At 39.0% G+C, this 60,948-nt stretch overlaps 1 protein-coding gene across 3 annotated transcripts; it reads left to right on the top strand.

The window, feature by feature from the left end:
• Window positions 1–12,639: 12,639 nt before the first annotated feature.
• On the top strand, window positions 12,640–60,660 carry LOC133564579 (myelin protein zero-like protein 2). 3 transcript variants are annotated; one of them, XM_061918972.1, is made up of 8 exons: window positions 12,640–12,940; window positions 13,870–13,934; window positions 24,346–24,429; window positions 48,992–49,046; window positions 49,165–49,334; window positions 54,551–54,761; window positions 56,821–56,989; window positions 57,186–59,474. In XM_061918972.1, the coding sequence occupies exons 1-8, from the start codon at window positions 12,895–12,897 to the stop codon at window positions 57,193–57,195; spliced, it is 810 nt and encodes a 269-aa protein (XP_061774956.1). In that variant the 5' UTR covers window positions 12,640–12,894; the 3' UTR covers window positions 57,196–59,474. The 3 variants fall into 3 exon arrangements, with proteins under 3 accessions (XP_061774956.1, XP_061774954.1, XP_061774955.1); XM_061918970.1 differs by lacking the exon at window positions 57,186–59,474 and adding an exon at window positions 59,509–60,660 and having other exon boundaries at window positions 12,650–12,940; XM_061918971.1 differs by lacking the exons at window positions 24,346–24,429; window positions 57,186–59,474 and adding an exon at window positions 59,509–60,660 and having other exon boundaries at window positions 12,652–12,940.
• The last annotated feature ends 288 nt before the right edge of the window (window positions 60,661–60,948 follow it).

Consider the following 60,948-nt stretch of genomic DNA (forward strand, 5'->3'; position numbering starts at 1 on the left):
TGCTGGGGAAGACCTCCGGCCGTGTTGAGGTCTGGAAAAGTAGCGGCTCTCTGTTTCATTCACCTGCGCCATGGGGAAGAAGCATTTGGGGATCGTGCTGGGGAAGACCTCCGGCCGTGCTGAGGTGTGGAAAAGTAGCGGCTCTCTATTTCATTCACCTGCGCAATCGACCCCGTGCACTCATCGCCTCGGAAGAGGCCTTTTCAGTCTCCTCTTCGAAATCCTCCTCAAACTTCAGAAAACGCCACGGTTGCTGTACATCCGCTGATAACGCCACAAGCATCCTCTGCTTCACATCCTTTGTGACAAATATCTAATGGGGCTGGATCACTCTGTCACGATTTTGTTGTGTTGCTGGTCTCATTTCTCAGAATGCAAAGGACTACCAGGAAGCGAAGTGCAGGTATGAACACTTCATTTTACAAAAGACAAAAAAATAACTGAAGGCTGTAGCACAGGGGTCGGGAACCTTTTTGGCTGAGAGCCATACAAGCCAAATATTTTTAAAAAGTATTTCCGTGAGAGCCATATATTTTTAAGACTGTGAATACAACTAAACGCGTGCATTTTTAAGTAAGACCAACATTTTTACAGTATAATAAGTCTCTTATTCTTTTTAATAACCTTTTTATTCTGAAGCTTACCAATAATAAATAAAATACTTCTTACCATTAAGGCGACTTCGTGCACAGGTGTGGTAGAAACCGGATGGATGGATTAAAATGCATTAGAATGATTTATATTTTTGAACGTTATTTTTGACACTGTTTACCAGTGGAATCATTCATTACTTAACGTGTTAAGCAATGTCAGCTAAGATTTATCTGAGAGCCAGGTGAACTCATCAAAAGAGCCACATCTGGTTCTGGAGCCATAGGTTCCCTACCCCTGCCCTAACCCAAGACTTGAACGAAACCTTGTGATGGTTGCTGTTCAAAGAGAAAAGCTTACTCCTGCCCTCCTGAGGCTCAAGGATGCATTACACCATCCTCACTTTTAAAGTACCAATAGAGTGGAAAAAAACAAGAAGACTTTATATGCTTAATTGTCTTTCATTGTAGCCATTAAACCACCTCCAATCGTATTTACAATCTGTATGTAAAATACAGTTTAAACATCACAAAATGCCACAAATTCAGTCAGACATTTTGATTATTCTGCTCCGAATACCTTTGGCTATTTCTGGAGATTGACATCACAAAGGGAACGCTTCTGCACTCTGACCATAGTATCAGATCAGTCATACTAGAAATATGCAAATTATTAGAGAGATGCGCTGTCTGTCATTCGCAATCTCTATATAAGACGTGAACACATCTTTTTCAATTTTTTATGCATTTTAAGTCATAAATACATAAAAAAGTTCACTAACAATGTAGTCAATTGGGGCTCTCTATTTCGCCCACTAAACCCTCTTAACAACCATCCAAAACCCGCCAACAATACTCTTTATACATATAACGTATATATGTCAGTAGACTTGATATCGAAGTACTAAAACTACAACAAGGATAAAGGGGAGAATACGCTGTCAAAGTGGAGCCACGTAAAGAAGACCACATACAAAATGGGGCATCCTGAAGAGATGGTCTGTAAAACAAAACCTATGCAACATTTTGACCGAAGAACCACTGTTACATGTTATGTAGACCACAAATACTTTGTGAACACTGGACCAAATCTGGAGGAAAATATTCCAGATCCCGAGTCGGTTGAGGACTTGAATAGACAGAAACCCCAACTCTATGTTCCTCAAAGGTGTGACAAAAGAGGAAATAATGAATATTGTAAAAAAAAAAAAAAAAAAAATCCAAGACCTCAAATGATTGTAATAGAATAGATATGGAAACGTTAAAAAAGGTTATTGAAGAGATTTCAGAACCTTTAACATATACTATCAGCAACCTATCATTTAAAACAGGCAAATTCCCAGATAAAATGAAAATGGCAAAAGTCGTACCAATTCATAAGACTGGTGACAAACAACAGCTTACAAACTACATACCTGTTTCTCGACTTCCCTAATTTTTATAAAATTACTGAAAAACTGTTCAACAACAGATTAGACAAATTCATAAATAAAAATGAAACACTCACAGACAACCAATACAGAATTAAAATCTCAACATCAATGGCATTAATCGAAATAACGGAAGAGATTACCAATGCAACTGATAGCAAAAAATGTGCTGCTGCAGTGTTTATGGATTTGACACAATTAATCACACTATCTTAATAAACAAATTAGAAAGGTATGGAATCAGAGGGTTGGTCTTGAACTGGGTAGGAAAGCTACATAACCAACAGGAAGCAATATGTGAAGTTAGGCAAACACCCCATGACCTGACCTAATAAGTGGAAGAAGATGGATGGATGGATGGTTCAATAATATTTAACAATTAATTCTTTTTAATTAATTATTTTTAATTTTCCTGAGGGAACTCTCCTGAAGGAATCAATAAAGTACTATCTATCTATCTACTGCATAACATAAATGTATTTCTATACTTAATTAGGAATAAATGACCAAATTCAATTTTACACAGCTGTAACTTCCTGGCACTAAAGCGGCAAAATATAGTCTGGTTTCTCTATGTTACATTACATTTTCACACTATTTTGTTACACTTTATTTAGCATTTCTTATAAGTTCCTTATTTTTGCACCTTCATTTTAAGAAGTTCTTGTTAAGTGTTCAATGGGGTTTTAGAATTGTGGTTACATTTGCTTTTCTTTCTGCCTTGATAGCTGAGGGGATTACAATCCCAGAAAGGTTACATTTTGAATAAAAATATATCGCAACAATATATTTTTCCCCTGGTCCTTATTTTCGATGCGTCATAAAAATGATCAATAATCACCTATATCGACGGATATAGGTGACACATATATCGTAATACAGTTTTCAGGCATATAGACCACCCCTGTTACATCAATATTAGTATTTTGTTAAAATTCTTTCTTTTTTATTGTTTTTGATAGTGTTTACAAACTCAGGGTAAAAGTTCCTGGACAGAGGACTGTAAGGGCAAAAACCAAAGCATTTAAATGTCAGAAACTGTGACACCTATATATACCATTTAAAACCGCACTGAAACAGGGGTTGAAAACTAATCAGACATGCATGCAAGCACAATTAGATTATTTACTTGTTTTTTGTTTGTTTTATTTTTTTGTCCATGGTCTGTGCTTATGGTATGCTTGTAATGTGTAATGTCTTGTGATTTATGTATTCTTTTGTATCATGACCTGTTGAATGTTTACTGTGTTAACCTGCCTTAGGACAATGGATGAAAATTAGCTATTGTGCCAACTCTGGTATATTTACATTGCTGCTCTTTGTTGATGAATATGCATTGTCCTAATTCAAATGAATAAATAATGGAAAATTAGTTTTGCTTTTGTTTAGTTGTTGTGTGCTATTGACTTCATAGTACTAATAAAATATAATAAGGAACTATAATTTAAATATTGTGCTGATACTGTTTAACTGACAATAGCATTCACCATAAATCAGTGAATGCAAGGCCTTTTTTGCTGGCCTAACATAGAATAAACTAGAATACCTTTTATTGTCACTATACACAGGTACAATGAGATTAAACGCACATCCAGTATCAGTGTGACCAGAATAACCAGAAATCATGATCATAATTAAAGATAAAAGTATTTTTTTTATTCAATTCCCTTAAAAATCTAAAAGTATTCATATTCTCTTCATGTCATATTATGCCCTAGTGCTGTTGTTTTTAGGTTAGAGTTTTTATCCAATTAGAATTCAGCTAGGCTATGGTGGCATGCTGTACAAAATCTGCCCGCAATCAACAATGTCTGTGCACTGTTAGTGAACAGGCACATAAATTTGCCAAGACAGTTGCGATAGCCAATCAGATCACGAGTTGTTGTCAGTAAGGCCTTATAGATGGCCTAAGGGAGATATATATTGTGATGTTATGAGCTAGGTAACATGAGAACTCCATTACCCAGCATACCACAGTAGTGAAGAGCATGGGCAGTCTCCCCGTTTAGCCGGAATGTTTTTGATGAGCACGCTGTGGAGTAAACTTTAAGAACTCAGCCAACACGCCTCATCTGTATCTTTTATGATTAGACAAGACAACAAATATATTTGCAAGGCCATTTTCAAGAAGGATATTTAAAGTGAAACTACATCTGGACCCCGACTTAAACAAGTTGAAAAACTTATTCGGGTGTTACCATTTAGTGGTCAATTGGACGGAATATGTACTGAACTGTGCAATGTACAATTTTTTTTTTTTTAAATCAATCAATTAATCAATCTTGTGAGACAATGTCGGCCAACCCCAGAAGATCGAATGGGTTCTACACATTGTGAGTTCAGATATTTTATTTCTTTATTTTTTCACGTTTAATATGTTTTTTGCAATTTTAATTTTGGCAGCACTACATAATATAATGAAGTTCAAGTTAAAGTACCCATTATTGTCACACACACACCAGCTGTGGCGAAATTATTCTCTGCATTTGACCCATATGCTTTAATTGCTGATGCTGGTTTATTGATTTTTAAATGTGCCAGAAAATAACCTGTTTTCTACACTGTTGGTGCTGATTCAATGCCCAGCAGTGCGTAAATGTGTTCCCTTATAGTATTTCTCCAGCAATGGCCATGTGGTGACATAAGTAATGGTATTTTGAGAGGTAATCATTAGACACAGGACATCAGTGAGAGTACACACAAACGTGACACAAAACAATCCAAAAGTAGTCAAACAAAAATGAATAATATCAACAACAGTATCAATATTAATACAAATTCCAACATAGCAGTGATTAGAAATACCTCATTGACATTATCATCACAGCCATTTATCCATCCATCCATCCATCCATCTTCTTCCGTTTATCTGAGGTCGGGTCGCGGGGGCAGCACCCTGAGCAGGGAAGCCCAGATTTCCCTCCTCCCAGCCACTTGGTCCAGCTCCTCCCGGGGGGAGCCAGAGGCGTTCCCAGGCCCGCCGGGAGACATCGTCTTCCCGTGTCCTGGGTCTTCCCCGTGCTAAATGAGGTGGTTCGAGCATCTGGTCAGGATGCCACCCGAACACCTCCCTAGGACATATTTGCCAACCTAAAGACCTCCGAATTAGGCAGATGGGGGGCAGAGGGGCGTGGTGTTGAGGTGGGCGGGGTTGGGTGGGGCGTTGTTTGTTGGTAGCAGGAGGGTGTATATTGTAGCGTCCCGGAAGAGTTAGTGATGCAAGGGGTTCTGGGTATTTGTTCTGTTGTTTATATTGTGTTACGGTGCGGCTGTTCTCCCGAACTGTGTTTGTCATTCTTGTTGTGTGTGGGTTCACAGTGTGGTACATATTTGTAACAGTGTTAAAGTTGTTTATACGGCCACCCTCAGCGTGACCTGTATGGCTGTTGATCAAGTATGCCTTGCACTCATTTGTGTGTGTAGCGTATATTATGTGACTGTTCCGGCACGCTGTTTGTATTGAGGAAAAGCGGACGTGACGGCAGGGTGTAAAGGACGTTAAAGTTAAGGCCTTTAAGGCACGCCCCCAATAGTGTTGTCCGGGTGGAAATCGGGAGAAATTCGGGAGAATGTTTGCCACGGGAGATTTTCGGGAGGGGCACTGAAATTCGGGAATCTCCCAGGAAAATCGGGAGGGTTGGTAAGTATCCCCTAGGTAAGTGTTTCGGGAACGTACAACCGATAGGAGGCCACAGCCATTTATAAAAGATAAAAACATAACAGTGGCTTACACTTGCATCGCATCTCATAAACTTGACAACACCCATCCATTTTCTACCGCTTGTCCCTTTCGGGGTGGCGGGGGGGTTGCTGGAGCCTATCTCAGCTGCATTGGGGCGGAAGGCGGCGTACACCCTGGACAAGTCGCCACCTCATCACAGAGCCAGCACAGATAGACAGACAACATCCACACTAACGTTCACACACTAGGGCCAATTTAGTGTTGCCAATCAACCTATCCCCAGGTGCATGTCTTTTGGAGGTGGGAGGAAGCCGGAGTACCTGGAGGGAACCCACGCAGTCACGGGGAGAACATGCAAACTCCACACAGAAAGATCCCGAGCCCAGGCTTGAACTCAGGACTACTCAGGACCTTTGTATTGTGAGGCACATGCGCTAACCACTGTCCTACCGTGCTGCCACTTGACAACACCCATCCATCCATTTTTCCACCGATTGTCCCTTTTGGGGTCGCGGCTGTCGCTGGAGCCTATCTCAGCTGCGTTTCGGGCAGAGGGCGGCGTACACCCTGGACAAGTCGCCACCTCATCGCAGGGCCAACACAAATAGACAGACAACGTCCACACTCACATATGGACGGGACTCTCGCTTCTATACTGGATCCACTTTGGACTGGACTCTCAAGGTTATGTTAGATCCACTATGGATTGGACTTTCACAATATCATGTTAGCCCCGCTCGTCATCCATTGCCTTTGGTCCCTTGGGGCGGGGGGTTGCCCACATATGCGGTTCTCTCCAAGGTTTCTCATAGTCCTCATTGTCACTGTCACCGACGTCCCACTGGGGTGAGTTTTTCCTTGCCCTTATGTGGGCTCTACCGAGGATATCGTTGTGGTTTGTGCAGCCCTTTGAGACACTTGGGATTTAGGGCTATATAAATAAACATTGATTGATTGATTGATTCACACACTAGGGCCAATTTAGTGTTGCCAATCAATCTATCCCCAAGGTGCATGTTTTTTGGAGGTGGAAGTACCCGGAGGGAACCCACATAGTCACGGGGAGAACATGCAAACTCCACACAGAAAGATCCCGAGCCTGGGCTTGATCTCAGGACTATTTAGGACATTCGTATTGTGAGGCACATGCACTAACCCAGTGCTTCTCAAATGGGGGTACTTGAAGGTATGCCAAGGGGTATGTGAGATTTTTTTTTATATATTGTAAAAATAGCAGCAATTCAAAAATCCTTTATAAATATATTTATTGAATAATACTTCAACAAAATATGAATGTAGGTTCATAAACTGTGAAAAAAATACAACAATGCAATATTCAGTGTTGACAGCTAGATTTTTTGTGGACATGTTCCATAAATATTGATGTTAAATATTTCTTTTCTGGTGAAGAAATGTGTTGTGATCCGGTTTCCGAAACACCTCTCCAGTCTTTGTTTGAGTCCTTTTTGTGTATTTTCTTATTATTTCTGGACTCTGCCGATCCCTTTGTTTTGAACACTTCCTAGTTTGTATTCATCACCATGGCGACTTCATTTGTTCCACCTGCACTGGCGCCTGGCTCACACCTGTCTTTGATTATTGTTTTAGTATTCAAACCCGCCTGCTACCTGAGTTCTTTCTGGATCTATTGTTCGCTGTATGCAACAGTTGCGTTTGGTATTCCTGCTTTTCGCATTTACCTTGCTAAGTCCTATCTTAGCTTTTGCGCGCTCAGCACGCGCTTCTGTGGACTCTTCTGGAACTCGACCCTTGCTAACTATTAGCATTTAGCTTCCCGTGCTAAGGCACAACGTTTCTTTGCCTTTTGTACAAGTGTTCTTTTGTTATATTTTTATATTAAAATCAGTTCTTACCTTCTATCCTGCCTGCTCCAAGTCCTGCAGCATCCGCTGGGGGTGACAACTCATGCATCAATATGCGTCGCAAACGCAACAAAATGTTTAGAATTAAGTTGATTAATCCAGATGGATCTCTATTACAATCCGCAAAGAGGGTACTTTAAGTTGATTATTACTTCTATGTGTAGAAATCTTTATTTGTAATTGAATCACTTGTTTATTTTTCAACAAGTTTTTAGTTATTTTTATATCTTTTTTGCCAAATTGTTCAAGAAAGACCACTACAAATGAGCAGTCTTTTGCACTGTTATACAATTTAATAAATAAGAAACTGATGACAGGCTTCACGGTGGAAGAGGGGTTAGTGCAGGGGTCACCAACCTTTTTGAAACCAAGAGCTACTTCTTGGGTACTGATTAATGCGAAGGGCTACCAGTTTGATACACACTTAAATAAATTCCAGAAATAGCCAATTTGCTTAATTTACCTTTAGTAAACAAATTTATATATATCTAAAAAATGGGTATTTCTGTCTGTCATGCCGTCGTACATTTTTTTCCTTTTATCGAAGGTTTTTTGTACAGCATAAATGATGAAAAAACACTTAATTGAACGGTTTAAAAGAGGAGAAAACACGAAAAAAAAGAAAATTAAATTTTGAAACATAGTTTATCTTTAATTTCGACTCTTTAAAATTCAAAATACAACCGAAAAAAATGAAGAGAAAAACTAGTTATTTCAAATTTTTTAGAAAAAATTTAAAAAATAATTTATGGAACATCATTAGTATTTTTTCCTGATTAAGATTAATTTTAGAATTTTGATGACATGTTTTAAATAGGTCAAAATCCAATCTGCACTTTGTTATAAATTGGACCAAGACAAATCATTATTTCTTCTAGATTTTCCATAACAAAAATTTTAAAAGAAATTCAAAAGACTTTGAAATAAGATTTAAATTTGATTCTACAGATTTTCTAGATTTGCCAGAATATTTTTTTTTAATTTTAATCATAAATCTGAAGAAATATTTCACAAATATTCTTTGTCGAAAAAAAAGAAGCTAAAATGAAGAATTAAATTAAAATGTATTTATTATTCTTTACAATAAAAAAAATAAATACTTGAACTTCGATTTAAATTGTCAGGAAAGAAGAGGAAGGAATTTAAAAGGTAAAACGGTATACCGGTATGTGTTTAAAAATCCTAAAGTAATTTTTAAGGTTGTATTTTTTTCGCTAAAATTGTCTTTCTGAAAGTTATAAGAAGCAAAGTAAAAAAATAAATGAATTTATTTAAACAAGTGAAGACCAGGTCTTTAAAATATTTTCTTGGATTTTCAAATTCTATTTGAGTTTCGTCTCTCTTAGAATTAAAAATGTTGAGCAAAGCGAGACCAGCTTGCTGGTAAATAAATAAAATTTAAAAAATAGAGGCAGCTCACTGGTAAGTGCTGCTATTTGAGCTATTTTTAGAACAGGCCGGCGGGCAACTCATCTGGTCCTTACGGGCTACCTGGTGCGAGCGGGCGCCGCGTTGGTGACCCCTGAGTTAGTGCATGTGCCTCACAGTACAAATGTCCTGCAGTCCTGGGTTCAATCCCAGGCTCGGGATCTTTCTGTGTGGAGTTTGCATGTCCTTCCCGTGAATGCGTGGGTTCCCTCCGGGTACTCCGGCCTCCTCCCACTTCCAAAGACATGCACCTGGGGATAGGTTGATTGGCAACACTAAATTGGCCCTAGTGTGTGAATGTGAGTGTGAAAGTGTGAATGTTGTCTATCTGTGTTGGCCCTGCGATGAGGTGGAGACTTGTCCAGGGTGTACCGCGCCTTCCGCCCGATTGTAGCTGAGATAGGCGCCAGCACCCCCTGCAACCCCAGAAGGGACTAAGCGGTAGTATATGGATGGACGGAGATACTGTTGACATAGTGCTGTATTTTATTTTTATCTTTTTTTTTTTAACCAAAAATGCTTTGCTCTGATTAGGGCATGGGTGTCAAACTCTGGCCCGCGGGCCGAATTTGGCCCACCGTGTAATTTAATTTGGCCCTTGAGGCAATATCAAAATAACATTACAGCTGGCCCGCCGTTATTACACAGCAGCGGTGCCGCTGTAACACTGCAATTTCTCACACTTGCCAATCCTCTCGAAGTTCAGTGCCCCTCCCGAAAATCTCCCAGGGCAAGCATTCTCCAGATTTTCACCCGGACAACAATATTGAGGGCGTGCCTTAAAGGCACTGCCTTTAGGATTCTCTACAACATGTCGTCACGTCCGCATTTCCTCCATACAAACAGCGTGCGGGCCCACTCGCATAATATATGCAGCTATTACACACACATAAGTGAATGCAAGGCATACTTGGTCAACCGCCATACAGGTCACACTGAGGGTGGCCGTATAAACAACTTTACAACTGTTACAAATATGCGCCACACTGTGAACTCACACCAAACAAGAATGACAAACACATTTCAAGTGAACATCTGCACTGTAACATAACATAAACACAACAAAACAAATACCCAGAACCCCTTGCAGCACTAACTCTAACAGGGCGCTACAATATATTTTGATATAATAATAATAATAATAATGGATTAGATTTATATCGTGCTTTTGGGACGGCGTGGCGCAGTGGGAGAGTGGCCGTGCGCAACCCGAGGGTCCCTGGTTCAAATCCCACCTAGTACCAACCTCGTCACGTCCGTTGTGTCCTGAGCAAGACACTTCACCCTTGCTCCTGATGGGTGCTGGTTAGCGCCTTGCATGGCAGCTCCCTCCATCAGTGTGTGAATGTGTGTGTGAATGGGTAAATGTGGAAGTAGTGTCAAAGCGCTTTGAGTACCTTGAAGGTAGAAAAGCGCTATACAAGTACAACCCATTTATCATTTATTTATTTTCTATTGTTAGATACTCAAAGCGCTCACAAAGAAGTGGGAACCCATCATTCATTCACACCTGGTGGTGGTAAGCTACATTTGTAGCCACAGCTGCCCTGGGGTAGACTGACGGAAGCGTGGCTGCCAGTTTGCGCCTACGGCCCCTCCGACCACCACCAATCATTCATTCATCATTCATTCACCAGTGTGTTTTTTTCCTCCCTATTTGGAAGTAGCTGGAGAGAGATGGTCGACGATGAGGCGGCGAGGATGATTGGCCAAGTGCCATTGAGGTGGGCGGGAAGCTGCAGAGTTTGACTTGAGGAAGACCAGGGGGCAAAGGGTGAAGTGTCCTGCCCAAGGACACAACGGCAGCAATTTGGATGTCAATAGGTGGGAAGCGAACCTGCAACCCTCAGGTTTCTGGCACGGCCGCTCTACCCACTACGCCATGCCGCCCCCATTTTTTTGCAGAAGGCTGCAAATAGAAAAGAGGCATTACATTTGTATTTAAATTTTTATTAGAAAAGCCATTGATATTTTTTAATTATTATTATTATTATTTGAAGCTCAATTTTACATGTCACTATAAAGTTACTGTATGTAAGCCTTGCTTGTTCAATGTTCAATGCAAAACTTGTTTGGGTCCCTATTAAAAGGTTAATTTGTTCAACCTTGGCCCGCGGCTCTGTTCAGTTTTAAATTTTGTCCCACTCTGTATTTGAGTTTGACACCCCTGGATTAGGGGGTACTTGAATTAAAAACAAATGTTCACAGGGGGTACATCACTGTAAAAAGGTTGAGAACCACTGCACTAACCCCTGTACAACCGTGCTGCCACTTGACTTTATCTCTTTTTTTCTTAACCAAAAATGCTTTGCTCTGATTAGGGCAGGGGTCGGGAACCTTTTTGGCTGAGAGAGCCATATAAGCCAAATATTTTTAAAAGTATTTCCGTGAGAGCCATATATTTATTTTTTTTAACAGTGAATACAACTATACGCGTGCTTTTTTAAGAAAGACCAACATTTTTAGAGTATAATAAGTCTCTTATTCTTTTTAGTAACATTGTTATTCTGAGGCTAACCAAAAATAAATAAAATACTTCTTACCATTAATCCGACTTCTTGAACAGGTGCGGTAGAAACCGGATGGATGGATGAAAATGCATGAGAACGTTTTGTATTTTGAACGTTATTTATATATATATATATATATATATATATATATATATATATATACATATATACATCACTACGCTGCTGATCTGCCTCCGCTTGGGATGGTTTCCTGTGGACGGGACTCTTGCTGCTGTCTTGGATCCACTTTGAACTGAACTCTCGCGGCTGTGTTGGAGCCACTATGGATTGAACTTTCACAGTATCATGTTAGACCCGCTCGACATCCATTGCTTTCGGTCCCCTAGAGGGGGGGGGGGGGTTGCCCACATTTGAGGTCCTCTCCAAGGTTTCTCATAGTCATCATTGTCACTGGCGTCCCACTGGGTGTGAGTTTTCCTAGCCCTTATGTGGGTTCTTCCGAGGATGTCGTAGTGGTTTGTACAGTTCTTTGAGACATTTGTGATTTAGGGCTATATAAATAAACATTGATTGATTGATTGATTTTTGACACTGTGATTTCCAGCGGAATTATTCATTATTTTAATCGTGTTAAGCAATGTCAGCTAAGATTTATCTGAGAGCCAGGTGCAGTCATCAAAAGAGACACATCTGGCTCTAGAGCCATAGGTTCCTTACCGCTGGATTAGGGGGTACTTGAATTTAAAAAAAATGTTGACAGGGGGTACATCACTGAAAAAAGGTTGCGAACCACTGCACTAACCCCTGCTCCACCGTGCTGCCACTTGACAACACATTGTGTCCAACATTTTAAACAAGGATAAAATAAGTCATATTTTAGGTTCATTTAATAGTTAAAACAAACTGCACATCTTGAAAAATATCAGATTGTGTTTCTATATTTAATTAGGCAATTAAAAAACAATAAACAACCCTACTTCCTGTTAGCCGAGTTAACTTCCTGGCAGTCTTGCTAACGTCCATTAGATTGTATTATCATTTCTTCACATCACGACTTACGAGTTTGCGTAACATCCTTTGTGTCGTGCGCCTTTTACGCAGCGGCAGAACCGGTTGGGTGTGTTTTTTTCCTCCCTATTTGGATGTAGCTGGAGAGAGATGGTCGACGATGAGGCGGCGAGGAGGATTGGCCAAGTGGCACTGAGGTGGGCGGGAAGCTGCAGAGTCTGACTTGAGGAAGACCAGAGGCGAGTCCGGACGCGTCCTGGGTTAGACGTGGAAGTAAGAAGGCGAGACTCCCGAGTTTGATTTGTCTTCCAAAGGGTTGTCCAGATAGAAGAAGTTTGGACAACGCGGGTTAGTTCGTTGTCTCCGGGTTTCTCGATCACTGAACAGTCAGTCAGTCTTCCAATGTGCGTCAGAGGAATTCTTCTCCTGTGTGGACTCGCAGCTTCAGGTGAGATTAAACACTTTTATGTTTCTTTCTCACGTCGTTAGAACTATTTTAGTGGGGGTAAAGTTCCCCCTTTTGAATTAGAGATGATTTTTCAATAATGTTGAATGTGTTCTAAACCACTGGTTCTCAAATGGGGGTACGCGTACCCCTTTGGGTACTTGGAGGTATGCCAAGGGGTTCGTGAGATTTAAAAAATATATATTCTTAAAATACCAACAATTCAAAAAATCTTTATAAATATATTTATTGAATAATACTTTTAACAAAATATGAATAAGTTCATAAACTGTGAAAAGAAATGCAACAATGCAATATTCAGTGTTGACAGCTAGATTTTTTGTGGACATGTTCAATAAATATTGATGTTAAAGATTTCTTTTTTTGTGAAGAAATGTTTAAAATTAAAGGCCTCCTGAAACCCACTACTACCCACCACACAGTCTGATAGTTTATATATCAATGATGAATTGTTAACATTGCAACACATGCCAATACGGCCTTTTTAGTTTACTAAATTACAATTTTAAATTTCCTGGGAGTTTCGTCTTGAAAATGTCGTGTAATGATGAAGTGTACGGAAGACGTCACGGGTTTTTAGGAAATATGAGCGCTGCACACACACACAGCTAAAAGTTGTCTGCTTTAACCACATAATTACACAGTATTTTGGACATTTGTGTTGCTGAATCTTTTGCAATTTGTTCAATTAATATTGGAGAAAGATGGAGTTGGGAAGCTTTAGCCTTTAGCCAAACTAACACACGGTGATTCCTTGTTTAAAATTCCTGGAGGTGAAACTTTACTATGGATCAGAGCGCAGTCAAGCAAACATGAATCACGACGGAATGTCAACCAGCAGTTTTCGGTGAGAAAATTGTGGTAAAAAGTTGCTTCTTTTTGAAAATGTTGAGTTTGTGCCGTTCATAAAGCTGCCGTCGACTCCCCTGAGACATTGGCGTCAAGACACCCGTGGACGTACACCTCCGACTATCAGGTACTATTTAACTCACTAACACTAGCAACACAATAGAAAGATAAGGGATTTCCCAGAATTATCCTAGTAAATGTCTCTAAAAACATCGGAATCCGTCCCAATGCAATCTCGTTTTTGTTTTTTACTTATTTTTTTTAATTATTTTTTTTCTCTAGTCCGTCGCCATCAATATCCTCAAACACAAATCTTTCATCCTCGCTCAAATTAATGGGGAAATTGTCGTTTTCTCGGTCCAAATAGCACTTTTTGTTGGAGGCCCCCATTAAAAACAATGTGAGGAGCCCTCACACGTGTAACGTCATCGTCTGCGACTTCCGGTAGAGGCAGGGCATTTCTCTTAACACCGAAAGTTGCGAACTTTATCGTGGATGTTCTCTACGAAATCCTTTCAGCAACAATATGGCAATATCGCGAAATGATCCAGTATGACACATAGAATGGACCTGCTATCCCCGTTTTAATAAGAAAATCTCATTTCAGTAGGCCTTTAATAAAGTATTTCTGATTCTGATTGCAGCGCAGATAAAAAAAAAAAACGTCCACATAAATACATGAAAGACATGAAAACACGAGGGGAAATATTAAAAAACACAAAGGACATGAAAGACATTAAAAAAAAGAGCACAGCCTTGACGCAACCATGTGATCATATCGGGAAAAAGTCGCTAAAAAAATCCATACATTTTCAGTACACTTATTATTTTATTTTTCACCTCCTTCTTTCACGTGTATTTCCAAACAAAGTTATTTATTTCAAGCCCTGATATTTGTCTCTTTTATGTTTTTAAAACAGTCGACAGGAGGCTACGTAAATAGTTGCTCTGTTGTGCTTAGTTGATTACTTGTCAAACATGACAGTTTAGAACAGTGGTTCTCAACTTTTTTTCAGTAATGTCCCCCCTGTGAACATTTTTTAATTCATGTACATCCACGGCTAAACTACTGACTAAACTACTACCACAACTTGGTTTACTATTTATAAAATATAATAATGTTGGGTTACCTGGAACTTAAAATAGGCCACCCGGCCTGAATCCACACTTCCCTTGCCAAACACCTTCGTTTCCCAGCCCTCATGCTTGGATAAATAGGCCTTCATGCCATCTACGCATTGTTGGGAGACTGTTTTGCTGTTAGATCGCGTCCAAATTTGCAAAGTGCGCGAGATTTTTATGGACAAGTTCCATAAATATTGATGATAAAGATTTTTTTTTTTTTGTGAAGAAATGTTTAGAATTAAGTTCATGAATCCAGATGGATCTCTATTACAATCCCCAAAGAGGGCACTTTAAGTTGATGATTACGTCTATGTGTAGAAATCTTTATGTAATTGAATCACTTGTTTATTTTTCAACAAGTTTTTAGTTATTTTTATATATTTTTTTCTAAATAGTTCAAGAAAGACCACTACAAATGAGCAATATTTTGCACTGTTATAAAATTTAATGAATAAGAAACTGATGACATAGTGCTGTATTTTACTTCTGTAATCTTTTTTTTTTTTTAACCATAAATGCTTTGCGCTGATTAGGGGGTACTTGAATTAAAAAAATGTTCACTGAAAAAAGGTTGAGAACCACTGTTCTTAACTGCCATGTTTGACAAGTAATCAACTTGGCTCAATAGAGCAACTATATACGTCGCCTTCCGTCGACTGTTTTTAAAACATAAAAGAGACAAATATCAGGGCTGGAAATAAATAACTTTGTTTGGAAATACACGTGAAAGAAGGAGGTGAAAAATAAAACAATAAGTGAACTGAAAATGTAGCGATTTTTTTTTTTGTGACTTTTTCCCGATATGATCACGTGGTTGCGTCAAGGCTGTGCTCTTTTTTTTATGTCTTTCATGTCCTTTGTATTCTTTAATGTTTCCCCTTTTTCTCTAGTGACTCAAAGCGCTTTACATAATAAAACCCAAAATCTATCTATCCATCCATCCATTCATTTTCTACCACTTGTCCCTCTTGGGGTTGCGGGGGGCGACCCCAAAAGGGACAAGCTACAATCTCAGCTACAATCGGGCGGAAGGTGATGTACACCCTGGACAAGTCGCCCTTGGCACTGGGATTAGGCGGGTAAAGTGTCTTGCTCAAGGACACAACGGCAGTGACTAGGATGGCGGAAGCGGGGTTCGAACATGGAACCCTCAAATTGCTGACACGGCCACTCTATCTACCAAATAAGCTATACCGCCCCAAAGACCAGAACAGGATCGCTGAAGGGTCTGCCGATCTATGCCTGGACCCCTGAAGAGGGGGTCCAGACTGAGGCCAAGGGAAAAAAACCCTCATACCATAGCACAGATCCCTATTACACATGTGTAAGAGGAAAACATCAAAGAACACAAAGGACATTAAAGACATTAAAAGAGCAGAGCTGATGCAACCTGCCACTTCTACATACAGCTATGAATAAAAATAATCTAAATAAACTCTTATATAGTAAAACTACATGCACGTTCACGCCCAAATGCAGTAACCATTTAATTTGACGCTTTTGCATTATTTACCACAAGTATCCAACATTTGTAAGTCAGAATAATTGAAAATGATCATAGATCCCTTAAAACTGTTTTTATAATGTGCAATTAGACTAAAGTGGTTTGGACTCGATTGAACATATGAACAAATCAACATTTATGTATCAAGGAAGTGGTCTAAGATGTAAAAGAGCAGTAATGTTCGTATTTTCTATTCTCGTACTTAATCATTAACTAATTTTTAGTAAAAAACTATAAATATCCATTTACCGTTAGTTTTTTTAGGTTGTCTGTTATAACATATTTAGTATTGTATCAGACTAGTTGTATCGGTGTTTCTGAAAAAGCGACCCAAACACACATACAAAGGATTTTTACAGCTAAATTATTTAAAAATATTTATTTATATTTTATATACCAGCCCCCACAAGCATTTTTTTCTGTCAATGTGGCCCCCGAGTAAAATTAAGTGGGTTGTACTTGTATAGCGCTTTTCTACCTTCAAGGTACTCAAAGCGCTTTGACACTACTTCCACATTTACCCATTCACACACACATTCACACACTGATGGAGTGAGCTGCCATCAGTGCCATGTGTAATTGCTAAGCCCTGCCTATCTTCCAATTGTGGTAACATCTCTAAGTTTTCAGTCATTGTATTTTACAATCAAACAATCACGCATAGGGATGGATACTGAATTTTTTGTAATCCATGCCAACAAAGCAAGTATCTCTGATAGGTAGCACTCAAAAGTAAGGCTCCACTTTTTAAATTGTGCTAGCTCGATGCTAGTTTACATTGGAGATGTTCCTTATACAGTACATGCTTCTGATTAGCATGAGAGATTGTACATGCTGATTCAAAACATTTTCACACATGGTAACCAAAACTAAAACAAAAATACATGTTGCACTGAAACACCTGATGTGTAATTAGTACAGTAAGTGCTACCTTGCCATTTTGTGGTGTACATATCTGCGGTCTTAGTGCATTAAAGATTTTGAAGTATCTATCGAGTACCATTGCGATTTGAGTACCTATTAAAGTTTTATGTTAAAACTACTTAGGTCGAAGTGTTTTAAGAGCATTGGAATTTTTTAAAGTATGTTTGAAAGCTGTGTGGAGTGTGTGTGGAAGGCTTATGAACACATTCAAGGGGAAACACATATTTATGGAATTTTGCTTATTATTCACGGTCCTTATGTGAGATAAGCACCAGGGTTTGTTAATAAGGCGGCCGCTTTAACAACAAAGCGCCACCGCCAAAAATAAAGTCAGTACGTCTCTCCAGCACCCAGCATTGTCCCACCCACAAAACCATCTGATTGCTTACACGCAGAGCTGTAACAGCCAATCAGCAGTGCATATTCAGAGTGCATGTAACAGCCAATCAGCAGTGTGTATTCAGAGCACATGTAACAGCCAATCAGCAATGCATAATCAGAGTGCATGTAACAGCCAATCAGCGGTGTGTGTTCAGAGCGCTTGTAACAGCCAATCGTATTCAAAGCGCATGTAACAGCCAAATAGCAGCGCGTATTCAGAGCGCATGGACTCAGTGCTCCTTTGGTGGATTGAGCAGAAAGGTGAGCTTACGGCAGCGGACTCCCCCCAAATAAAAAAAAACACTTCCAAGTCAACTAATAGTAACATCACTATGAGCCCGTTGTCGTTCTAGAAACATAAGCGGCAGCTCAACTCGCTCGCAGTCCTTGAGGTGAAGACTAATTAGCTTTTAGCGTAATGTTAGCTCACTGCGTGGTGTGTGAGCGTGTGTGCGTGTGTGTGTGTGCATGCATGTGTTACGGACAGCATAGCCGAGAAAGACTAGCATTATTGACCTACAGTTAACAACTAAGTTATTTCACTTTACCTATTTCTGTGTTGATTAAGCTGTGTTGAAGCAGCAAACAAGGACATTATGTTAAATGAAGAGTTTCCTTAAGCTGTCTCTTAATAGTTGATATAATAATGTAACTTCATCATAAAGCCTACATGAACTCCATAGTCTCTCCTATTGCTGTTGTACTATTTTTTCAGCTATAGTTACATTAATCATTAGTAATGTAGCAGCCTAGTTTTGAATGGCAAGGTCCCTGCTATCAAATGTTGATTACAAATATAATATTTACATAATAACAATCAACTACAGGCTTCCCAAATGCTGTAATATATTAAGCATGATGAGTTGAGCCTGTCAGCATGTGGCCCCACTTTTAACCCCTTTTTTTTTTTCCCAAACACTTATTGCAAACGCTTACTTACAGTAAGTCATTAATTTGACTTTGTAAGTCATTATTTTAGTATCTCAGGTAACTAGGACTGTTTTGTTTTCACGGAAAAAATATCGAGATATATATCGTATATCGCTATTCAGCAAATGGAGCGGAAAATAAAACCAAAAGTTGGAGGCTTCTTCACGCGACGAAGACAACCTACGTCACCCCAGTCTGTAGTCTATTGCCCCCCCAGGCTGTGGTGGCAGCGACGAGGTGGAGACGTGATGGCGACAGGCCGAGTTACACCGATCCTTACATCCACCCACCCCCTTCCTCGGTCCCCTTCTCCTGGAGAGTCACCACCTTTACTAACACATTTTCTGGAGGAAACACTGAGAACACATGATTTTCTTTTTTTATGCATTCTAACTCGTAAATAAACGTGAGCAAAAGTCAGTTGACAATGGCGCCAACTGGAGTCGCTCTATTCCCCCTAAGAAGTACCCGAAAAAACACCTTCCTCAACAACTGCAAGGTTTCTACTTAAGCAAGAGGAGGACATACATTTAAACACACAGCATGCAACAACAAATCAATGAATATAGCAGCAGTAACGCTAGCACGGTGCCATAGATACAACAGGTACTACAAACTCACCATCTATCATGTTATAGTTCTATTACCTGTGAAATTGAAATTATGCCGTCTCATTTAGATGGGCAGAACGGGAGACACAATCTCACCGGCTGCGAGGCGGGCCGTAAGTTTCATGCCTGTCGCATGGCACTATAGCCTTTCCTTTCATCGCGGCAGGGAAGTGTACAAGCAGTGACCTAAAGCTTGCACCCATTGGCCACAGGGCTACTGATTTTCAAGAAGTGAATGTTCAATTGTAGTCGAAGGAAAGTTGCATGTTTTCCTGCAACCACATTCTCACTCAGTTATTTCCATTATTCAGATGGAACTCATAAAATTTGAATATCGTGTAAAAGTCAATTGATGTCAGCAGTTTAACTTCAAATGTGAAAGTAATAGGTGATATTACCTAATTATATGCAAAGTGAGATATGTCAGGCTGTAGTTATTATAATTTTGATGATCATGGCTTACAGTTTCTGTTGAAGACCCCACATTTTCTTAGATTTTCAATACAAGGTTTTCATACACTGTAAGCCATAATCATCAAAATTACATTAAAAGAAGGGTTGAATTATCTTGTGTTGCATGCTATGTACATGATAGTTTCATCTTGTAAATCTAAACAAACCATTCTAATATTTAGAGTGTCACCAATATATTTTCTAGGGAGATGACAAAAAAATTCTTAAACGTCTTAACGTTCTAAAAATGTTGGTATAAATCTTACATTCTTGAATAATTTTTACATATGTTTTATTTTGTTGTATTCTACAGAATAATATATATATATATATATATTTTTTTTTTTTAAGTTTTTCTCTCTGCTATGTGCCTCTTAAGACCTCACTGTTGGCTTTGTAAGGTTATGTTCACTCTAAACTAAACACAATTGATGCTAATCCACCTTTTTCCAAACGAGAATCGATAAAAGAACAGTTAAAGAACTGAATCGTCAAGCAGAATCGGAATAGGAAATTCATATCAATTCCCATCCCTACACCGTATACAGATGACCAACTGCTCGGTTTATGTCCAAAACCTTTTTCTATCCAGATGAGAGGCATAATTTATCATCTAGAATTTACTTTAAAAAAATACATGTGTTTTTGTCTCTTATAAGGCTTGTGAATGTTAGGCAAAATTTTAAAAAGTGCAGTTCATTCTTTAAATGCATCTAATATTCATAAAATAGATAGCGTCCTTACTTGTGGAAATTCATTTACCACAGGGGCCTGGAAGGTAACCCGCATTGAAAATTGAGGGAACACTGTACTTACAGGCAAACACTCTGTAGGGCTCAACAAAGACAAGACTGGCACATTCAACTTTCTAACTAAGACCTTGGACAAACTAAAAGTAAATGTGTACTTGCAAATTAGATTTGGAAGTCTAAGAAAACTAAATATAATAAAGGAACAGCAAAGTTATCAGTGTTAAATACATATATATATATATATATATATATATATATGTTATATACAAATGCAAATTTATTATCACATTATCACACACAAAATTACAGAAAATTGTTACTGTTGAGTACAGGTTTTGATGGCCAGGTGCAGGGAAAACTGTACCCACCCCTAATCACGCACCTATTTGGTACATCAAATTATAACTATATATTGTATTGCATGATGATAAGTTCACAAACAACACCACAAGCTTCTTTGAATCGAGGTAGGGGGGGTGTGACATTTCAAAAGTACTTCAAACGTCAGATACAATACTGATTGTTTGTGTGAGTGGGAAAGCGCCACAGGGACCTCAGCCTGCGTCTTCAAGCGCTTGCCATGCGTCATAACCTGGCACAATGACTGGGCCAAATAGCCACCAGGGAGGGAATCCACATCGGAAGCAAGAGAGTCATACCAGTAATTGCCAATCATCCAATCATGAACACATTGTGTTTTGTTATCGTGGCCTCAGTCGTTTCCTGCCTATTGATGTGTTTGTTGTGTCCAAACAGGTATTTAAATGGCACCGTTTGACGCAAACAGTTGCAGGATATCCAGGATATCAAATAACACAAGAACTGCATGAGCAGAGTGGAAATATTGACTACCTCTATCTTGTTGTTAAATCTGTCAAAGAACTGCATGAGCGTAGTGGTAATATTAACTACCTCTATCTTGTTGTTAAATCTGTCATAGCTTATTCATAGTGTCTTGTTTTATCAACCAATGTATCACTAATCACAATTCATTCATTAGAGGGATTCATTTTCAGTTAATCCCTGTTTAGTGTATCCAAACCCTTCCACAGTGGCGGTGTCCCAAATCACTCATCTCCATTCAGCGTCAATTAGGGTTAGACTCCAAAAAAACTATAAAGAAAAGCGGGAGCTCAAAAAATGGCCAACTGAGGTCATATATTGAAGCCACTCAGTGACACATCATCGAGGTGACAGCTACGCTGTTAAGGGGGCAGTTTGTCTGTTGGAAGCCTAACAAATACTCATGTTTTCAAATATCAAGATTTTGATATCAATCAAAATAGTCGTGATAACGGTTTTTGTTCAATTGTCCAGCCCTAGGTTTATGCAACGTACTATCACACAGCCACACTAGCTGGCATCCATTACACTATTACAGTCGAACCTATTAATGGCGACAACCTGTCTTAAGTCGATCAACTCATCAAGTCTGCTGTTGTCGACATGAGAGGCCCACATGGGTAATTGTAGGGGTGTGGGAAAAAATCGATTCGAATTTGAATCGCGATTCTCACATTGTGCGATTCAGAATCGATTCTCATTTTTAAAAAAAATCTTATTTAATTTTTTTTAATCAATTCAACAAAACAATACACAGCAATACCATAACAATGCAATCCAATTCCAAAACCAATCCTGACCCAGCAACACTCAGAACTGCAATAAACAGCAATTGAGGAGACACAAACACGACACAGAACAAACCAAAAGTAGTGAAACAAAAATGAATATTATCAACAACAGTATCAATATTAGTTATTATTTCAGCATAGCAGTGACTAAAAATTCCTCATTGACATTATCATTAGACATTTATAAAAATAAAAAAAAAGAACAATAGTGTCACAGTGGCTTACACTAGCATCGCATCTCATAAGCTTGACAACACACTGTGTCCAATGTTTTCACAAAGATAAAATAAGTCATATTTTGGGTTTGTTTAATAGTTCAAACAAATGTACATTATTGCAATCAGTTGATAAAACATTGTCCTTTACAATTATGGAAGCTTTTTTAAAAAAAAATCTACTACTCTGCTAGCATGTCAGCAGACTGGGGTAGATCCTGCTGAAATCATATGTATTGAATGAATACAGAATCGTTTTGAATCGGAAAAATATCGTTTTTGAATCGAGAATCGCGTTGAATCGAAAATATCGATTTATAATCAATTTGCGACCCCAAGAATCGATATTGAATCGAATAGTGGGACACCCAAAGATTCGCAACCCTAGTAGTTTCTGTGAAAAATAAGTCCATGTCTATTTGTGTTGTAGTATTGTTAATTTAATCATTAGCGCATTTGTGATAAAACAGTTTGGTAGTTATGTCAAAATATTTTTTTTTTAGTTTTTTTCGTACATTGTTAGCCACCGGAAATCCTTTTATTAACCTCCTGATGTCTGGCAAAAGTTGCATGGTTATTTTCAGTTATGTCACATGATGGATGACAGTATGAAGGCATTGCAGTGATCTTGTGGGGGGCAAACCGGCTAGAGAATTGGGTTCAAATCCCTGTTGAAAGTTGAAACATATATGTGAGTGTTAGTTGGTTGGATGTGTTCTGTGCCTTTATAAAAGAGCTGCAGGACTGAAGTAATAAGCCTGAATGAATCAATGTGCTGAACAAATATGGGGTTGGTGTTGGCATGTGGATTGGAAAAAGGGTGTGTTTATAGTGAGCAGGGATCCACATCCACATCCACATCAATCACGTCATTTACTTTTGGTTTTGTTCTTCTGGGGAAAACTGTCTGACTTGTTCAAACAAGCAAACTTGAGTGTTTTTGTGAAGAATTTGCTGCACCTCAGGGTCAGCACATTGCAACTATGTTGTGAAAATACTTACCGTATATAAGGCAGTTGATAGCCAATAAAAAGTAGCATTATGTTACACCTATACAGTACGCAAGCACCCAAATAAACCGTTATGGTTTTGACTATTGTAGACCTAAAACTAGTCACACAAGCATTGTTAACTGCACTATTTTACATTCTTTTGATGTTAAAACATGAAGACAATCTTTTGTGTACTTGCCCTTTATACGTGCAGAGTAAGTGTATTACTCAGGAACTGAGTCTCATCATATAAAGCTCTATCAGCTCACTTTCCAACAACAAAAAAAGAAATTCTAATATTCTTAACATTTTTAACTCAATGTTGCTTTATAACCAATTAAATTCTTCCATTTCTGGCACAGTGGTTATTATCACCCTTTTCCCTCTTTTGCCGTCACTGGCCCACTACTGCAGCATCATTAAAATACACACATATACAACACACTAAAAAGTTCACAAGTGATCACGCGCTTAAAGGGGAACATTACCACTAGATAATTATACTTTGATGTTGCAGAAAAAAGACCATATGTTTTTTTTAACCGTTTTGGCGATTTAAATGCCATTCAATTGTTCGCTGTCGGAGCGATGACCTTTCACCCGTGATGTCAGAACGGGAAGCAATCCGCCATTTTCTCAATCTTATTACACACACCAAGTCAAATCAGCTCTGTTATTTTCCGTTTTTTCGACTGTTTTCCGTACCTTGGAGACATCATGCCACGTCGGTGAGTTGTCGGAGAGTGTAACAACACGATCAGGAACAGATTCAAGTTGACTTACATGGAGTGTGCATCGATTAGCACGGCATGCTAATCAATGCTGACATGCTATTTAGGCTAGCTGTATGTACATATTGCATTGTTATGCATCATTTGTAGCTATATTTGCATCCAGTCTTTCCCTCCACACACATTTAATGCCAAACATACACATACCAATCGACAGATTCAAGTTGCACCAGTATCAAAAGATGTCAAAGTCCCTTGTTTGTTCTGCCCATTTTACCGACGATAGCGATGCTACAACAGAGATGTGTGGATATCCTGCAACACTCAAAGCAGATGCATTTCCAACGATAAAGTCAACAAAATCACAAAGGTAAGTTTTGTTAATAATAATAATAATAATGATGGATTAGATTTATATTGCGCTTTTCTATTGTTAGATACTCAAAGCGCTCACAGAGAAGTGGGAACCCATCATTCATTCACACAAGGTGGTGGTAAGCTACAACTGTAGCCACAGCTGCCCTGGGGTAGACTGACGGAAGCGTGGCTGCCAGTTTGCGCCTACGGCCCCTCCGACCACCACATATCATTCATTCATTCATCATTCATTCACCAGTGTGAGCGGCACCAGGGACAAAGGGTGAAGTGTCCTGCCCAAGGACACAACGGCAATGATTTGGATGTCAATAGGTGGGAAGCAAACATGCAACCCTCAGATTTCTGGCACGGCCGCTCTACCCACTACGCCATGCCGCCACAATGATTATTGTTGATGTTATTGACTTATGTGCTAATCAGACATATTTGGTCAATGCATGACTGCCAGCTAATCGATGCTAACATGCTATTTAGGCTAGCTGAAAGTACATTTGTAGCTATATTTGCATTCAGACTTTCCCTCCACCCACATTTAATGCCAAACAAACCTTTAGCAATCGACGGATTTACGTTGCTCCAGTGGTCAAAAGATGCAATCGTTGGTTAGAAGGCGATCGCCGAATAGCTTCAATAGCTATAGCTATAGCTATTGAGCGAATAGCTTCAATAGCTATTCGCTCAATAGCTTCAATTTCTTCTTCAATTTAGTTTTCGCTATCTGCCTCCACACTCCAACCATCCGTTTCAATACATGCGTGATCTGTGGAATCGCTTAAGCCGCTGAAATCCGAGTCTGAATCCGAGCTAATGTCGCTATATCTTTCTGTTCTATCCGCCATGTTTGTTTGTATTGGCGTCAAACAGTGACGTCACAGGAAAATGGACGGGTGGATTTACAGATAGCGAAAATCAGGCACTTTAAAGCCTTTTTTCGGGATATTCCATGATGGGTAAAATTTTGAAAAATACTTTGAAAATTAAATAAGCCACTGGGAGCTGATTTTTATTGGTTTTAACCCTTCTGAAATTGTGATAATGTTCCCATTTAAGTTTGTAAAGGTGGGTAACAAAGATAATATAAAATAGTCAGTGAAGTGCACATTTCGTCTTGGAAAAAGGCATGTAGTAACTAATGGATTTCCTCCAATGTTGGCAGACATTAAGGGACATGAATGGACTCCCATAGTACACCTATTTCTGATCAGTATCAACAAAAATACTATACAATACGTTGGTGTATTTTATATAAAGGATATGTATGAGGTATTTGGGGGTATTAAAGGCATTTATTTAACAAGATATATCTATTGGCTTTGACGACTATACCCACCTTGTCATATTTTTGATGTACAGTATGTCATAGTTAAAGTACTATACAACTGCCATTGTAAGAGTTACTATCTTACTATCTGTTGGCCCATGTAACTTGAGACAGTGAAACAATAAGTCCTTCGCAGGATAGCAATACACAGATAATGTATAAAAGAAGATTAAAACTAGGGCTGCCAAGGTTAAGCCATGTGATTAATTAAAAAAATTATCACGTTGCCATATGAATGAATGATGATTAATCACACTCAATACGTGTCCATGCACTAAATTAATCTGATTTCTCAAATAGTTTGTCTCCAAATAAGCATTCTGCAGCTCAAGGAAACACCTTAACCAGATCGTGTTTGTTTTTGGTAAAGTTGGACGAACACACCTGTAGTATGCGATTGGAAACCAGATCTCTTGAGGGTGTGTGTGTGGTCGTAGACAACACTTCATATTGCGCATGCGTCAGTCTCAACGTGCGGTATATAACTCGGTAGCACATACCATTCAATAAAATCATAGCGACAATTGTAATAAAGAAGAGACTGTTTATTTGCTTCACAAATTAAAAACAGAACATTTTGAAGTAAAAAAAAGTATACATGATAGATTAAGAAATGTAAAATGCTGGCTTGATTAGGACTCCAGAACGAAATTTGAATGAGATAAAAGATAATGAAGATTAAAGGCGAAAAATAAAGCATAAACAAAACTCTTCATGCAGCATTTGTGCACTCTAAACTGATTAACTTACCGCACAACTGGCAAGATATTCCAGAACAATAGCGACCTTATCTATGGAACAGAATCAGCCGGCGCATGAACTGTATTTTCTTTCGGCTTTGAAACGCCTTCCATTGATCCACAGAGCTTTTTGAATGAACTTCAACACATTCAAAAGTTTTGTTTCTTCAGTCTTTCTTTGCATCAGACCTATGTAATGTTTGTAATCTGTTCCAATATTACTGCGGACATCAGTTACAACACGTTTTATGGATTTGCAGATGGTTAGTGTGGCGTGATAGGTTAAACGGAAAAGTAATTCATCTATCCGCGCTAAATGAAATGAGAGTGTGAAACACTTGGATTTCAAATGTAGATGTGGAAAAAAAAAAAAACTATTTGAGACATCAGACTAATTTAGTGCATGGAAATGTAGTAAGTGTTTGTTCTGGCGGCCGAAAGGCAGTGCGTTTTGCACGGGCAGTGATCATGTCACACGCTAGTGTGATGATAGCTGGAGCGATGTGCTCTGCGCCCTTCTAAACAAACTCCGACTGAACTTTAGGTAAAACCGAGGTAATTATTTAGTGTTTCTTTCTTATCATCGTTTCACATTACGTTTTAAAATAGCATCTTAAATCGAAACATTAACGTGCTGATGGCATCGCTAGCATGAACGACAGCAAACTATGTTCGCTGAGTTTATATGCATTTAACACACACACACACACATATATATATATATATATATATATATATATATATATATATACAATGCGTTTTTGAAATGCACAGCCACCGCACAGAGGACATTAACATCTGTGAAGACCAACTACTGTTAGTTTGTACAAAAGAAGAGATCAGCACTGTCACCCAAAAATGAATATAAACTTGTTTGTGTAATCCATGGTTTGTAATTAGATGAAGCCCAGCAGAAAAGACAGACCGTAACGAGGGAATCGAGAGGCACGTTCTTTATTTACAACTGTCATGTCTCTCGTCAACACACTGGCTTCTCGTCTCTCTCTCTCTCTCGTTCTCTTTCTCTCTGTCTCTCTCTCACACACTCTTCCGGCTTCAAGAACAGCGCTACATGTCACAGCCTGTCCAACTGCCCCAACAAAATGAAAAATGGCTTATATTTGTTTAAACAATGTGTCTTTATTACATTATCTATTAAAAGACTGTACATCTGTACCTATTGTTATATTATTACTGCAGATACTTTCAAAATGTGCCCTTATTTCTTACTATACTTACTGTCAGTCACCAAGTTTTAAGCAAATCAATGACTTCCATCCATCCTTTTTCTACCGCTTATTCCCTTTGGGGTCGCGGGGGGCGCTGGTGCCTATCTCAGTTACAATCGGGCGGAAGCAGTTCAGTAAAACAATGTAAAAAACGCACCTGCATGACATTCTGACTACCAAATAGCATTTATATGCAAATATTGGGATATTTTCTTAAGCAAATTTTATTTATGCAAGCATCTGCGATTAACCACAGTTCAAGAGTGTGATTAATCTGATAAAAAAAATACTTGACAGCCCTCATTAAAACAGATCATTTACCGTATTTTTCGGACTGTAAGTCGCAGTCTTTTCCGCAGTCCAGCGGCTGAGACCCGGCCAAACCAAAAAAAAAATGTTTATATATATATATATATATATATATATATATATATATATATATATATATATATATATATATTTTTTTTTTTTATAGTTTGGCAAACTCTCACCCCCGGCCAAACTACAAAAAAAACGCGACTTATAGTCCGAAAAATACGGTAAGGGATGAGTGCAGACCCAAATAGCCTTAAACCATAGAATAAAGTTAAAAAAAATTACAGTCTGCATGCTGTTCCATCTGTGCTTAGTTTTCTACACAAATTTTGTGTAATTTTCTTGAGTTTTGTTCCAGATTGTGATTGTTTTGTCTGGCTTAAACAAACACACAAAGCATTGGCTTTGTTTTTGCTACTGTTTATTTTCTGCTTTGATTCTTTTTCCACCATGTTCGTTTTTAACTAGCAGCCTGATGGGTTAACAAATCTCACGTGCGCCAACCTGTCCTGACTTTCTGGTTTGGCACACACACACACCCGCGCGCAAACACACACACACACACACATACACTGTACTTAGCAAAAGGAGAGCGAACAGATGGCTGTTGTTGACTACAGCATACCAGCGATTCCATTGGTTGTTTAGACTTCAGTTACATTGTGTCGCCCTTGTTTGTACTCCTTGCCCGGGATGTAAAAGTTTTGTCTTTACTACAGTTTCTCTATCCCTAATCTACCCACAACAATAGACCCATCAAACCAAGTTTGACTTTGTTTCTCAACATGCTGACTTGTCTTGACACACCTAGGATCGATGTGTGGCCTTTGTGTGGGATTGTCTCAGGGAGTGTGCTAGTTGACAATGGTTTGAGTTTGCGATCACGGCCGCAAAAGGGACTCGGCCCACATCAGTGGAGGCAAGGTGCTCCTTTTGTTCAAGTGTATCAAGACAAAATGTCATGGTCATGGTCACCCCCGACAGCGATTTGGAATAATGTTATCACTGAAAGGGATCTAGAAAAGGGATTTAGCTGACCCTCAACAGAGTAGTTGTGGACGGGGGAGGAGACTGAAGAATTTGAACATGTTGGCTAAGAGTAGAAGAATGAAGATTTAACCCGTATAAGGAAGGGTGGGGATTTTTGGCTCCTCACAATTTGATTACGATTACTATTTAGGGGTTTAGATTCCACAAAAAAATATGATTATTTAACATCTTTGTTATACCTTTATTATTAATTTATCATCTCTCTTGGGTTGTTGATATGTGCGGTAATGTGCTGCGTAATTTTTTTCAGTTTTTAGACATGATTGCACACAGCACAGAATGACACGGAAGTGCCATCATTATATGCACACAGATTCCACATTCGGGCTTTTCGGGCATGTCAACACAGCTGCCTTTTTCAGGCAGTGGTTTCTGACAAGCAGTCTGTACTGCACCCTTTTATACTGTGGACAAAATTATAGCTGACTTTTTAAGTAAAATTGGGTACAGTTGGGGCCTGATTTACTAAGATCCAAATGCCAAGTGCAGGGTTTCCCCTGGAATACCACTATATACGTGGCGGTGGGGGTGTGGGGAGGGCTGTGGTCTATTTTACATCATCATGTATATATCACATTATATTTTTCATGTGCAATGATGATTATATATATTTTTAAAAGGCTACAAACAAATGTTTTAGGTATACATTAAACAAAAATTAGTGTTATTAGTTAGTAATAACACCATTAATAATATAATTAACACTTTGTCTTATAGCAGAATCAGAATCACATTCAGCTTTAACATAACGCAGCTTTCACCATAGAAAAACTGAATTACTTACTGCACATTTATGTCATCATGCTCCTACCTGTGGCATTTTGCTATCAAACAAGAAGCAGAAATTTACCACTTTTTATGAGCATTTTAGAAGCAGTCCGGTGCATCCACAATAAAACCCACTTTTTTTTCGTGCCCTTCAAAAGCGCTCATGGGAGAGAGGCTGCGCTTACTGTGCTCTAGATGCAAAAAAATACATACCCCAAGGAGTTTTGGTATATAGAAAATACGTTAATGTAATTCCAATCAATAAAAGTTTATTTATATAGCCTTTAATCAGTGTCTCAAAGGGCTGCACAAGCTACAACAACATCCTCGGCTCAGATCCCACATTTCGAAATGAAAAAAAAAAAGAGTGCCATTAAAAAAACACCAGCATATATGTCTGTTTTATTTCTGAGAGGCCATGCAAATATATTGACACACACATTCTCTGTTCCTCGTCTGTCTTTGCAGTGTGAGCTCAGTGTGAGCACCATTCCTGCAGCTGTGTGTGTAACTGTCAGTTTGCACACACTTTTCAAAGGTGCTAAAAAAAATAGTGCTCGCAAAACGATGATTAGTGTTGATAAATCATATTGCGCCTGTTGTGTAATATTGTTATCTTCTCCTCCCAATATTGTGGGCCTTTTATTAACCAGTATATATTCTGCATAATAATGAAGACAGAGACGCAAAATGGATAGCATGCCTTATTCTGCTCACTTAACAGTCACAAAACACTGTGCAAACGTTTAGTTTCCCCTATGCATGTGCTATCAAGTTTGTATGTTTAAATACACGTAAAGCTTTAGTAAATCGGGCCCTTTGTTTTTAGATCATATTGTTTTGTATCTTATTGCTTTGTATTTTATCTACTTACACTTTAGTGAAATAAATGTGTAATAAAATATACAATGTGACCTTTTATTGTCCGGTCGTTTACATGGCGTCAATGTAGAAATATACTGCACCACTCCTCCATACGTCATCAACCGTGTTCAAGCCCTACGGCGATGGAGAAGTGGTGACGGGAACAGGCAGAGGATGCTACTGGGAGTTTTTAGCCATGACTCTGCACGCAGGCGGCTGTGGGGTGATGGTTGTCCACTGTACACAGGGGTATGCAGTGCCCTTATCCTCCCACAGCGACAGAGCAGCCCTTGTTAGGGATAGCACTGCTCTCTCTGTAAGGGGAAGGGGAGATAAAAGGATCCATAAAACAAAGCTTACCTCATGAAGCTCCTGGCAGGAAACTGCACCTGCCTGGGCATCCAACCAAGGGGTCGAAATAACAAGACGAAGACCCTATCCTTTGCGGCATGGAATGCACGGATTATACAAGATAGAGGAGATACACCAGAGCGACGTAGTGCGCTCGTTACCAGGTTGCTAGGTCAGTTCCAGATTGACATAGCAACCCTGAGTGAAACCAGATTCAATGGGGAAACGCAGCTCAAGGAAGTAGGTGGAGGTTACATCGACACCCCAAGAACCTCTGGCGTTGGATTTGCTATTCGCACCAAGCTTGCAAGACAGCTTGACAGCCTACCTCATGGGATCTGCGTCTCAGGCTCACAAAGGACTGCTTTGCCACTGTCATCAGCGCCTACTCATCAACCTGCAAAGTGTTTTAGGTCACACTATGTGAACTTCTATTTGTGGAGGACTGTGTACTGGTTGCACACTTCTACGAAGACTTACAATTCTTGACGCATCGCTTTGCAGCTGCCTGCAAGCGATTCAGACTGACAATCAGTCTTGGAAAGACTGAAGCCATGCTTCAGCCCTCACCATAACAGGCTGACAATGCACCACAGCCTCCTCATATCATCATCAACAATACAGACATAGAGACAGCAGAAAACTTCTGCTACCTGCGTAGCGCTGAGATGATGTAGCGTTGGAAAGGCAAAGATTTTGACAGAATGACAAAGAGAGTCTGACGACTCCATGGCATCTATCGCTTCACCAACATTGCCGTGCACAGAGCCCTGGTCCTGAGCTCACTCCTCTATTACCGCCGACACATCAAACTGCTGGAGCAGTTTCACCAGCGTTGTCTGCAACATCAAGTGGCAAAACAAAGTGTCTAACCTCCAGGTTCTGGAAAAGTATGGCCTCCTCAGCATCGAGTGTTTGATCATCAAGAGCCAATTGAGATGGACAGGACATATTATCCGCATGGAAGATAACAGGATTCCAAAGATGCTACTATTTGGAGAGTTGAAGCAGTGGCATCGCGGTCAGGGAAAACCTTTCAAGAGATACAAAGACACTCTGAAGGCAAACCTTAAGAAATGTAACTTCACTGTGAACTTTTGGGAAGCAACAGCCCACGTCAGAGCTCTTTGGAGGCACAAGTGTGCAGAAAGCATAATGGATTTCATCTTTCATCTCTGTAATATCGCTAAAATTCGCTCCATTCTGTCCACTAAAGACGCTGAGATCATTATCCATGCGTTTGTTACGTCTCGTCTCGATTACTGTAACATATTATTTTCGGGTCTCCCCATGTCTAGCATTAAAAGATTACAGTTGGTAACAAATGCGGCTGCTAGACTTTTGACAAGAACAAGAAAGTTTGATCACATTACGCCTGTATTGGCTCACCTGCACTGGCTTACTGTGCACTTAAGATGTGACTTTAAGGTTTTACTACTTACGTATAAAATACTACACGGTATAGCTCCATCCTATCTTGCCGATTGTATTGTACCATATGTCCCAGCAAGAAATCTGCGTTCAAAGGACTCCGGCTTATTAGTGATTCCCAAAGCCCAAAAAAAGTCTGTGGGCTATAGAGCGTTTTCATTTCGGGCTCCAGTACTCTGGAATGCCCTCCCGATAAAAGTTTGAGATGCCACCTCAATAGAAGCATTTAAATCTCACCTTAAAACTCATTTGTATACTCTAGCCTTTAAATAGACTCCCTTTTTAGACCAGTTGATCTGCCGTTTCTTTTCTTTTTCTCCTATGTCCCACTCTCCCTTGTGGAGGGGGTCCGGTCCGATCCGGTGGCCATATACTGCTCGCCTGTGTATCGGCTGGGGACATCTCTGCACTGCTGATCCGCCTCCGCTTGGGATGTTTTCCTGCTGGCTCCGCTGTGAACGGGACTCTCGCTGCTGTGCTGGATCCGCTTTGGACTGGACTCTTGCGACTGTGTTGGATCCATTAGGGATTGAACTTTCACAGTATCATGTTAGACCCGCTCGACATCCATTGCTTTCCTTCTCTCCAAGGTTCTCATAGTCATCATTGTCACCGACGTCCCACTGGGTGTGAGTTTTCCTTGCCCTTATGTGGGCCTACCGATGATGTCGTAGTGGTTTGTGCAGCCCTTTGAGACACTAGTGATTTAGGGCTATATAAGGAAACATTGATTGATGATTGATTGATTTTGAAACCAACAGAGCAATCAAAATTCAGTCAAAGGAGAGAAAGAAACGTAGATCCACTTTGGGTTCTTTCCCTTGTAGGATCTCTGGCCAATTTTGTGCATCGCAAATTGGTCTTCATTCTCACATGAGGACCCAACTCGGGAAATTACTTGTTTGCCTACTCATCCGTTGCATCGATAGGAGATTCCATTATTTACATGGCGTCAATGTATAAAATGCACTGCATCACTCTTCCATACGTCATCAACCGGATTTGTATAAACTACCCTGAACTGTGAAATGCGATGGAAATACAAAGCAGACATGACATGTTATTTTTCTGTCTATCGTCGTAAATCTGTCTTTTTTACCTCTATAAAAATAGAAAAAACTATTTTAGTTTTTTTTGTTTTTTCCGATCTACAATGTGGGTTAAAATCTTGGGATCCGTCCCTTTGCCATACTTGCCAACAACTATGGTTTTCCCATAATGAGTACGTTTTTTGATAAACCAGTAGTAAAAACTACGGTTTTCCATTAAAGATTAGTAACATAACAATCGAAGCTACGTAGCAAAGCAACTCCACGGGCAGGGGACAAAATATACGGAAACATCAATGATGATTGGTTGGTTTACGTATAAGAAATATACAGTATAGCCTGTCTAAATGCTTAATTTAATTTTCATTGGTGTTTTAGAACAAGACAGTAGCTGACATTTTGTTCTTTATTTCTACTGTTTATATTTTGACTTTGAATAGTTGAATCTATTTGAAACATTAAAAAAATTATTGCAATATATTTGATATTCGACGCAATAAATCTCAAATGGCTATTCAGATAAAGGAAGTTAGCTAATAGAATTAACATTGTTTGTAGCAAAGTATTGTGTAAATAATGTAAATAACTAGATGAACCATCTGTGGCTGTGAAGTGAACACTAGTAAAGTTGTAAATACTGTATAAAGTAGGTTAACCCATAGTGACTGAAACAAACAGTGATTCATTTGGATGAATGGGGTATGTATTTATGTAAACTCTGTTGATCACTTATCAATTCTTTAAACACTAAAACATATTTTTTACATGTTCAATTGCTGAAAAACCAAGAGCTGGCTAGACCTGGATGGGGAGCTGTGGCCCCCAGACCCGCGGCTTATTTTCAGTCTTTTTCATTAAGTTCAAATCACATGCCTGCATACAGGTCTACAGAAACCTATACAGTAGTTCCAGAATAAAGGTTCCAGCAACTTAGTTTCTGAAATTTTGGCTGAAAAAGGCCTACTCTTGTTGTTTGTGTGCCTTCCATAACCACGGAATGCACAAAAACTTTGCTCCAATGCACCCACACGACTATGCCCCCCCCCCCGCTCATCGTAAGCATGTGGCTTATTGAGTTGTGTCGTATCTACCCATTGAAATCTATAGTTTACAGTGTTGTACCACCATGTGAATGTTATTTTTTTCTCCTGAATTATTAATAGACTTGCTAATTTCCCCTTCTTATCTGCATACTCTGCTGTAACGCAGTTCCAATTAGGCTTCTCTTGAAGTGGACAAAATAATTACATGTATTTTGCTGTTTCACTACTTCACATCTAATCTAGCCTAGGGGTTCACATCTCTCCTCTTGCCTGCTTTTTTGCTCAGTATCCAATAATAGATGCCCACCGATTCATAATCGTCCACATCCCAGATATATACAGATTGTAACTTCACCTCAATAGCTGTTTTATAATAAGATGTACACACCTCATGTAGTTTTTCTCATGGTTGTAACTCAAGTGTGTTTTATGTTGGCTCAGTTGTAACCTTAGAGATTTACTGTATTCATCTGACCAGGAGCAGAGGGGACCACCGTATATCCACTCTATTACACAACTTAAGGATGCCCGAAACTGAAGATCTTTTGACGAAATCTATTCTGTGGAGGCCTGTAGACTCTGCGGTTGGATCGAAGTGTTCTTAATCCTGAGAAGTTGTTGAGTCAGCTGCATAATGACAATGTTTGATGGATTAAACTGTCATCCGTATTTACACACCACAAGCTTCCTAAGGACATACTAAATGGCTCTTCTCCAAGAAGATTTTTTCCCCTGCCCAATTTTAATATTGAAGTGATTAATCTTAGGAAAATTTTATAATTTTAGTAGCCTTCATCCATTGGTTACACAATTTTCACTGCATGTACAGGTCATGAGCACAATGTTTATGGAGTGTGTTGTTTATAAATGCTGTTTGTAAAGACAAAATCCCCATCTTCCCATGGTTATAGATAGGATGGAAAGAAAAGATTAAATTAGAATGCAGATAAAATGAATGAGGTGAGCAAACACATTTGGGCTGCAGCTAATTATTATTTTAGTATTTTGAACTACAAAACCAGCAATAGTTTACCTACAATATTCCTAACTAAGTCAATAGTTAATTTGTGATTAAAAAAAAAAAAAAAGATCTAATCACTGGACCTAAACTTGGTATTGTTACTGTCGATTTTTGATGTTTGTATTGATACATCCATGCTTGTTTACATTTAATAGCTCTATCTTAGTGGTTAGCTATGCTTTTTGTTATCCTCTTCCGGTGTGTAGCATAGCATGCCTCCAGTCATAAAGAGACATTGAGGATTAGTAAATTAAAAAAATGCACTGTGGAGGGACATTAGCCTCTAGCTCACTTGCGAAGTTGCTACAGTGGGTTGAGGACTCTTTTGTTTGCTTGTTGCTGTCACATTTGTTGGTCAATGCTTGAATTTGTCATCAACCTGCATTAACACGATATGATGATAGTATTTAAAGCCCTATCGTCAACCCAATGTACATTATTTATACTGTGTACTTTCTGAATCGTGCAACCCTAATATACTACTAAATGATTAATTAAAGCCACAGAATATAAATCAAAGCTTTTTTAGTCGAGTTAATTTTAATTGATTAAACGTTGTAGCCCCAAAACTAGGGATTTGCATCCCATTGCAGATGAATGCCTTTTAATGCCGATCATAAACACTGATCGTACCTGGCTGACAAGCGAGTAGCAGTTAATTAGGTGCCTCCATACGGTGTGGAGCCCCTCCCCCAAACTAATAATTATCATCTACAAAAAAGCAAATAAACTGCATTTCTCAGTATCTTAAGTATCATATCAACTGTTGTTATCACTGGAGGATGGGGCTTTGGTTGATTGAAACTTTTATTAGTAGATTGCACAGTTCAGTACATATTCCGTACAATTGACCACTAAATGGTAACACCCGAATAAGTTTTTCAACTTGTTTAAGTCGGGGTCCACGTTAATCAATTCATGGTAGGCTAAACATGTTTTAAATCGAGAGAAAGCTAGGAGCAGGCATTCAAGTTTATTTAGAAGCTAATTGCTAAGATAGCTTTAAATAACACAGAGAAATAAGTGTTTAATAAAGTTTCGTTAACAAGTGTAGATAAAAGTGCATTGCAGCAGAAGGTAAACAGCCATTAACAGGAAAATAACGAGTAGAGCGAGGATAATATAAGAACAATCATTAGTGTGTCCCAATTATCACAGTCGGTACACAACATGTTAGTTCATTTTAAAAAAAAAATAATAAAATAAAGTACAGATTTGACATGTGATCGGTATTGGCCGATCTCACTCATAACAGAATCGGCAGCATAAAAATCTTGATTGCAACATTGCTACCTACATATCCAGTTTCCATATGAGTTGAGAAGTTGTGCTGGATGTAAATATAAACGGAATACAATGATTTGCAAATTCTTTTCAACCCATATTTAATTGAAGGCACTACAAAGACAAGGTATTTGATGTTCAAACTGATAAACTTTTTATTTTTTTGCAAATAATCATTAACTTTAGAATTTGATGCCAGCTACACGTGACAAAGAAGTTGGGAAAGGTGGCAATAAATACTGATAAAGTTGAGGAATTCTCATCAAACACTTATTTGGAACAACCCACAGGTGTACAGGCTGATTGGGAACAGGTGGGTGCCATGATTGGGTATAAAAACAGCTTCCCAAAAAATGCTCAGTTTTTACAAGAAAGGATGGGGCGAGGTACACCCCTTTGTCCACAACTGCGTGAGCAAATAGTCAAACGGTTTAAGAAGAATGTTTCTCAAAGTGCAATTGCAAGAAATGTAGGGATTTCAACATCTATGGTCCGTAATATCATTAAAGGTTCAGAGAATCTGGAGAAATCACTCCACGTAAACGGTATGGCCAGAAACCAACATTAAATGACCGTGACCTTCGATCCCTCAGACGGCACTTCATTAAAAAAAAACGACATCAATCTCTAAAGGATAAGACAACATGGGCTCAGGAACTCTTCAGAAAACTACTGTCACTAAATACAGTTTGTCGCTACATTTTTAAGTGCAAGTTACAGCTCTACTATGCAAAGCGAAAGCCCTTTATCAACAACACACAGAAACGCCGCTTCTCTGGACCCGAGCTCCTCTAAGAGGGACTGACGCAAAGTGGAAAAGTGCTCTGTGGTCTGACGAGTCCACATTTCAAATTGTTTTTGGAAATATTCGACATCGTGTCATCGGGACCAAAGGGGAAGCAAACCATCCAGACTGTTATCGACGCAAAGTTCAAAAGCCAGCATCAGTGATGGTATGGGGGTGCATTAGTGCCCAAGGCATGGGTAACTTCCACATCTGTGAAGGCACCATTAATGCTGAAAGGTACATACAGGTTTTGGATCAACATATGCTGCCATCTAAGCGCCGTCTCTTTTATGGACGCCCCTGCTTGTTTCAGCAGGACAATGCCAAGCCACATTCAGCACATGTCACAACAGCGTGGCTTCGTAAAAAAAGAGTGCGGGTACTTTCCTGGCCCGCCTGCAGTGCGTAAAATGAAGCGTAAAATACGACAGCGGAGACCCCCGGCTGTTGAACGACTGAAGCTCTACATAAAACAAGAATGGGAAAGAATTCCACTTTCAAAGCTTCATCAATTAGTTTCTTCAGTTCCTAAATGTGTATTGACTGTTGTTAAAAGAAAAGGTGATATATCACAGTGGTGAACATGCCCTTTCCCAACTACTTTGGCACGTGTTGCAGCCAAGAAATTCAAAGTTAATTATTTCCAAAAAAAAAAAAAAATTTATGAGTTTGAACATCAAATATCTTGTCTTTGTAGTGCATTCAACTGAATATGGGTTGAAAAGGATTTGCAAATCATTGTATTCCGTTTATATTTACATCTAACACAATTTCCCAACTCAAATGGAAACGGGGTTTGTAAAACACATGGATTCATAGCCAGTTATAATTGAATAGCTGAATAGTTCAGTGTTTTGGCCGGTTGGAACTTAAATTCACTTGTATTTATTCTAAAATAATATCCTGACTTGGCAAGCATGAATGGATACAAAACTGCTTCTGGCGTCCATGTAACCAGTGTTTTCTTTTCCGTTACCAAAGCTCGAGCCGTTCTCACTTGCCCTTTAGTCATAAAGGAACATTCTGTGAACCGCCCTACAGAAAGTAACAGATGTTGTTCCTTACATGCTTACAGCACATCGACAGGGACCACATGCGTTTCATCAGTCAGAAATCTCTATCTTCTTGGTCTGCACACATATTGTTACCTGAAACTGTTAGTGCCAGCTTTGAATCCTGTCCATGAAAGACAGGCCTTGTTACAAAAAAAGGCAAAAAAGAAAAAAAAACTTGATCCTGTGAAGCCTTTCACAAACGAGAGAAGCGCCTCTTTGTCATACTCTGAGCTATTTGTGTTTGGTGAATGTCCAAAGTGTTTCCTGTATGATTGGTGTAAGAGACTCAGATTTCCTTTGCTGTTCTCTTTGTTTGTGAGCCTTAATGAAACGAGCCAAGCCTGAAATGCGCTGGGCCAAGTATAGTGAATTCACATCCTACGTTTACATTGTTAAAACACATTAACAGCTGTAAGTGACTGTGCAGGATGTAATCTGCAGCTAAACAATAATTCCCCCTGATTACCATTGTTTGTTTGAACACAAAGATATACATCATTAGGTACACCTGCACACTCCAACACAAGAGCTGTATGAATAGCTAAAGCAATGGTTTCAAAGTCAGGGGCCAGATCCGGCTCGCGAATGAATTATCTATGGCCCGGGGATGATATTTGATTAGTATTAGAACCGGCCCGTAGGCCACAGCCGCCTACTGCTGTTTTGCACGCACCAATACTCCATCAGTGTTGGTGCTTGGAATTTTCAAAATGGGATCCCAGGGACCCCATGAAGTCATAAAAATTGGGCTCACAAAGTAAATTTTTGGGGTCCCACTTTTTTGTAACCGTTTTGAAAACAAATGATAAATCTGTATATTGTCCTGTTATATCTCACATGCTATATTGTGTTTTGGAAAAAGGTTGTCATATATATTACTTAATTCATTTGAAAAGATAATACAAAAGAAAACACATTTGTATGCATATGTTTGTTTATTTTCATTCATTCACTTTCTTCTTTTCTTAATGGTTCGAAACTTTACTGCTGCCAGTATTTTTTTCTTTATTTTATTCTAATATTTTCATAATGTGTTTGTTCTATTATTATTGGCCAAAGTAGGACAAAGAAAACAATCTGAAGTTGTCTTTATGTTTTTTAGTTTTAATGCCATGATTTTATAGTCCGGCCCGCGTGTGCACAGATTTTCCTCCATGCGGCCCCTGAGCTAAAATGAGTTTGACACCCCTGAGCAAAAGCATTAAAGATATTTATAATGTGAGTGTAATTTGCGGCAGTGAACTGTATGATGTGTGCCAAAAAAGTTCCAGATTTGTTGTTCACATTCCTCAGTGTGAGAGCGATCGTTCACTGCGAGTTTTTGGCACAACCAGCACGTATACAAAAAGAACCTGTAGAGATCTTTTCATTCAGTGTACAAGAAGATGTGGGGTAGGCTCTAGCTCATCCAAGGATTTAGCAAAACTTTGAAGTTCAACACCACTGAAAACGATAACCTCTATTATAAACATATCGGTTGCTGACAGAACCAATCAAAATGAGATCCTGTCAGACTTACCGGAATTTTATCTGTAAAAGTTTTTGATTTTTTTATTGGCCAATAATGCTGCACAATTAATCGACATCGAGGTTTGAATTACTGCTATTATTATTTGCAAGGGGCTGAGTTTTTTTTAAAAATGTTTTCCTCTCCTGCATCTTTCAGTTTAATTAGAATTGTCGAGCTTTGCATCCTTGGCTTGCTGACCAATCAAAAATGGTTACACAAAACAGTCAGTTTGCTCATAACAAACACCCCATGGGTTGTATTATCCTACAGTATCTGAAATTTTTTTTAATGGTGACAGTGTAAATTGTCTGAAGGAACTTCTCCAGTACGAGGCCTGTCGACTTAGTTCAAAACGGTGGACAACGATGAGGCTAGGACAAGCGGTCAAGGACGCTGTAAGCGAAAATGCGTTTCATATTTATTAACACAAATATTTTTGAAAGTAGATTACGTGTGACAATTTGAGAAAAAAAACATATTGACAGTCTGAAAGTAAAATGACTTCCTTCTTTCATCATCCTTGCATTTTTATGCATTTAAAAGAAAAAAGTCACAAAACGAATTGCTGTTGTAATTTTTGGCGAAAAATAAAAATCGAAATTAGGTTTTTTCTCAAAATCGTGCAGCCTTAGTGGCTGGCTTGTTTTAAACGTAAATGAAGACAATATTTCAAATACAGATTTACATGCTCAAATGTTCCATGTCTTCCAAATGCCAAGCAGGATAGACAAGCAGTTTGCATGTATTATATCTAAAACTAGAGGTGTTTTAATCAGAGGTACCACTCATTCATGAGTTAAATACCGATACTGATCACATGTATTAACTTTACATTGCATCACTTTATCCTGGTGAGTGCTCTTGACATTGTAACAATATCAACACGATTTTTAGACTCGTTCCTTATTCTCTTTTATTACACACACTTGTTGGAGCAAAACATAGTACACAATAATTAAACTAATCAAAAACTAACATCTACTACTTATATAAATCATTTGGGTTTTGCCCTTAAAGTCCTGCTGTGCCTAGAGAATTATCCTCTGAAATCAACAAATACAACAAAAATAGATTATGAGAAAATAAAAATACTGATCTAATTACTCTCAATGTATGGATCGATCTGCCATCCTATACGTATTGGTTTACTATGCACTCTTTTTTTGGTGTTATTTTAAGCTAGTTTAGTGGTTAGTTTAGCTTTTAGCATGCCTTGCCCTGGCTCGCACCCGTGTGTAACATGTTTAGCCTCATCCTCCTGTGAGTGGTACTTGATATTGATACTTATGAAACTAACACATTATAACAATTATCATAATAGATTATTATATTGCTATTAGGGATGTCAAAATGTTTTATTTTCATAATCGATTTAAAGAAATAAACATTTAAAAAAATATATATTCTATAAATTTTCAGTGTGTCCTGTCCAGGCAAATCATATTTTTGCTCTAGATCAGTGGTTCTCAACCTTTTTTCAGTGATGTACCCCCTGTGAACATTTTTTTAATTCAATTGCCCCCTAATCAGAGCAAAGCATTTTTGGTTGAAAAAAAAGAGATAAAGAAGTAAAATACAGCACTATGTCATCAGTTTCTGATTTATTAAATTAAATTATTAAATATTGCTCATTTGCAGTGGTCTTTCTTGAACTATTTGGAAAAAAAGATATAAAAATAACTAAAAACTTGTTGAAAAATAAACAAGTGATTCAATTATGAATAAAGATTTCTACACATAGAAGTAATCATCAACTTAAAGTGCCCTCTTTGGGGATTGTAATAGAGATCCATCTGGATTCATGAACTTAATTCTAAACATTTCTTCACAAAAAATTAAATCTTTAACATCACTATTTATAGAACATGTCCACAAAAAATCTAGCTGTCAACACTGAATATTGCATTGTTGCATTTCTTTTCACAGTTTATGAACTTACATTCATATTTGTTGAAGTATTATTCAATAAATATATTTGTAAATAACTTTTTTTAGGGACAGCATGGCGCAGTGGAAGAGTGGCCGTGCGCAACCAGAGAGTCCTTGGTTCAATCCCCACCTAGTACCAACCTCGTCACGTCCGTTCTGTCCTGAGCGAGACACTTCACCCTTGCTCCTGATGTGTGCTGGTTAGCGCCTTGCCTGGCAGCTCCCTCCATCAGTGTGTGAATGTGTGCGTGAATGGGTAAATGTGGAAGTAGTGTCAAAGCGCTTTGAGTACCTTGAAGGTAAAAAAGCGCTATACAAGTACAGACCATTTACTTTTGAATTGTTGCTATTTTTAGAATATTTTGAAAAAATCTCACGTACCCCTTGGCATACCTCCAAGTACCCCAAGGGTTACGTTTACCCCCATTTGAGAACCACTGATCTAGATGCCCATATTTGCTGTACAGATTTACTTTAGAAAAGATAAGTGCTGGATACTCCTCTTGTTGCCCGTTTTTGTATTAGACTTTATTAAATGTTTGCAAAGCCTTTCATTAAACAAAACACATTTTCCTTTAGGTAATAAAGAAATTGAGCAGAGTTGTTTTTATCTATTTTATGGATGAATGTAGTTAATAATCCAGTGTTATTAAAACAATTATAGATATTGAATCGAGAATCAATTCTCAATTGAATCGTTACCCCCAAGAATCGAATCCAATCATGTGGTGCCCAAAGATTCACAGCTTTAATTACTGTATATGCAGACATATAAATATCTGCTAGCCGCTTGTCAGCAGGGGGACTTAAGATCAGCATTTGCGATTGGCATTACAAGTCATTAATCGGCAATGTCCACCACATACATTATAATGAAAATCAGCCAATACTGATTGGTGGCCTATTGATCGTACACATTCCTATCTAAAACATTTATATTCAAAGTTATTTTTGTGTGAGATCAGAAAGAGAAAGAACATTTAAATGCCTTTAAGTGAGACATGTAAGTCCGTCTGTTACTAAAAGCGGCACAATGGTCTGTTGTTGAATGTGCTCCCATCATAAGTGGTTATGTAATAGCTGTGGAGTGTAAAATGAGGTAACATAGTTCTGGATATTTTTCCAGTTTTAGCAGATGGAAAAGCCCTGGCACTGACCACTGACACTGGGCATACACAGTGGAATATCCGCTAATGTGAAACTAAATACTGTACACAGGGTTGGGGTAAGGCACTTTGAAACTTACTGACATTCTTTGCACATTAGTGAAATATACTGTATTGGCAGGCTAAACGCTGCTTCATGTTTTTTCTTCCCCTATGTAAATGTTTTATTCAATTTTTGGAGGGTTGCCAAGTTTAGCAAAGCCTAGTGGCGGAAACTAGATTTTATTCACAGTAAATAGAAGGATTTACTTTGTTTCAGTCTGGCCATTACGTATAAAACATGACCTGTGGAATAAAGGGCATTAGATTTTGTGCGAATTTGCATAATAATTGCCTGGCCAACATCAGTGAGTTCTATGTGGATAGCTTAAGTCTGAAGCTATAATTGTGTTGTGTTCGTCTGTAAAACACTTCACCCAGACCACGCCTGCATGGATCTTGGTTCTACCCGAGCAATGCGTTTCTCTCTCCCACTACAAGACGGGTGTGGTCAACATTAGCCAAGCAGGATGTTCAGATTTAACAAGTGAAAGATTTCAAATAGATAGAGACATATGGCGCGGCTGAAGAATGGGGCCTTAGAAAGCCGTAAACAAATAACGCCTGCTTAGAAACTACAAAACACACTCCTTCATCCTGTAGTTGTTCAAACGTTTTCCTGCCTGCTGTCAGAGAACCAATGAAACCTTATTAAATTGTACGCATTCAACAGCAATCGTGTACTTTTAACTCTTAGGAAGAGCCTACTGCTACAATTGGGCTCATAATTCTGTTAGCTGCCACTCTGCTAATATGTGCTTTGAATTGAAACCTTGTTAACCTGAATTCTTAATCAAGGCAGCTGTACTTTAAAGGCAGCACTTCACAAATTACGGATGTGTGATACTGGGCATTTTGTTATCAAACAACTATGAAGTAAATACAAAGTAAATTACTAGATGTACAGACAAGAAATTGTTACTATTGATATTAAATATTGACTATTGCGGCCATCACGCTTGCATCGAGCCGATACAGATACCAACTTTGGTATCGATACTACAGATAGTTAGATCGATACACCCACCCCCATCACAAATTCATTTAAGGGAAAAATGTGTAATGATGTGTTATGGCTTTGAGGACATAATTGAGGAAAATATTCCCAAAAATTAAACTACCACCTATAAACCACAAATCTATTTTATATAGAAGGGTTTGACAATAATAATATGTTAAACAGCTATAGAACAGAAAAATATTGCAAAACGGATGTATTTCTATAGTTAATGTTTATTTTAAATACACCTATGAAGTGGGGTGGATTATATTCACAAAGAAGAAATGCTCACTAACACATATTTAGACAGAATTGTGAACAATATTTGAGAGGAATTGGTATTTTGTGTATGTAGTAAAAGTTTTAGATGTTTGAGTTCAACGCATGAAAAATGGGAGCAAAAACAAAAGCGTTGCTGTTATGTTTTTGTTCAGTGTAGGAAACCGTTGTTTATCTTGCGTCTTAGTCGGACTGACTCGCCAAGTCGAAAAGCTGTAGGATATATTTTTGATGGTTTGTTGCTTTGATTCGTTCATCTGCTCTCTCTTGCTTCACATTTCTCACTTCCAGTAGGGAGCAAGATTGTGTCGATCTCTGGCTATGAGCTGCGGAAAATTATTACTTCAATTGGCGGCAGGGAGGTTTGTAACTCAAATTATGCTTGCAATTTAAAGTATACAGGTACCACTGTAATCTGCATCTAATCAATCTATTCCAATTCAGACACACAAATATAAACACAAAACACATTTTTTTTGAAGAACAAGAAAAATTGTACAAGCCAAAACAATGCGAAATACATATATATTGGGAATTGAATATATGAACATTAAACATTGTATTTATTTTATTGAGGACTATCAAAGAGGACCTACAGTACATCCTTAATGGTTTTGTAATTATAAGAATATTTTTTGCATGTCTGCTATTTGTAGTGTTATGACATCCTACAACATTTCTAGTCAATAGAGCAGTAAAAATACAATTCTGAGTGCTTTGGTATGTTCTGTGCTTATCTCTATATATGTATATTGTGTGTGTGTGTGTGTGTGTGTGTGTGTGTGTGTGTGGGGGGGGGTGGGTGGGTGTACGTTTGTATTGTCTATTTTGAGCCTTGTGGGTTTCACCAGGCTAATTTAAAACACATTAGTAAAAGATGTCAGAACTTGGTGATGAGAGAGATGCCTGCTAAATGGTGTGTAGGGTTTCTGGTTGCCCACTTCTCTCATCCTACAGCCCACAGGAAACGCTCTGGGGCCTGATAAGGAAACTAACGCCCTACTTACATTTTTCATGTTATGTTATGTTTAAAACAATATAATGGTTTATTATTATGTGGAGCTCAATAGGTTGGTCCATGCAACTTTTAGCTTACCTTTACTAGTTTTCTCATCACGTTAATTGAAATCAATTAATTGCCGTCATGTTTAAAGCGTTTTGTTTTTATGCCTGCGAATTCACTAGTCCTTCTTCTGTGCTTGACGGAGGGCAACAGCACTACGGCACAAAGATAATATTAGTCCTCGGCAAAAAGGAAGTTTCACTCTGTCACTTAGCCAGTGATGTTGGCTACTTTCATTGGTATAAAAAAATTGATGGCTATAAATTACAGCCATTGAATATGTGCACGCTTTATCCAACTTGTCGATTAATCATTAAGATAGTCGATGAGTAGTCAACTATTAAAATAGTCATTAGTTACAGCCCGAATGTGCAATGCTGTGTAGTGTACACTATATTTGAACTCCGACATGAAGAAGAATATTATTTTTTATTGCCCGTGCATGTCGTAAGGCGCATGCTCGCGCATCTGCCGCTGAACAAAACGAAAACAAAACTTGTTAAAGGGGAACATTATAACAATTTCAGAAGGGTTAAAACCAATAAAAATCAGTTCCCAGTGGCTTATTTTATTTTTCGAAGTTTTTTTCAAAATTTTACCCGTCCCGGAATATCCCTAAAAAAAGCTTTAAAGTGCTGATTTTCGCTATCTGCGAAGCCACTGTCCATTTCCCTGTGACTTCACATAGCGATGCCAACACAAACAGATGGTGGATAGCACAGCAAGACATTAGCTCGGATTCAGACTCGGATTTCAGCGGCTTAAGCGATTCAACAGATTACGCATGTATTGAAACGAATGGTTGGAGTATGGAGGCAGATGTCGAAAACGAAATTGAAGAAGAAACTGAAGCTATTGAGCGAATAGCTATTGACGCTATCCGGCCATGTTTGCTTTAGCATCGCCGGTAAAATGTGCGGACCAACGATCGGAAGTTTCGCATCTTGTGACACTGGAGCAACTTGAATCCGTCGATTGGTAAGTGTTTGTTTGGCATTAAATGTGGGTGGGTGGAAAGAAACGGGGGATGCAAAGACAGCTACAAATGTGCATACAGCTAGCCTAAATAGCATGTTTGCATCGATTAGCTGGCAGTCATTCCGCGACCAAATATGTCTGATTAGCACATAAGTCAATAACAATAACCAAATCTCCTTTGTGATTTCGTTGACTTTATCGTTGGGAATGCATCTGCTTTGAGTGTCGCAGGATACCCAGACATTCTTGCCATCTCTGTGCCATCTCTGTCGTAGCATCGCTGGTACAAACCAAACGAGGGATTTTCGCATCTCTTGACACTGGAGCAACTTAAATATGTCGATTGGTAAGTGTTTGTTTGGCATTAAATGTGGATGGAGGGAAAGGCTGGATGCAAATATAGCCACAAATGAGGCATAACAATGCAATATGTATGTACAGCTAGCCTAAATAGTATGTTAGTATCGATTAGCATGCCGTGCTAATCGATACACATTCTACGTAAGTCAACTTGAATCCGTCCCTGATCGTGTTGTTACACCCTCCGACAATACACCGACGAGGCATGATGTCTCCAAGGTACCGGAAACAGTCGAAAAAAACGGAAAATAACAGAGCTGATTTGACTTGCTGCGTGTAATGTGGTGGAGAAAATGGCGCTGACTACCTAGGTGACGTCACGTTCTGACGTCATCGCTCCGAGAGCGATTAATAGAAAGGCGTTTAATTCGCCAAAATTCACCCATTTAGAGTTCGGAAATCGGCTAAAAATATATATGGTCTTTTTTCTGCAACATCAAGGTATATATTGACGCTTACATAGGTCTGGTGATAATGTTCCCATTAAACAACAAGCTCAGTCAGTCAACATTTAATCTACCGTATTTTTCGGAGTATAAATTGCTCCAGAGAATAAGTCGCACCTGCCGAAAATGCATAATAAAGACGGAAAAAAACATATATAAGTCACATTGGAGTATAAGTCGCATTTTTGGGGGAAATTTAATTGATAAAACCTAACACCAAGAATACACATTTGAAAGGCAATTTAAAATAAATAAAGAATAGTGAACAACAGGCAGAATAAGTGTACGTTATATGACGCATAAATAACCAACTAAGAAAGTGCCTGGTATGTTAACGTAACATATTATGGTAAGAGTCATTCAAATAACTATAACATATAGAACATGCTATACGTTTACCAAACAATCTGTCACTCCTAATTTCTAAATCCGATGAAATCTTATACGTTTAGTCTCTTATGTGAATGAGCTAAACAATATTATTTGATATTTTACGGTAATGTGTTAATAATTTCACACATAAATCGCTCCGGAGTATAAGTCGCACCCCTGCCAAAACTATGAAAAAATTTGCGACTTTTAGTCAGAAAAATACGGTAATCCATTTTTTATATTTTAACATAAAATTGTGCCAAATATAGACATATATTTGTTAAATGTGTTCTCTTAAACCATGATTGTTAACATGTGCTAGCTAACACTGTGATTAAGGGCTCTCTTTTATATTATGTGATGCAGAGGTAAAGCAACAAGTTTTGCATAGCTCAGAAAAGTGTTTTTACTGTTTTTGAACTTCAGCATTTTATATGGACCTGATGTTTGTTTTAGTAAATAAAACAGACTGTCTGTTCAAGTCTGTTAAACAATAAATTAGTTTTATCAAGCCACTTTTCTTAATAATAATGTTTAAAATCTTCCAAAAAAACAGACGTGTTCTTGTTTGTAATGATTGTGAACGATCGGCAAAATAAAAACGGCAGTTCCCCTCTAATACCGTTGATCTTTGCGTCCTTGGTTTACACACACAGAAATCTACAAACATGGAAAGATTACTTCCTCTTAGCAGCCTGTGATGAAAATCAAAGTGAAGGTGGTGTAATACACAATCATGCATCTTCACTGTGGTTGCCAAAACTCTTGTAAAGTGTTCTGCTTGTTTGTTAAGGGGGTCATACTGAGTGTTCTAATGACATTAGGACATCCTTTTGCTGCCATGAGCAGAGTGAGACTGTGCAGACATGTGCTCTGTTGTGTGTTTGTGTCTTTGCTTTGATAAATCCAGACGTGGCAGTTTAATTAATAAGGTGTTACAGCCCTCTCTGTAAGTATCTCTCAGGGCACTCAATTGCATGCAAATTAACTGTGTTTGTTTACCTGTGGTCAGTGGGAATTCAATCTGTAGATACAAACTAGCCACCAGCAATGAAGTATACAGGATATTGTTCATTTGCGTTAGTAAAGTACATGTTTTTCCAGCTGCAGCTCTGCGTAGGCAGGTCTGTGGGTACACGCCAAGTACTGACTGAAGAGAGTGAGTCATACTTAGTTTTCCACAGTGTATTCGTGCATACGTTTATCAATGTTTTGTATTAGAATTGCTTTGTTTTGCCTTGCATTTGTGTCTTCAGCTATATGCTCCTCTGTTGTAGGCGTGCTGCAGGCCAGCGGGATCCGTATATACACAGCAGGGGATGTGGAGGCAGTCAATGGGACAGATGTTCGTCTGAAGTGTACGTTCCAGAGTTCATCTGCCATCAACCCCGATGTCATCAGCATCTCCTGGAGCTTCAGACCTCTCAAGCCAGGCCGTGAAGAATCGGTGGGTTTATGTGTTTGTGTGTCTTCATTAGAAAGCATGAGGTTGCAATCCCCTCCTCAGTTAGTTGGGACTCAACCAAATACTCTACCATACTTGCTGATATCCTGACAATCATTCGACAATGTATTCAGTTCCAAACGTTGATAGCGACCATTTTTCAACCAATACTTGCTGATATCCTGACAATCATTCGACAATGTATTCAGTTCCAAACGCTGATAGCGACCATTTTCAAGCGATCTTGCTGTAATTTTACAGACATGCACTTGTTTTACTTAAAATGTGTGCAGTGGTTCAGGAGTAGACGAGTAACACTACAGGGTGTCCAAATATTTGTCCATGATATGTGGACTACAAAAATACCGAAAGAAGCTGCAATAACATATACAAATATTTTTCTTTAACCCGTGTGCACCCCTGGAGCTCCTTATGTGGTATGATTGTTCACTTTTAAGAGGAACTGCACTTTTTGGGAATTTTGTCTATCGTTCACAATCATTATGAGAGACAAAAAGACAATTTTTTTTTTTTTAAACACTTTTTGTAGCCTTCAAAGCTTTCCAAAACAACTTCAAAACCCTCCATTAAGGTTTTGTATAACCACTGAATATCTATATATAATGTAATTACAAGACATGTTCATAATAATGTAATATATACATTATATACCGTTTTGATCATTGCCATAACTAATAATGTTAGTAAATTATGTATTTAAAAAAAAAAAAACTGCAAATGTTGTGGTTCATAACATGGGAATATCCATCCATCCATCCATCCATCATCTTCCGCTTATCCGAGGTCGGGTCGCGGGGGCAGCAGCCTAAGCAGGGAAGCCCAGACTTCCCTATCTCCAGCCACTTCGTCTAGCTCTTCCCGGGGGATCCCGAGGCGTTCCCAGGCCAGCCGGGAGACATAGTCTTTCCAACGTGTCCTGGGTCTTCCCCGTGGCCTCCTACCAGCTGGACGTGCCCTAAACACCTCCCTAGGGAGGCGTTCGGGTGGCATCCTGACCAGATGCCCGAACCACCTCATCTGGCTCCTCTCGATGTGGAGGAGCAGCGGCTTTACGTTGAGCTCCTCCCGGATGGCAGAGCTTCTCACCCTATCTCTAAGGGAGAGCCCCGCCACCCGGCGGAGGAAACTCATTTCGGCCGCTTGTACCCGTGATCTTATCCTTTCGGTCATGACCCAAAGCTCATGACCATAGGTGAGGATGGGAACGTAGATCGACCGGTAAATTGAGAGCTTTGCCTTCCGGCTCAGCTCCTTCTTCACCACAACGGATCGATACAACGTCCGCATTACTGAAGACGCCGCACCGATCCGCCTGTCGATCTCACGATCCACTCTTCCCCCACTCGTGAACAAGACTCCTAGGTACTTGAACTCCTCCACTTGGGGCAGGGTCTCCTCCCCAACCCGGAGATGGCACTCCACCCTTTTCCGGGCGAGAACCATGGACTCGGACTTTGAGGTGCTGATTCTCATTCCGGTCGCTTCACACTCGGCTGCGAACCGATCCAGTGAGAGCTGAAGATCCCGGCCAGATGAAGCCATCAGGACTACATCATCTGCAAAAAGCAGAGACCTAATCCCGTGGCCACCAAACCGGAACCCCTCAACGCCTTGGCTGCGCCTAGAAATTCTGTCCATAAAAGTTATGAACAGAATCGGTGACAAAGGACAGCCTTGGCGGAGTCCAACCTTCACTGGAAACGTGTCCGACTTACTGCCAGCAATGCGGACCAAGCTCTGACACTGATCATACAGGGAGCGGACTGCCACAATAAGACATTCCGATACCCCATACTCTCTGAGCACTCCCCACAGGACTTCCCGAGGGACACGGTCGAATGCCTTCTCCAAGTCCACAAAGCACATGTAGACTGGTTGGGCAAACTCCCATGCACCCTCAAGAACCCTGCCGAGAGTATAGAGCTGGTCCACAGTTCCACGACCAGGACGAAAACCACACTGTTCCTCCTGAATCCGAGGTTCGACTATCCGGCGAAGCCTCCTCTCCAGTACACCTGAATAAACCTTCCCGGGAAGGCTGAGGAGTGTGATCCCACGATAGTTGGAACACACCCTCCGGTCCCCCTTCTTAAAGAGAGGGACCACCACCCCGGTCTGCCAATCCAGAGGTACCGCCCCCGATGTCCACGCGATGCTGCAGAGTCTTGTCAACCAAGACAGCCCCACAGCATCCAGAGCCTTAAGGAACTCCGGGCGGATCTCATCCACCCCCGGGGCCTTGCCGCCGAGGAGCTTTTTAACTACCTCAGCGACCTCAGCCCCAGAAATAGGAGAGTCCACTACAGATTCCCCAGGCACCGCTTCCTCAAAGAAAGAAGTGTTGGTGGGATTGAGGAGGTCTTCGAAGTATTCCCTCCACCGATCCACAACATCCGCAGTCGAAGTCAGCAGAACACCATCCGCACCATACACGGTGTTGATAGTGCACTGCTTCCCCTTCCTGAGGCGCGGTATGGTGGTCCAGAATCGCTTCGAAGCCGTCCAGAAGTCGTTTTCCATGGCTTCCCCGGGAATATATAATATGCATGTCAAAGAGACAGCCAAAAGAGGTTGGTAGATGAGAATAAATCGAAAAGTAAAAATAGTGTAGAAATGCTCCCAATTGCAAAAAATGTATTCCTGATTTTCAAAACTATTTTTCGTGCTGATAGAAATGTTATTTTTTCCCCTCAATTGTCCACTTTTTTCTCAACGGGTGCTCACGCCCCTGAATATGAAGGAAAGCAAGATTATTTTATAAATATCTCTACTTTGCCTCCATGGTTTGATTTAAACTTGTGGGGACTTATGTAGATCACAAACACACAGAAACAGGTACCAACTCCCTTAAAACTGATATTTTTAACAAACTGTAATTCTAGTATATTACTTTATTTTTTTCCATGGAAAAATAATAAATCCCATTCGATTGGAAAAACCAAAAAATTGAGTTTTGGTATAATTGCGCTCCTTACCCACCACATGGCGCCCAAAAAATCATGAATATAATTCTCAGAGCTTTGATGAGCGTAAACGGGTTAAACTACCATTAAACTCCTGAAATACAATGAAACGGATCTTGGGCAGTTATACACAACATGGCAGATATATACTTGTGTGTGAACTCAATAAACTCAACTCCACCACTGAACCTCTTTCTCTCTCATTCTAGCTCAGTAGACACTGTAAAAGTAATGTTTTGTTTACTTGTCTACTGTTGCTAAATAAATGTTAGGAATTATCGACCAACTATTCAAGGCTGGTTTCGTCCAAACTAAAATATTTAAAGGGGAACATTATCACAATTTCAAAAGGGTTAAAAACAATAAAAATCAGTTCCCAGTGGCTTGTTGTATTTTTTGAAGTTTTTTTAAAAATGTTTCTGGTCTCGGAATATCCCTAAATAAAGCTTTAAAGTGCCTTATTTTCGCTATCTTCGAAACCACTATCCATTTCCCTGTGACGTCACACAGTGCTGCCAATGTAAACAAACAATGGGAATACCACAGCAAGATATAGTGACATTAGCTCGGATTCAAACTCGGATTTCAGCGACTTAAGCGATTCAACATATTAGGCATGTATTGAAACAGATGGTTGGAGTATGAAAGTATTGAAGAAGAAACTGACGCTATTGAGCGAATAGCTATTGACGCTATTCATAGCCATAGCATGGCCGAATAACTGCGTTAGAATCGCCGGTAAAATGTGCGAACCAAACGATCAGGACTTTCGCATCTTTTGACACTGGAGCAACTTAAATCCGTCGATTGGTAAGTGTTTGCATTAAATGTGGGTGGAAGGAAACGTGATATAGTTGCAAATGCATCAACAGGTTATCCATACATCTCTGTACCATGTCTGCTTTAGCATTGCCGGTAAATAGCATGTTAGCATCGATTAGCGTAGCTTGTTAGCATCGATTAGCTGGCAGTCAACATCAACAAAACTCACCTTTGTGATTTCGTTGACTATCGTTGCAAATGCATCTGCAGGTTATCCATACATCTCTGTGCCATGTCTGCCTTAGCATCGCCGGTAAAATGTGGAGACACTCTGGCCCATTCAATGGGGGTCTGGCGGCAGACACTTTCGCCACGTCAGTGGTGCAACTTGAATCCCTCCCTGTTAGTGTTGTTACACCCTCCGACAACACACCGTCAAGGCATGATGTCTCCAAGGTTCCAAAAAATAGTCAAAAAAACGGAAAATAACAGAGCTGAGACCCGGTGTTTGTAATGTGTTGAATATGAAAATGGCGGCTGTATTACCTCGGCGACGTCACATTCTGACGTCATCGCCTCCAGCGCTATAAACAGAAAGGCGTTTAATTCGCCAAAATTCACCCATTTAGAATTCGGAAATCGGTTAAAAAAATATATGGTCTTTTTTCTGCACCATCAAGGTATATATTGACGCTTACATAGGTCTGGTGATAATGTTCCCCTTTAACATTTCAACTTATTTTTTTAAATACTGCATATATTGTGTTTTCCCCATTATAAAAAAAATATTTTTGACAAAGCACCTAAAAAGTAATAAAAGATGAAATTAGATTTCAAAAGAGTTATAAGTTAAAAAGAAAGTATTATATTGTTGACTTATGGCACTTATGAGCGGATCGCTTTAGGATCCTAAAAATAAGTGCCTATAGCCAATCTTAAGCTTGCTCAAACCCCATTTGTGTTGTCATTTAAAAAAAAAAAAATGTTTGCGTGGGGAAAATCTGCATCTTTTTCATTTATTCGACAGTTTGAGAGTCCGTAAATGCTTGTTGACTGGGGATTGAATGAGCGTATATCCGGGAGTCTTCTGCAGAATCTGGAAGACTTGGCTAGCCTGAACATTGTTGAGTGTCTTGTCTTATTCAGTGAGGCAAGTTTTCCCAGCATGCCTAGCTGTCATTAAAATGATTACTTTTGACTGTATTATTGTACTACATATTGTACAGACAGAGTTAAATTTTTACAGTGGTATCATGTTTTTTTGTACACAATTTAAATATATATATTTTTTTAATGATAATCTAACACCCTTAGTAAGAATGGTTGTTGATTCTTAAATATTACCAGGAGTTTGACATTAATTCCACACTCAATGTTTAATTTTATTTGACTGTTAATTGTGTTACTATTGCTTTTTGTTATCCTCGATTAACTATTTTTTACCAGCTTATGCAATCACAGTTTCTCTTTTAGGTTTTTCACTACCAGCAGAAGCCTTACCCTCCAATGGAGGGCATTTTCAGGAGGCGAATCACTTGGGCAGGTGATGTCATGGGCGGTGATGCCTCCATCATAATTCAACAAGTGAAGTTCACCTACAATGGCACTTACATGTGTCAAGTAAAGAACCCGCCAGATGTGCATGGCACTGTTGGAGAGATTCGACTGCGTGTTGTCACTACAGGTTAGCATTATCTCAGAAATATGGGGTGCGAAAGACCCTTTTTCTCTCAAATTTTATATTGTTCAAAAGAAAGACAAGACACATCCAATTTCATTTAAACGGCTGCTGTCTGGTTTCTGTCAGGAACATTTGCTTCGACCACCACAAAAAAAAAAGTCAGATAAATAGGGAATGTAGAGTATTACAGAAAGGGAATTTGATTTGCGTATAAATGTCAGATTTTTGTCATCACATATACATTAACCTCTCAGTGCGACCAAGGTCTATGTTTTATCAAAACAGATTTGCCTACATGCATTAGAGAAGGGATTCATTTGGCTCCATTCCTGGGTGGAACGTGTAGGTGGGGGGGTTGATCATTTTTGCAAAGCATTCTGCTGAAAATCATGGAAAGTGCCACTCTACATAGCAACTAACCCTTTGGTCAAGGGTGGAATTGCCACAAAACACATTTTAAGATATTTACAGACGAATGGGGCCATATGAATCTCCTTCCTACTGTAACAATGGAAAGATGTCAGGTGGAGTACATTTTAATCATCTGTGTACACATATTTCTAGTTTTAGACACACACATAATGTGTCCGTGTCTCCCTATGTTTACATTATCAAGTTGTCTGCTGCTTCCTTCCTCCCTGTAAATTTATTGTAGATCATAAATCATGCCTCTCACCTGGACAGCAGATGGCTGAGGTGACAAAATGACAAGTCGGGACACTTTGACTGCCATGTAGGACTTTGAACCGGCGAGGATGACATGAAAAGTGCTTGTAATTTATCAGTATTCCCTTATTTTTTCTTTACTTATTTAATTTTTTAATACATAGCATTCACTGTAAATTTGGGGTAAAATATTGTATTATTTTGAAAAGCTATTGCAATAAAGTAATAAAAAAGAAGAAACATTTACAGGTACTGTAATACTTGTTGTCGGTTTTAATATCAGCCGATATCACTCATAGATGATCGGAATCGTTAGCATAAAACCGTGAACGGAATGAACATTCTTAATTATGTTAGAAAATTTGGCTGCATACAAACAAATATTACATTCCTTTACAGAATAACACAGAAAATATTTTTTTAATGCAGGAGTTATTTACCTTTTGACCTTAGAGCCAAACTTTTTCACTAAACAGGGGCCCGGGAGCCACTCAAATATTAACACTGAATTAGTAATCTTAATCTTGATTTTAATGATATCTAATAATCATATCTAACCTACTTACAGTTTAACAGGTAAACATTGTCAAATGATATAAAAATGTGTGTTAATCATAAATATTATTATCAAGGCTTAGGTCAGGCTGATTACAAAAAAATGCTAATTAAATATGCTGAGAAAGAAGGGACTCTTAAAAACTGATGAGAAATGAAATGAAATAAAATACAATTATCTTGTGCTAAAAAAAAGAAGTTACTAATGAATATGTTTTCTAAATAAACTGTCAATAAAATCACAGTGCATATTAAAAAAAAGCTTCACCACTTTAGTCGTAATTTTTGCGCTTAAGAAACTTCTCTCTGACTTAAGCTCCAGACTTCTTCTGTTTGTTTGACATTGTCATTACTGCCACAAGTGGCGGAAAAGTATATTACAACGGAGTGCCTTTGCGACCCAAACACACCACAACTGAGAAACATTATTTGGCGGCCCTTTAGGAGGCGTTGTCGGTGCAAAAATGGGCCCTGGTCATATGGTTAAACACTGTTTTAAAGAATAAAATAACAAATATTAAACCCTTTTTTGGGGGGTGTATACTCTGGGAATGGTATCGCATGGGAATTCCACAAAAGAAGATATTTGCAGCACAAGTTTATAAAGTGAACAACACTGACACTCTTGTTTTAACTCTTTTTGCAATCTTAACTTTAACTCAACTTTTGCAGAAAATACAAAATGATGAAGCAAATATTTTTGTGTGTTCCTGGACCCAATCAGGTAAATACTAATACTAATATAGTATATCATCCTTGACTGTACTGAAAACAGTGTTGTCAATAACACCTGCAGTTGGGTGATACTAAACACAGACTTGTGTTGTATTTTCTTCCCCAGCTTCCTTCTCTGAGCTTCTGCTGCTAGCGTTGGCCGTCGGGGGCGGGATCGCTGTTGTGGTTCTTCTCCTAATCATCATCGTGTCCTGTCGAAGATGCAAGAGGAAGAGACAGAGGCGGGAAGGGGAAGTGGAGGCTCCTCGTAAAGCAAAAAAAGATCCTACAGTGTGGTAAGACCCGGGAGTAAGAGGGGATATGGGGGATAGAGAGAGGAACGGAATAATCATAGACTTCCTCTCTCGCTCCGTGTCTGACTATGGGGCTTGTGGCGCTCCTTCCTGGGGACTCTTTCCTGCTGGACATTAAACTTCTTCCTTCCTCCTTAACCACAATATTTGGATCCAAACATGGACCATTGATGGGCAGCTTGCAGTAAAGTGAAGACACTGAAAAAATGCCCGACTGCGCTTACACACACACACACACACACACACACACACACACTTAGTCGTCAACGTTTTCAATGTCGCAATGTGCATTCCACTTGTGTCATGTTTTTCTTTTTGAAGACATCATCTTGTTTAGTTACACAGGTCTCCAAAACCATTTCCTGTTTAGAGTCAACACTTTGATGATGTGGCGTTTGAACAATGTTGTATACCTGCTGTTTGCCACTACTACTAAGACATTTCAAACAGCAACATGCCGATGCAGTGCAATAAAGATGCAATACCTTAACATCAACATTAGGAGCTCTGGAACGATACATAAGTACAGTAATACCTCAACTTACTAGGTCAACATTTGAATCATTTGACATCAATTTAAATGGTGCATGCCCCACCCTTCTAAAACCGTACATGTAACATCCGTTTTGAAATATTGTGTAAAAAAACAATAAAATGTAGTACTAACAGCTATAGTAGTTTTATGAAGTAATATAATTAAGTATAGTATTTACCTGGGGGAGTGGACTCCTTCGAGCTGCTTCTCTATCAAACACACCATCAGCAGCTTCCCAATATTTTCATGGATAAATGTCCGCCATTTAGATATTATTTTAACATCCTTGGCTAGCGTTAATGATACGCTCCAAATGCTTTGCCAAATTGATGACCATGGAGGGTCAAATGGGACACAATTAAATAAATATTTCAATAATTACTTAAAGGTGTCTTTAATTAATTATAATTGGAATCAATTTCGTAAATATTTTACTAAATGTCCTTGATTTATTTAAAGTAAAAGTACATTTGATTATTGAATCATTTGATTATTTCAATAATTAATTAAATAATAAATACAATTATTCATGACGCTGACACAGCTTCATTAAATAAAGCATCACATAATGAAATCAATAAGTAATAAAAATATTATTCAATATTGAAAAACTAATTAAATAAGTTAATGATATTTAATAACATGCATATGTATTTCATTAAAATTAATGACACATTTAAGTCTGTTATTTAAATATGTATTTATGCTATATTATCTGACCCACCATAGGCAGCCCAGCACTGCCATGTTTTTGATCAACTTCTTTTTTTAATTCAATAATTACCGTATTTCCTTGAATTGCCGCCGGGGCGGTAATTAATTTAAAACATCTTCTCACTCCTGCGCTTACCAAAGGCATGCGGTAAAAGTAAGCTTGCGCTAATTATTTTAAAACCTCTTCTCACTCCGGCATTTACCAAAGGTATGCAGTAAAAATTTGAGTGTGATGTAAGCTTGGACCTTAAGTCCTACTGAATAGCTCTTAATCTTCTTCCCTTTATGCGATTTCAAATTACCGGTATTGAAATCAGCCTCCTCCATTTTGAAAATGATGGCAGGGGAAGTGTCACTCGTGACGTCACAAGTTTGACCAGGCGGTAATACTAAGCATGTGCTAATTATTTTGGGAAGCGAGTTTGACCCGGCAGTAATTCATACTATATGCCCTGCGGCAATTCAAGGAAATACGCTATCTCCTTTTCTTGTGTGTACAGACCATCACTCACTTTCTTCCTTCCCATGGTTGGAAAAAACTAAGTTCTTGCCCCTCTAGCTTCATAAGCTAATGCTAGCGAGTAAGACCGGATGTTTTGATGTGGCTCTTACAGGGTTCACTCTGAAAATTCGCCACGCCAACTTTTGGCGGGGATGTTCCGAATTTAAATATTTGCTTGCACCTGAAAGCATGACAATTTTCTCAAAACACTGTTAATTGAGGCACTGCTGTACTTCCGTACCCAGGATGATGTTCCTGTTACGGCGCCATTGCTGGTCTTTTTTTTTTGTTTGTTTGTTTCAAGGTGCTGTTTGAATCCAAACTTTCAACTACTGCGCATCACTTGTATGTTTGGAGCAACGACAAACATGTCTTCCTCTTGCTTGGGTATCACTTTGCACTCTTGGGTTTTCAGATCTCCCTGTGACAATTGTATCTTGGTTAGGGTGCCGCGTTGAGGGAAAAAAATGGCGAAACTAAATAGAGGTGGTGGTCAAAACTAAATGTACATTTGGACAGTTGCTTGTTTTGTTTACACCGTGCGACTCTAATATTTCCCCCCTGCTGTTTGTTTCATCTGCTTTTTTGCGTCTTGTCCTCATTGTCTGTGTTGTCCCGTGCATGTTTCTATGTGTGTGTGTGTGTGTGTGTGTGTGTGTGTGTGTGTGTGTGTGTGTGTGTGTGTGTGTGTGTGCGTGTTTATGTTGCTCTCGACCCCTTTCCTGGCGCACGTTTCCCTGTGTTCTATAGCCACCCAATGAGGGCCATCCACCTGTACCTATCACAGACGTCCATAGAGATTGACAGTTCAGACGAAATGATCTCAGAACCCAGCACGAAAGATTCCAGCTCCTCAGAGGGTCCGAGCTCAGACGACGACAGCAGCGAAGACGATATGGGTTCGGACTGAGAAGGTGGTGGGGAACTGAAAGAAGGGAGTGGGCATGATTTCCTAAAGGGCTTCATGTGGATTATGATCAACAGTGTACTCGTTTGACATCATGCACGCTGTCATCATGAATAGAAGGAAAAGGGGACGGATGTCCTGTTTGAACAATTCTGAATAGGACAACCAAGCCCTTTGAAGGTGATCAAAAGTGTTGCCTTGTCCAGAAATATTCATACGATGGAGTTTCAATGCGCTGACACAGCAAATTGAGGGGTCACAATCATTTCTAAAATCCACTCTTAACACTGGTTAACTGCAGTTTGTTACAGTTACTTGAATAAATAAGTAATATACTGAACGCAGGGCAACTGCTCGCTGGTGTTGGAGCATTCGTACGGGAGTGTGGGAGTGCACAGTTTCGATCTGAAAAACCTCTGAATGCAAACTACCCGGTGAGCCTGGCGAAACGCATTATGTAATGCGTTTTACACCTCATGTAATAACGCCACATTTTGTAATCAGAACACATTTCATAATAAACTTTGACACATTTTGTACTAACTTGCTATGAGGGAATTCAACTAATCTCAGGGGTGTCCAAACTTTTTTCACTAATGGCCACAGACTGAAAAAATCAAAGGATCGCGATGGCCATTTTTATTTTTCACTTTAAATAGCAGTACGATATTTAGATTGATTTTTTTTTTTTAAGAATATGCATACACAAATTGAATTACACAATGTGGCATTATTACATAATGAGGTGAAAATGTATTACTGTATTGCACCGTTGCATAATGCGTTGTTACAAGCCATGTATCATCCACCAAGTGACTGTAAAATAACCAAAAAAAAGACTTTTGTACTTTTCTACTGTTGATTGTAACACTGAGCGATGTCTATAGATGTCAAGTTTGAAGCCTGAAGTATTTCATTTTTTTTTTGTAGATACATTTTGACATAGAGCTTTTATAAGAGTGATTTTCTAATAAAAACATGTTTTTGAATATTTACCACATTGTGCTGCATATACTTTCAAATGGCACCCGTGTCTTGTAGTTAACAGGCCACGTGACTTAAAGGCCTACTGAAACCCACTACTACCGACCACACAGTCTGATAGTTTATATATCAATGATGAAATATCAACATTGCAACACATGCCAATACGGCCAGTTTAGTTTACTAAATTGCAATTTTAAATCTCCCGCGAGGTATCCTGTTGAAAACGTCGTGGAATGATTACGCTTATGTTGACGCGTGCTTGTGACGTTATTGGTTGGAGCGGACATTTCCGCCCA

The sequence above is a fragment of the Nerophis ophidion genome, linkage group LG13 (genome assembly GCF_033978795.1).
Source record: "Nerophis ophidion isolate RoL-2023_Sa linkage group LG13, RoL_Noph_v1.0, whole genome shotgun sequence".
Classification (NCBI taxonomy): Eukaryota; Metazoa; Chordata; class Actinopteri; order Syngnathiformes; family Syngnathidae; genus Nerophis; species Nerophis ophidion.

Coding starts and splice junctions, on each gene's coding strand:
- LOC133564579 (XM_061918970.1), top strand. CDS start 12,895: ATGTGCGTCAGAGGAATTCTTCTCCTGTGTGGACTCGCAGCTTCAG. Junction 12,941..13,869: donor GTGTGGACTCGCAGCTTCAG/GTGAGATTAAAC, acceptor CCGTTCATAAAG/CTGCCGTCGACTCCCCTGAG. Junction 24,430..48,991: donor AAGTCAACAAAATCACAAAG/GTAAGTTTTGTT, acceptor ATGTTTTTCCAG/CTGCAGCTCTGCGTAGGCAG.